The 72,089-nt window shown below is 34.4% G+C and overlaps 5 protein-coding genes, 2 long non-coding RNA genes, 1 other non-coding gene and 1 pseudogene across 8 annotated transcripts; 5 read left to right on the top strand and 4 right to left on the bottom strand.

Annotated features, from left to right (window-relative positions):
• Nucleotides 1-2,803: 2,803 nt before the first annotated feature.
• On the bottom strand, nt 2,804-2,876 carry Trnay-gua (transfer RNA tyrosine (anticodon GUA)). Its single transcript has one exon. It is a non-coding gene; the product is annotated as a tRNA-Tyr (tRNA).
• A 17,595-nt stretch (nt 2,877-20,471) lies between these two features.
• Nucleotides 20,472-21,406, top strand: LOC133192580 (uncharacterized). The gene is made up of 4 exons (XR_009721832.1): nt 20,472-20,538; nt 20,697-20,771; nt 20,970-21,020; nt 21,320-21,406. It is a non-coding gene; the product is annotated as an uncharacterized LOC133192580 (long non-coding RNA).
• A 61-nt stretch (nt 21,407-21,467) lies between these two features.
• On the top strand, nt 21,468-23,688 carry LOC133192340 (uncharacterized). Its single transcript, XM_061328357.1, has 7 exons — nt 21,468-21,487; nt 21,737-22,031; nt 22,149-22,415; nt 22,507-22,739; nt 22,807-22,883; nt 23,178-23,282; nt 23,455-23,688. The coding sequence occupies exons 1-4, from the start codon at nt 21,468-21,470 to the stop codon at nt 22,561-22,563; spliced, it is 639 nt and encodes a 212-aa protein (XP_061184341.1). The 3' UTR covers nt 22,564-22,739; nt 22,807-22,883; nt 23,178-23,282; nt 23,455-23,688.
• Nucleotides 23,689-23,771: 83 nt separating this feature from the next.
• Nucleotides 23,772-25,437, top strand: LOC133192579 (uncharacterized). Its single transcript, XM_061328570.1, has 2 exons — nt 23,772-23,931; nt 24,091-25,437. The coding sequence occupies exons 1-2, from the start codon at nt 23,801-23,803 to the stop codon at nt 24,299-24,301; spliced, it is 342 nt and encodes a 113-aa protein (XP_061184554.1). The 5' UTR covers nt 23,772-23,800; the 3' UTR covers nt 24,302-25,437.
• Nucleotides 25,438-26,315: 878 nt separating this feature from the next.
• On the bottom strand, nt 26,316-26,954 carry LOC133192578 (P2X purinoceptor 7-like). Its single transcript, XM_061328569.1, has 2 exons — nt 26,718-26,954; nt 26,316-26,576 (listed from the first exon to the last, which is right to left on the bottom strand). The coding sequence occupies exons 1-2, from the start codon at nt 26,946-26,948 to the stop codon at nt 26,316-26,318; spliced, it is 492 nt and encodes a 163-aa protein (XP_061184553.1). The 5' UTR covers nt 26,949-26,954.
• Nucleotides 26,955-32,979: 6,025 nt separating this feature from the next.
• Nucleotides 32,980-40,137, top strand: LOC133192338 (uncharacterized; annotated as a pseudogene).
• LOC133192577 (uncharacterized) lies at nt 40,039-42,825 on the top strand. The gene is made up of 3 exons (XM_061328568.1): nt 40,039-40,479; nt 40,650-40,825; nt 41,713-42,825. Exons 1-3 carry the CDS (start codon nt 40,353-40,355, stop codon nt 42,766-42,768), a joined length of 1,359 nt encoding a protein of 452 aa, XP_061184552.1. The 5' UTR covers nt 40,039-40,352; the 3' UTR covers nt 42,769-42,825.
• A 2,270-nt stretch (nt 42,826-45,095) lies between these two features.
• Nucleotides 45,096-47,469, bottom strand: LOC133192576 (ATP-dependent DNA helicase Q1-like). The gene is made up of 2 exons (XM_061328567.1): nt 46,829-47,469; nt 45,096-45,778 (listed from the first exon to the last, which is right to left on the bottom strand). Exons 1-2 carry the CDS (start codon nt 47,329-47,331, stop codon nt 45,124-45,126), a joined length of 1,158 nt encoding a protein of 385 aa, XP_061184551.1. The 5' UTR covers nt 47,332-47,469; the 3' UTR covers nt 45,096-45,123.
• Nucleotides 47,470-59,373: 11,904 nt separating this feature from the next.
• On the bottom strand, nt 59,374-61,598 carry LOC133192575 (uncharacterized). The gene is made up of 4 exons (XR_009721831.1): nt 61,528-61,598; nt 60,993-61,041; nt 60,448-60,511; nt 59,374-59,473 (listed from the first exon to the last, which is right to left on the bottom strand). It is a non-coding gene; the product is annotated as an uncharacterized LOC133192575 (long non-coding RNA).
• Between the last annotated feature and the right edge of the window lie 10,491 nt (nt 61,599-72,089).

The raw sequence follows: 72,089 nt of genomic DNA, 5'->3' as shown, positions 1-72,089 counted from the left end.
AATTATACGATAAACATTCTTGCATAATTATCTTATTCTATTAACCTTTCAAATACATTATTTACAGTGATTAATTATCAAAGGTGAATGGAAAAGGGGAATAACTTCTCTCAGTAGAATACAAATTAATAGAGCCCTGCCCAGGACCAGAATGCTTAGACGAATGGTCCAGATGTTTAAAAATCTGGTAGAAATACGCTTATTCATTTAAACTTTTACTCTGTTTGCTTCCGATATGCCAAGAAGCAGAGAAGAATTTCACAGGTACAATGCATTTTCACTACAGATTCAACAAAGCCTTACCCTAACACCAGAACCCAAGACCAAGGGTCAAGAAATTTACAAATTTGGAAGAGTTACCCTCATCATCATTACTATGGACTTCAAAGAATTAACACTTTTCCACTATATTATCAAAAGCCCCCCCCCCCCCCTCGTTATGCCAGAACCCCTGACCCAAGGACCACAAGATTTAAAAATTCTGTTTGAAGCTCCCATTTTTATCATAGCTAAGCAATTTATTTATCAGCTCAACACTAAGGAGCCGACAGGATTAATTAATGATTAATTGATAGAATTAATGCTTTTTCACTATATAATCATTAGAGCCCCCCCCCCCCCTCCTCAAGAACCCCCAAAACTGAGGCGATATATTTAAAAATTTTGGAAGAGACATCCTTGTCTATCATAATCATGCACTTAGTTTGTTAAAATAATCTCCAGTAGCAGAGAAGAAGATTTTCAAAGAATCAATGCATTTTCACTATATAATCAATAGAGCCCCGCCCTAACACCAGAACCCCTGACCCTGGGGCCATGAAATTCACAATTTTGGAAAAGGCATCCTTATGCATCATAACCATGCACTTAGTTTGTTTAAATAGTCTCCAGTAGCAGAGAAGAAGATTTTCAAAGAATCAATGCATTTTCACTATATAATCAATAGAGCCCCGCCCTAACACCAGAACCCGACCCAGGGGCCATGGCTTTCACAATTCTGGAAGAGGCCCACCTCCTCATCATAACTATGTACTTAGTTTATCACCTTAATGCCCAGGGCAGAGGAGAAGATATTCAAAGAATTAATGCATTTTCACTATATAGTCGATAGAGCCCCACCCTAACACCAGAACCCCTGACCCTGGGACCATGAAATTCACAATTTTAGAAGAGGCACTCTTGCTCATCATAACTATGTACTTAGTTACTTTATTAAATATCCAGAAGCAGAGAAGAAGATTTTCAAAGAATTAATGCATTTTCACTATATAATCAATAGAGCCCCGCCCTAATACCAGAACCCCTGACCCTGGGGCCATGAAATTCACAATTTTTAAAAAGGCACTTTAGCTCATCATAACTATGTACTTAGTTACTTTATTTAATACCCAGGAGCAAAGAAGAAGATTTTCAAAGAATTAATGCTTTTTCACTATATAATCTATAGAGCCCCGCCCTAACACCAGAACCCCTGACCCTGGGGCCATGAATTTCACAATTTTGGAAGAGGCACTCTTGCTCATTATAACTATGTACTTAGTTCCTTTATTTGATACCCAGGAGCAGAGAAGAAGATTTTCAAAGAATTAATGCATTTTCACTATATAATCAATAGAGCCCCGCTCTAACACCAGAACCCCTGACCCTGGGGCCATGAATTTCACAATTTTGGAAGAGGCACTCTTGCTCATCATAACTATGTACTTAGTAACTTTATTTAATACCCAGGAGCAGAGAAGAAGATTTTCAAAGAAATAACACACTTTCACTATATGATCTATATAGCCCCACCCTCGGGCCAGAACCCCTGACCCTGGGGCCATGAATTTCACAATTTTTGTAGAGGGTTCAATGCTTATTACAATGATGCCAACAGTTTGACTGCTTGATGTCCAGGAGTAAAGAAGAAGATTTTTAAAGATTGCATTATTTTTGGTGGTTTTAGCCCCACCCCTCAGGCCCCAGGGGGGCAGGGACCATGAAATTCACAATTTTTGTTCCCCTTCACCCATAAATGCTGTATACCAAATTTGGATGTAATTGGTTCAGTAGTTCCAGAGAAGAAGCTAAAAATGTTCAAAAATTTACGACCGACGTACGACGACGGACGAAAACGGATAGCAATAGGTCACCTGAGTTTACTCAGGTGACCTAAAAATAATGGAAAAAATACATATTCTATAAAAAAGAGAAAATACTTTTCGTTATTTTTAAAGAAATAAAAAAAAATGTTTATTCTTGATCTTTTAACTTTAAAATGGATTTAGCAGAATTGTTTATTTATGCAAAAAGTGAAAGTAATTTAAAATTATAAGGGCGATAACTTCACACAACAGAAAATACTGCTTCCCAGTTCACAATTAGATCATTGCGTGGTTTGTTTGTGTATTTAATAAAGAATTTATTTATATGTTTGAAGAACAATACTTATATATGATGATACGTCAGCTTGAAATCCCAGTTGTATATTATTTGTTGTACCGTTATGAAAAGTATCTAAATTATTCACATGTTGAGAGGAGGTCTATAAAATATTCTTTGTTTGACCAAGTATGTAATAAGGGTTCAACATTCACTATCCCTTAATTTCCCTTGTATGCATTCAAATTAAATTTTATATTTTTATAATTTATGTCCTGTTCAGATATCGTGTCGTTGCGTTGATTGTTAGCCAAAATGCATTTGCATCATGACTCCCTCGTTGTTCTATGCATAATATTCAGCATTACCCAGTATATTTTCTCACTGCATATAAAAGTTCGTTTGGTGCTTTATTCTGTAACGGGAGAGGAGGAAATGCAGCGGACCAGACCGTGATTCGAACCCAGGCCCCCTGAATCTACAGTCAGGTGCTCTACCAACTGAGCTATCTGGCCACCGGCGATCGAATCCGTGCTGTTCAATTCAAATGCGTGCTGTTAATAAAACCTACATGTAACCTTTACTTGTTGCATGGTTCTACTCTACTAACCATAGATTTACACTTAACGCCTTTGAATGGATAGTGTTAAATGATTTACCGTTGACCCATCAGTGTAATTTGAGTAAATGTTCACCTTATAACAGGCCTTAGCCATGCTTCTGGGAAAATTACAATAATTTCATTAAGCAATAGAGCCATTCAATAAAAAAAAAAAAAGAGAGCCATGCAAAACGTGTGCTTAAAAAATGTTACAAAGTTGTCTCTGTCGCGCATACCGCCCTCATCAAGGCATGTATTATTACAGAAATAACATTTGTAAATCGCAGTGAATTTAAAACAATCTGCATTACAATGCACATATGCATGATGTAAATAAAATCCTTATAAGAGGATTTTTGGTGAAAGGAAAAGAAGATTTCTTTTCACTTTTATCCTAAAAACCCTTTTATATTTTTAAACCTCGTATCAGACAAGAACGCTAAATTTGTTTATAGGAAAGGTATGGTCAAAAGGGGTTTTTTTTCCCTAAAGGCTACTAGTAAGCTTACAGGTGCTTGGACACAGATTTGAAGTTAATATTTTCTAAATTTTTTTGTATAATTTCATGACTTATATGTTGCTATAGCATTTCATACTAAAAGATAATAAAAATCTTATTTCATCTCGAAGTTATTAAAACTTCAAATTTCTGGACGCGTTGGATTGACACATCCTTGCGCTTTCACATATTTTAATTTTATTCTTAATACTTAAGAAAAGTGGCAAATTTGTTGTGTACTAATGAAAAATATTAAAACTATAAACCCAGAAAATTCAGAGTAGAAATGTTCGAAAGCAAAACCTACTCACAGTATTGTAAGTCCGTGCTCAGTGGTGTGTGCAGAGTTTAACAATTGAACACACTCGGTGAATCGTAAACATTAATAATAACAGAGCTCGTGCCCTGTTTACAATTACAGATATAACATTTTTCATTAATACATAACAAAATCGCTTCTTTTCTTAAATATTAAGGAAAAAGTTAAAATTTGTGCAAGTGCAAAGATGTGTTAATCAAACGCGTCCTGGAGTTCGTAGTTCCAATAATTTCCAGATAAAGTAAGTTTTTAATTATATTTTCGTGTGAAATGCTATTGCAATATAAAAGTCGTGATATTATAGAGAAAATTTGAGAAAATTTGAAGTTTAAATCTGTGTCTAAGCACCTTTAAATAGTGGGTTACAACCCCGTAACCCCTTCAGAACTCGCCATTATAGATACGCTTATACGAATCTCGTATGGTATACTTGATTCTAACACAATGTGTTAAAGTCCCCCCCCCCCCTTTTTTTTTTTTTTTTTTTTACAGTTCTATATTTTTTGCACACACGCAACTTCAAATGTGCTAATATTGCCAATCATACTCAGGAAAAGATTATGTAAACTAGACTGAGAAGCTTTTTGCATAATGCAACATTCGTTTTTTTTCTATTGGTAATTTTTTTTATAGGTAACTAGAAAGGGGAAAGACGATACTACCGTGTATAAACTTGTGTCAATTCTTGGTATACCAACCTCTCTTTTTAAGCAATCGATTTTTTAAAATGTAAAAAACCTCATTTTGATTAAGACTTTGTTGACACTAACAAACGACAAAAGACATTGGTAAAGATTTTAAGTTAATCACTTTTTGTGTCCCTGAAATGATATCGAAGGTATGAGGCATATTGATTTTAAATTAGTTCTGTGTTATTTTTTTCACAAATGTAATCTTCCCTTTATTTTTATGAGAAGAAGTTTGAGACTTTTTCATAGAAAATCAAAGATATTTACGAGATCGAAATCCAGGGATTTATCAGCCTATTTTGGGAAACGCCATTTTTGGGGAATTGGGAAAAAATTATCGGCTTTTTGATGAAATTGGGAAAAATTAAAAATGTTGCTTAAATCATGTATTCAGGTGTAATTCATTTAACATTTCAGAATGAATTCTAATTTGGGCAACCAACCAGACAATTCAATCATGATCCAACATCATACAAGATCAATTATGAATAATAGACTAATAAAAGTAAAATTGAATTCAAAGAGTATAAAGTGTTTATACAACTTAGGGTAGTACATGTGTGTATGAGATTCCAATTTAGGTCATTATAGAATCTGATTATAAACCTCCTGTAAAATATTATAAGAAGTACACATTTTCTCAAAGTCCTCTTTTAATATGTATTATTATGCATTGAAAATATATTTTTCTATTTGAAATAATGCCTACAGTCCTTACCATTCACTCATAGATCAATTGAGTAGGTAGAAATAACTTAATAAATCTATATAATAACACAATATCACCATTTTCAGAAAAAACGGAGGAAACTCGGATTAAAAGTTGGCGATGTTTTTACAGTGTTTTTAAACACGTGTTTTGACTGTAGCTTTGCAAAACGAGTTAAATAGATGAAAATTACAGACATTCTGACAATTTTACTTAGTGTTTTTCCAAGATAATTAAATATAAAAGCATTGTTCACCAATTGGTAAAAAATACTGCCAAATTGGGAAAAAATGAACTCATTTTCAATTGGGAATGGGGCCGAATTTCGGCCCCTGAGAAGGTACTGATAAATCCCTGAAATCTTCCATTTTTTTTAACGCAAATTTATTTGGGTAGGGTTCCAAAACGTTAACCTTTCTTATAACTTCTAAAGAAAAAAAGAAGACTATATTAATTTTTTATTTGTTGCACATTATTTTTCCAGAGTAAAATCAAAGAGGATTACAATTATGGAAGCTATACATTTTTATGCCCTCGGATCGAAAGATCCCGGGGGTATATTGTTTTTGTCCTGTCTGTCTGTTTGTCTGTTTATCTGTTTGCCTGTTTGTCCGTTTGTCTGTCTGTCTGTAGTCAACTTTAACCTTGCCCATAACTTTTGATTGGTTGGAGCTATGACTTTCATATTTCACATGTGTATGCCTTGTGACCAGACCTTTCTTTGGGTACCATCATATTTGACCTTTTGACCTTGACCTTGGAGTTTGACCCACTTTTGCAAAATTTTGAGACTTTAACCTTGGCCATAACTTCTGAACCGTTGGTGCTTGGGGTTTCAAACTTCACATGTGTATTCTTTGTGACAAGGCCTTCCTTTGGATACCAACAACTTTGACCTTTTGACATTGGAGTTTGACCTACTTTTGAAAAACTTTAACCTTGGCCATAACTTTTGAACAGTTGGTGGTTAGGGTTTCAAACTTCACATGTGTATTTCTTGTGACAAGACCTTCCTCTGGATATCAACCACTTTGACCCTTTAACCTTGACCTAGGAGTTTGACCTACTTTTGAAAAACTTTAACCTTGGCCATAACTTTTGAATGGTTGGAGCTAGGGCTTTCATACTTCACATATGTAATCCTTGCGAAAAGACCTTCCTTTGGATACCAACCACCACTTTGACCTTTTGACCTTGACCTTGGAGTTTGACCTACTTTTGAAAAACTTTAACCTTGGCCATAACTTTTGAATGGTTGATGCTAGGGCTTTCATACTTCACATATGTAATTCTTGTGACAAAACCTTCCTTTGGATACCAACCACTTTAACCCTTTGACCTTGACCTAGGAGTTTGACCTACTTTTGAAAAACTTTAACCTTGGCCATAACTTTTGAATGGTTGATGCTAGGGATTTCATACTTCACATATGTAATCCTTGTGACAAGATCTTCCTTTGGATACCAACCACTTTGACCTTGACCTTGACATTTGACTTTTATTTAAAAAACTTTAACCTTCGCCATTACTTTTGAACAGTTGTATCTAGGTCTTTCAAATTTCACAGGTGTATTCCTCGAGACAAGACCTTTCTTTGGGTATCAACATTTTTTATCTTTTGGCCTGGATTTTGACTTGCATTTGAAGAAACTTTAACCTTCGCCATAAGCTGCCATACGGGGGCATCAGTGTTTCCCAAACACATCTTGTTTATTTATATGTTTCTCTTTTTTACACCAGCTAAGAAAATGATCTTGATTTTCTAAATAATTACAAATGTGGAAACTTATTTTATTAAATGTGATAAAACAAATCAAAGAATGTACGTACATGCATTCTTGCTCTAATAGTGATAGAACATCATTATAGCCTCGTTAGATTTTCCTTTAATGGGGATAAAATATCTTAATATTAATGTAAAAGTATAGTATAACCTTTTAATTTTTTCATTTAAACTTTAAAGCTTTTAGAAATGAACACTTTATATCATTAGGCTGCGTTATTTAACCCCTATGTATTTGCCTGACAAGAATTTTTCTACCAAAACCATGCATTTTTTTCTTCAAATTTCTACGTAGACAAATGATCCCCGGTCAATATTCTACGGGGGTCACTTTTCGTCGTTACACCGACACAATCTCTTAATTTAGCAATATATCTTGATTTAGCTAAATATAGCTTTATTTAGCTAAATATAGCTTGATTTAGCTAATCAGAATAGCTTGATTTAGCTATTTTATCACACTTATTTCTTAAATTTGTCATTTTTTCAGCATGCACAAAAAGTCGCACCTTGGTGCAGTGATTATTTCTACTTTGAACTCCTCTGAAAACAATGCATGTAAAAATCACTCACCAAATTGCATCTCTTTGAGAGACTTTGTACTGCTTAAAAGTATTATAAAGCTGCAATGTTTGTTTGTTTTGTTTGTTTATTGTTTAACGTCCCTCTCGAGGATTTTTCACTCATATGGAGACGCCACCACTTGCCGGTGGAGAGCTACAAATTTTGACCTATATTCGGAACTTAGGGCCATTGAGCAGTGAGGGATCTTTTTTGTGCCAGCACCTACTGCGACACGGGACCTCGGTTTATACGGTCTCATCCGAAGGACCGGTCTCCACGTCCCACAGTGGGATTCGAACCCGCGACGTAAGGATCAACTCCTTACTTCGCGACTCTAGAGCGAACGCTCTAACTACTGCGCCACGCGGGCGACTTAAGCTGCAATGTTAAAACTATCTTTGACATATATGAATACCCATATACTTGTGACTTTTTGTCTATTTCTTACAAAAATCATTTTTGTAAGAAACTGCATATAACTTTATACAGATCCGCGTTTTCGAGGGGGGGGGGGGGGGTTCCAAGTTCACTTTTAGTTGGTTTAGTATATACATTTAATAACTCAGCCAATTCCAAGGGGCGGACCTCCTGATCCCCAACCCCCCTCTAGATCCGCGCATGAAGTGAGACATTCTGATAGATAATGGGATATGAGTCTAATTAATGTGTATTTTATTAACCATTGCATGTATATATGCCATATGTTTTGAGGAAAAAATATCATGAATAAATCACGTTGTTACGATAATTTTTAAGTAGATATGATCTACACGTATTAGATAAAGAATATTGCTCTGAATGATACCTGTGCTTTAGCAGCTTAGTGAAAACTTGACATCAAATTTTCCGTTCCGTTCAGCATTCCGTTCCGTTTTCCGGTCCGCGTTTTAGCAACACCCCTGAATATCTACGAGCGTTAAGAAGAAAAAAAAGGTGCGGAAAACCAAGTGGGACGTACCGACAGAGGGACAGACGAGGAAGAAACGAGGAAGAAACCTATAGTTCCCTCCGGTTTCACAGTAGGGGACTAATAAATTTATACATGTACTAAGTGGAAGAAAATGATTTTGTTTTCATGACACCTTTAATTTCAGACTGGTGTTTATTAAGGGTTTAATAACCCATTACACCTTACTGCGTACTATTCACTATCTAAATAAACAGTTTTCAAACTTTACAAAATTACCTACAAGATTAAAATGAACCTCTTTTGACTGTATTGCTTAGGTACAAACACACGTGCAGGTACATCTCTACAGCCCATTTACCTCTAGTACTTCGGTACTAGCTTGAAAATACGGGATATATATTTAATTGCTGTGTTAAAATTTAGAAATGTATTATTATATCCCTCAGGCATACATGTAGCTCTGATCCTTCGACGTATTTGGCTCCAGTCTTTGGCACCTTTTTTCAGCTCTTCCAAGTCTTTTTTAGGTCACCTGAGTTTACTCAGGTGACCTAGTGCTATCCATTTTCGTCCGTCGGCGTGCGTCGTGCGTTATCATTTGAACATTTTCAGCTTCTTCTCTGAAACCACTCAATGAATTTCAACGAATTTTGGCATATAGCATCTATGGGTGAAGGGAGACAAAATTTGTGTATTTCATGGTCCCTGCCCCCCTGGGGCCTGAAGGGTGGGGGCAAAAACCACTAAAATTAATACAATCTTTATAAATCTTGGTCTTTACTCCTGGACATCAAGCAGTCAAACTGTTGGCATGATTGTAATAAGCATTGATCCCTCTACCAAAATTGTGAAATTCATGGCCCCAGGTTAATGGGTTCTGGGGCTAGGGTGGGACTATATAGATCATATATTAAAAATGCATTATTTCTTTGAAAATCTGCTCCTGGGTATTAAATAAACTAAATAAGTACATAGTTATGATAAGCAAGAATGCCTCTTCCAAAATTGTGAATATCATAGCCCCTGGGTAAGGGATTCTGGTGTTAGGACGGGGCTATATTGATTATATAGTGAAAATGCATTAATTCTCTGAAAATCTTCTTCTCTGCTCCTGGGTATGGAATAAACTAAGTACAAAGTTATGATGAACAAGAGTGCCTTTTTCAAAATTGTGAATTTCATGGCCTCTGGGTTAAGGGTTCTGGTGAAAGGTGGGGGGGGGGGGGGGTGTCAATTGATTATATAATGAAAATGCATTATATCTTTGAAAATCTTCTTCTCTGCTTCTGGGTATTAAATAAACTAAGTACATAGTTATGATGAGCAAGAGTGCCTCTTCTAAAATTATGAATTTCATGGCCACAGGGTCAGGGGATCTGGTGTTGGGGGGGGGGACTCTATTGATCATATAGTGAAATGCATTATTTCTTTGAAAATCTTCTTCTCTGCACTTGGGTATTAAAGAAACTAACTAAGAACATAGTTATGATGACGAAAGTGCCTCTTCAGAAATTGTGAATTTCATGGCTACAAGATCAGGGGTTCTGGTGTTGGGGGGGTCTATTGATTATATAGTGAATATGTATTATTTCTTTGAAAATCAGGGGTTCTGGTGTTAGGGCGGTGTTCTATTGATTATGTTGTGTATTCACTCGAATAAATGAGATTTATAACACAGCTCCATGCGGTTACAAACTATTTATTACGGAAGTACATGAATAACATTTAAAACCAAAAGGTACAAATCTACAGAATTCCGGAATACTACATTCCTCCCCCTTTAAATGTGATGGACACATAGTTCATACTTCAATGATTAATAAAAAAAAATCAAATTTTGACTAGTAGAAGGAATATCAATATTAATGGACATCTGCATATTGACTTAATACATTCATGACTAGACTTTGACTAGACTTGTGAACAATCTAAATTCACATTTCAAGAAGAATGAAAAAAAAAGGTGAACATTTTTTTTGCACTACTTGGTTACATGTAACATAAAAAATCACAAAACATTACAGCTTCTAATAATCAAACACTGCATGCATATAAAAAAAAAATTGTCAGTCTATTATTACTACTGGTAACGTTTTGGCAGAACATTTCGAGTGGTGCGGGTTGGATAGCGTTTTTCGGACACGGAAGTTGCTGCAGGTGCATGTGTCGGTATAGGGGTCAGTTCTGGTGATTGTTTCTTGGTAGGGTCTGATGTTTCGACCGCCAATGTATCATCATGTATCAATGTATCTGCAGAGTTGGTGAAATCTGCAGATCTTATCTGGTCTGTATGACGCCGCCATGTTGTCCCTGGTGTAATTTCCACTTTGTACGAAAGAGGTCCTGTTTTTGAGTCTATTTTCCCTGACACCCATTTCTCATTATTGCTGCGATAGTCACGCACAGCAACCTTGTCACCGGTATTGAACTGTCGAACGGGTTCGGATGTGCGGTAATGCATGCTCTCTTGTTTAGCTTCCACTGTGTTGCGAACATTCGGCTTCAGTCGTGTGAGTCTTGTACATAGTTCACGTCCTAAGAAAAGCTTAGCCGGTGTTTCCCCTGTTGTTGAATGCGGCGAACTTCTGTATGTGAGTAGGAAGTTGGCAAGACGCTTAGTGATGGAAGTTTCTTCCACTTTCGAAGCACGCATTGACTGTTTCAGCGTCTGGACTAGTCTCTTTGCTAGCCCATTTGTTCTCGGATGATACGGAGCTGACGTAGTATGACGAATTCCGTTGTACTTCATGAAGTCTTGGAAGGTTTCTGAGACAAACTGCGGTCCGTTGTCCGAGACTAGTTGATCTGGTAGACCGTTCCTTGAAAATATCCTACGCAGTACATCCACTGTGCGGTCTGCAGTTGTTGTCGACATCTGGACAACTTCGGGCCATTTTGAGAATGCATCGACTACGACGAGAAACATGTTTCCTTGGAACGGGCCAGCGAAGTCTACGTGTATCCTTTGCCATGCACGTTGGGGCCATTCCCACGGATGAACAGGTGCTTCTGGTGGCATGGGTCGGTTCTCCTGGCAACCCTTGCAGCGTTTCACCAGTGTTTCTAAGTCTTTGTCGATGCCTGGCCACCATACCAAACTTCGAGCCACAGTTTTCATCTTGACAATCCCCGGGTGTCCTTCATGAAGTTCCTCTAGGACACGCGAACGAAGGTCCTGGGGAATGATAACACGAATTCCCCATAGTAAGCATCCCTGATAAATTGAGATCTCATTTCTGCGAGAAAAGTATGCTTTCAGTTCTTCACTTAGGTCATTTGCAGATGCTGGCCATCCTGAAGCTGTCATGTCATATACCACTTTCAGAGTGGTGTCTTTTACAGTTCCTTTCTGAACTTCTTTACTACTAACAGGTAGGCTTTCAAGTTGCTGAATCATATACAGTTCAGTTACATCATAAGCCTCTTCATTGGATCCTTCGCCTTCTGTTGGAACAGGAAGTCTTGATAAGGCATCAGCGTTGCTGTGTTTCTTTGTGTTTTTGTATCGAATATCGTATTGGAATCCTGATAGAAAAATCGCATATCTCTGTAGTCTAGCTGCTGTAGTCACAGGTAGTCCTTTCTCGGGATGAAAAATAGATACTAGAGGTTGATGATCAGTCACTAAGGTGAACTTTCTCCCATACAAGTATGCGTGAAATTTCTTCACCCCCCACACTAATCCTAGCGCTTCCTTATCAATTTGTGCATACTTCCTCTCTGTTTGACTAAGTGATCTAGATGCAAAAGCAATCGGCTTTTCAGAACCATCCGGCATCACGTGAGACAGCACAGCTCCCAGTCCATAGGGAGAAGCATCTGTTGCCAGTGTTACAGGCTTCTGGGGATCATAGTGCACGAGCACTTGGTCTCACGTCACAAGTTCCTTGATCTTCTCAAATGCTGCTCTGCATGATTTTGACCATACAAATTTGGAATTATCCTTCAGAAGGTCATATAAGGACGCTGAGTGAGTAGACAAGTTCTCCATGAATCGTCCATAGTAGTTTACGAGTCCTAAGAAAGCTCTGAGTTCAGACACATTCTTTGGTTCTGGAGCATTAAGCACAGCTTCGATTTTCTTTGATGTTTTGTGGAGTCCTTCTGCATCTATCACATGGCCACAAAATTCAATTTTGTCTTTTAGGAACTCACTCTTGTCAACATTTGCTTTTAACCCGTAACGGTCAAGTCGCTTCAAGACTTGTTCTAAGTTTTTCAGGTGTTCTTCAGGTGTTCTCCCAGTAATGATCATATCATCCATGTTGCAGTGTACTCCCTCAAGTCCTTGAAGAACTGTGTCCATGGCTCTCTGCCATATCGCTGGTGCCGAGGCTATTCCGAACACAAGCCTGTTGTACTGAAATAGACCACGGTGAGTATTTATCGTGAGATAATGTCTGTCCTCTTCTCTCACCATCATTTGAAGGTAAGCATTCTTCAAGTCCAGTTTTGTAAACTGTCGACCTCCCGCCAGATTTGCAAATATGTCTTCGATCTTGGGTAGAGGATACTGGTCTATGTCCAAGACGGGATTCACTGTGACCTTGAAGTCACCGCAAATTCTCACAGTTCCATCCTTTTTTGGTATTGAAACAATGGGAGTAGCCCATTCACTGTGTTCTACCTTACTGAGAATTCCAGTCTTGATAAGACGGTCCAGTTCCTGATCAACTTTGGAGCGCAACGAATACGGTACCACACGAGCTTTGCAAAACTTGGGCGTCGCCGACTCCTCTACTTTTATTCTGGCTGATATGTCCCTTAGCCTGCCCAGGTCATCAGTGAACACGTTTTTGTACTTCTCAATCACTTCGCTTACGCCTTGTTTTCTAGTTTCTAATGTCTTGATTTCTGCCCAGTTTAGTCTGAGGTTCTTTAGCCACTCTCGACCAAATAAAGGTGGTCCCCCTTTGTCGACCACATACAAGTTTAACTGCTGTTGCTGATCATCCATCTCTACGTTGACTGAACATACACCTAGTGGGGTGATATTTTCTCCTGAGTATGTTCTTAGGTTTATGTCGGTGTCTATCAACCTTACATTGGAAAAATTTTGCTGATAAGTTTTCCGGTTGATTACTGAAATCGCTGATCCTGTGTCCAGTTCCATGGGAAATTCTTGACCATTCACGTGGGGCTTTATCCATATTGCATCCTTTAGTCCTCCCATAGCATAGCATAGTGAAAACATTGTTTCGAAATCATCCGATACTTCCACTTCATGAACATGTTTACTGTTTGTATGTAGTGGTTTCATGGTGGCTGGTTTGGAACGGCATGCTCGTTGTATATGCCCCTTTTTCCCACACTGTCGACATGTTTCATGGATAAATTTGCAGTCATCTGAGGTATGGTTTCCGTTACATCTGTAGCACCTCTGGGCTACCGTAGTTTGTTTTTGTTGAATTCTTTTCTTACCCTTGGGTACACTTAGTTTGTTGACACCGGACGTGATGGAAAGGTGTTTCCTTTGAATCTCCAGGGCGTCATTAGTCGCCGTCTCCATCGCAATGGCTATCTCGAGCGCAGTTTGGTAAGTGAGGTTTTTCTCCGAGAGAAGTTTCTTTTGAATATGTTCATTTTTCAATCCACAAACAAATCTGTCCCGTAGTGTGTCATTAAGGACGTCTTTAAATTCACAGAATTCACTCAGTTTACGAAGAGCTGCAATGTACTCACGGACGCTCTCACCCTCCTGCTGGTCCCGCTTGTGAAATCTAAACCTTTCTACTATAACCAACGGTTTTGGAGAATAGTGGTCCTTCAGTGCTTTCGTAAGTTGCTTGTACGTCCTAGCCTTGGGTAATTCAGGCGCTGTTAAGTCTCTTAACAATGCGTATGTTTTGGGGCCCACGAGGCTCAGTAGCGCGGGAACTTTTTTGTTGTCGTCCACTGCGTTTGCTGTGAAGAAATTGTCCAGCCTTTCTTCGTAGGTTGTCCATGTTTCGATTGCCGGATCGAACACATCGACTCTTCCTATACGTCCAGTGGCCATCCTCGTCGCCAGATATGTTGTGTATTCACTCGAATAAATGAGATTTATAACACAGCTCCATGCGGTTACAAACTATTTATTACGGAAGTACATGAATAACATTTAAAACCAAAAGGTACAAGTCTACAGAATTCCGGAATACTACAGATTATATAGTGAAAATGCACCAATTCTTTGAAAATCTTCTCTGCTCTTGGGTATTATTTAAACAAAGGAAGTACATGGTTATGATAAGCAAGAATGCCTCTTCCAAAATTGTGAATTTCATTGCCCCTGGGTCAAGTGTTTTGGATAAGGGGGGGGGGGGGGCTCAATTGATTAAACATGTATTGTGAAAATCCTTAACTTTCAAAATATTTTTTTTTATACTTCTGGTTATAAAGCAAAGAAACAAGTCTTTAGTTATGATGAGCAAGGATGCTTTTACAAAATTTTTTTAAACTTGTGGTCCCAGGGGTTCTGTTGTTTCTCTGAGGGGGGGGGGGGGGGCTCTATTGATAAAAGAGTGAAAATGTGTGAATTCTTTGAAAATCTTCAACTAATTGCATAGCTATGATGATGAGGGTACCTCTTCCAAATTTGTAAAATTCATGACCCTGGGTCATGGGTTCTGGTGTTAGTTAGGGTAGGGCTGTGTTAAATACAGTGAAAATGCATTATTTCTTTGAAAATCTTCTCTGCTCCTGGGCATATTGGAGGCAAACAGAGTAAAAGTTTTAATAAGCAAGGGTATTTTTACTAGAATTTTGAACATCTGTACCATTAAGTCAAGTGTTCTGGTCCTGACCAGAGCTCTATTAATTTGTATTCTACTGATTGAAGTTATTCCCCTTTACCATTCACCTTTGATAATTAATCACTGTACATAATGTATTTGAAAGGTTAATAAAATAAGAGAATTAAGTAAGAACATTCATTGTATAATACAAAAAGTACTTTCATAGTTTTAATGATCAGGTAGACTTGGAAATAATAGATGAATAAAAATGAATCAAAAAATAACGTATCTTTTTAAATGTTCTTCAAAGGCCAAATGAAGCCAATGTGAGAGGTAATAATATTGGGTTAAAAATAGATATTTTGTTAAAAGTCTGCATGGTAATAGTGATAAATGGGGGACAGATTAGACACTAGACCAATTATTTTGTTGATCTTAATCCTACTATTTTTCTTGCTTTTGGACAACAAAGCTTCATTTATCAGTCTATGGATCTTCTAAATCGTTGTACTCAGGTGACCGTTAAGGCCCTTGGCCCTCTTGTTATTTAAATATTTTGGATTTACAACGTTTCGGCTTGAGCATCATGTATGTTCCTCGATGCATTTTGAAATGGGAAAAAGCATTGTGGTTCATGTATGCAAAACGTTTACGTCTTTTCATGTTTGGAAATATCTTTACATATATTTTGTACCCTACAAATATGCATATAAAACATTGATCTCAATGATTTTTTTTCATGTACACAGGTACATTCGTCTGGGCAGCTGACCAAAAATTAATCGACACGAAACTTAGTTGCCAAAACTAAACTTGTAAACACACTAAAAATCTAAATAATAGAAAACAGGGCAATAAACGTAGCACATGAAGACAATATTTTTGTATGCATTGTAGCTGTTTAAATCTGTATAAATAACCATGTAACAGTTTTCCAGAATTTCCCGTGAAATTAAAACTTATTTTTATTTTTTATTTTTTTTTTTTCACATTTATTTCCCAGACCTATAACATTAAAGATGATATATAGGGCAGCTACAAGGGATGGGGCCCTGACTAAGCTCCCTCTATAACAATATATAATAATAATCCCTACAACACATGCAGGGTGCTAAATATCTAAATCTAAATACAATGTCTCACATAATTTATTCATATCATACATTCAATATGAATATTAAATTGTATAACATACATGTATAAAAACAAAGAATATTTATCCGGATTCAATTTTGGTTCTAAATTTCTTGTTCGTATATATATAATTTGCAATCCGGTGCGATTCATGAATGTGTTGCAATATATTGAATAAATGGGGAAAAAAATACATTGAACTTAATTTAAATCTGGATTGTGGAAAACAGGTAACAGTTTCTCGAATTCTGTTAATACAGTTAACGTTAAATTCATATTTCCCTTAAAATTGCGTTTATCATTTTTTAACATTTGAAAAATTAATTTCATTTCTTTCGTGAATGCTTTTTGGAGCAATGAGGTAGTTAGTTATTTTCATACTTGATACTGTTTTTTGTTTTCCATATTGACCACTTATATATATAAATCAAAGTGTTAACACAAATTCGAACATTTTTGGGTTCTATGGCAAATCCCAGTAGAACAGTACATGCATCAAATTTGATTGAATCCTTTACAGGTATTAGTAAAATTATTCTTTGTACCATTTCTAAAACTGCTTTGACGTGTTTACATTCAGAAAATAAATGCTTCTGGCTCTCAGTATTTGCTTTACAAAAAAGGCATTTGCCATTTGATAAACCCATTATACGTTGTTTTTCCTCGGTGTATAAGATGTTATGCAAACATTTCTATTGGAATTCTTGAATTTTTTGTTTTAATTTAGCTTCGTAAATTGACCCCCAAATTCTTTCCCATGTAATGTCAATTTGCAGCAAATTCTCCCATTTTTCTTGAGATTTGGGAGTAACATTTTTGTTTAACACTCTTTGTAGGTCTTTGATTTTTATATCATCAAAATTTGTAAACTTATTTGTTTTCCTTACAATTAAGAAATTATCAAACAACACAAAATAGTTATTTATTCTTTTATCACCGGTATTTGCAGTATTTCTCCCTGCAAGAATATCAATATAATTTTTAGGTATGGCAGCTTTTATCTTGCTATATTCAAAAACCGAACTTCTTTTATCAAGAAGTTTTGTAAATACGTATACATTGGTCTTAAAAGACTTGCTGTCTTTATCCCAAATATCACCAATAGTGTGTAAGCCACATTTAATGAAAGACTCTATATATAGACTTTTACCTCGAAATTGTATATTTTTATTTCTTCAGAAGCTAATGAGTTTACGTGCATCCTGTGTCATGTCCTTTGATGTACAAAAATAAACCATTTGGTAATTTGTTTTAATAGATAAATACGTAACAATTTGTAAGAAATCCCCGGAAAGTTTTTACACATTTTTACCGTAGCTCTGCATTTTTTCTTAAGCAAAAGAGTTTACTATGCATCCTGTGTCACGTCCTTTGTTGAACAAAGACGGACAGTTTGATGTATTTAATTATTTCGTATCCTGAAATGTGTATATTTTAAGTGCAAATATCATCCATTTAATATATGTGCTTAATTACTAACTAGAGAGTTTTCAATTTTTACATGTAAAAACACATATTTTGTCACGCAAGAAGAAATCTATGTATTGAAATACATTTAGATTTTAATTTGTTTGTCCAGAAATAATTAATCATTCAGTTTTGAATTCTTTCACATTCAAGTTTTTGCTTTTGCACGAAAAGCCACAGGAATCATTCTACAAGAATTCCTATCTCATTAAAAACATTCAGCAGAAATACTGATTTTGTTTATAACTTTTTTTTTTCTATCTTTCAATATTTTTTAAAGACAGGTAAGAGATTTGATTTGCATGCATCCTTTTTTTTTAATTATTATTATTATTATTATTATTTTGGTTACCTATTGAGACATGCTTCATTTTCTTTACACATAACTTCATAGACCTTAAAATCTGTAAATAAGTCAAAGAAATTCCCAACCCTGCACTAATGGCCATATTTAAGCAACGTTTGGTTTTAATCTATACCGACCGCAATTTCTCGGACTTTTTCCGACAAGCAGAAAACAACCAAGAATGTGTTACATTGGCGTCCATGACACCCCGCCCCCCTCTCACAAACATTGAAGTAAATGTAAGGAGACCTCTTACATGTATCTGTAGAGTATGGATCTTAACTTCATTGATTGTAAAAAGATAACACATGTACCTAAATATACTACAGAAGGAACACTCAACTCTGTTTATCCATTACTTTTATAAACAAGAATTAAGCTACTCCATTTAAAAAAAATTAACATCCGGGATGTAAATACATTAGAGGTGTTTTTCGCAGTTTGCAAGAAAGGACCGAGAAGATGCTACTGATCTCTACACTATATATTTGTAGAATAAGTTGATAAACTGTCCACAAAGAAGATCTTAAAAATATGCTTACAGTATAATATCCCTTTGGTATTGGCAGTAGTGAGCCGCTGAGATGACATCTTTACAGAAAGGACTCAAAGATGTTGATCAGATTGTAAATTTAATTAAAAACTATTTGTTTTGTCAAAATACCAGTATCGCAAGCTTCTGTTCAGAAAAATTAACAAATCGTCTTCAAAGAATTAAAAGATTGCGCGCTCTTGTGTGTGTGCTTCAAATAATGTTGAAAGTGGACACTGTTTTTTGTGTCATAGGTATTGTGTATCAACTCCAACTCTAGAAACAGTATTGAATACACCTAGTTTACAAAATCATCATTAGAAAAGGATCTCATAGTTTAAAATTGTAGCATTTTTTGTGTCACAGAGCAGAGCGACATTTACGGGTAACTTTTGTCGGCGTCTCTCTGTCCGTCTGTAACACATTATATCTTGAGAGCTGTAAGAGGTATGGATTTGATATTGTACATGTATTGCTTGGCAGGATCACGTCTTTTGTATATTACCATGGTTACCGACATCGTGATCCTTGAACTTGACCTTTGACATACTTTTCAAAGTAATTCATAGTGCCTATATACAGCATACTTTTGACATTTTAAAGGTAAGTTTATGCTATTTAGCATATGCCCGGTTACAAGCAGTTATGAATATTATGTAAAATATCAGCATTACAGATCACTTAACCTGGAGCTTTTTTGCAAAAATACTGTGGATGGTTAATTTAACTTATTAATTTGTTTTGAATTTTTAGAGGCATGGTTTTGATATTTAGCATTCGTATCACAGGTTCATGTTTATGTCACTGTAGCTTGAAACTGTATGATATATAGTTACCACACAAACTGAAATTGAAAATATAATTTACAAGAAATTGAAGTATTATGTAAATAAATCGGGGTGGATGGTTGTAGACTGAATTGAAGCGATATTTTTTTAATTACGTCCCTTTGCAATCAGCTGTTTATAGTTTGTTTCTATATCATCATGGGTAAGCCCACATAAGGTATGTGGATTTCTTATAATATGATTATTATATATTTTATATTTACATGTTTTCTTTTCTTTATAAATAAATATTTACAGTAATGATAATTTATTTCACTACTTATGATGATTACAGTATAACAACCATAGAAATAATATTTTCTAATTAATAATTCCAATCTTAATTTTATTTATTGATTTCCTGTGTTTTGATTGGACAAGAACAAATTCAAGAAAAAGTTTTCACGTCGATAAATCTCTCAACCAGAACTACTTTCTTGGCCTAGCTTTTATTGTAAAAGAAAAATTTGAAACAAATCGTTACTTCTAGTCTGTTTTAGCTAAACGATTATAGGAACTTTAAATTAAATAAAAACAATACTAACGACATACAGGAGTGACAGACGGGAATGTTATGTTTTTGTCACTGTCAGATCACGTGTGAATTTTTATTTTAATCTCTCATAGGATATTATCGTCGTTCCTAATGCTAAGCAAATCAGCTCAGTTCTCGGTAGCTGATAGGAGAGAGAAACATATCTCAGACTCTTGCCTTATTCAGCATCAAATTCATATTTCTACATCCTATATTCTGTCCCGGCATACATGCTGCTATAGATTACTAAATTAAATTTCATATAATTAATTACGAATTTTTATTGCTAATATATTGTTATAATATCTAGGAAAATTACGCAATTTAAATCCACTGCATTAAAAAGATATCGAAACCTTTATCTTATTATTGAATTTCTTTCGGGCAGCTTGAATAAGACCGTACCACGTGACCTCGCGAGCTACTTTTAGAACATAAACAAATATGGCGTCGAGAAAGCGAGGGAGACCATTTGGAAGTCAATTATCACTGTCGTCCATGCATTTCAGACATCTCATCTGCAGAATCTGGAAAAACATCTGATCTGTAAGCTTTATATATATAATGTGATATTTAAATTCCAAGATTCAATTTACCCATGTGTGTTAAAATTTTAAAACCTCGAATCAACTCTGTTTAATTACTCAGATTAGTACACAGAACATGTATATCAATGCAGAATGAATTTCTGTTTTCATTTTCAGGGCAATGTCAGGAATAGAGGAAATAGAACCAGGACCATCAAGGAGTAAGATTACTCGCCCCAGACCACCAGACAGGTAACTGAAATAATTGCTGAGCATTTCATATTTTAATAAAATATCTCTGAGAAAGATTAAATGTAAGCTGTTGTTTATCTTCTGACTGGTCAGCTTACAAGCTCATGATTTTATGCAATTGAAAGGTGTATGATATAGCATAAAGACAGAAATTAAATGTCCATTAATTATTGTACACATGCAATTGTGACTTTTCAGCAAAAAGGCTAAAGGATCAAAATACTCGGCATCATTCTTGGATCCTTTGGAGTAAGCACTTTTATTCTAATATTTTCATTTCTTTTTGACTTTTGGTGTATTTAGAAGGAAAACTGGTCTATGAAATACCGGTAAATCCGTACATTAAATCAAAATTTGTTGAGCTGTTTACTATACACTGTAGTTATTTGGATTTCAAATTTTTTTAATTACCTAAACAATCTGAAGCTCTATATACCTAATAACACCTGATGATTTTTCACAGAACATTGTCATTAAATTACTTGTGTATAAGCTTTATTTGATATAAAAATTTTCCTGCACATTTTTATTAAATTCATTGATTTCAGAATAAGTATTGACACATCAGAAGAATCAGAGGACCTGGAGGAAAGTGACGATGAGTCATATCAACCAAGCTTCAACATATCAATTGGGTAGGGTTTATTTAGTGGACTATATTCATGTAAAAGGATGTCAAATAAAGTAAAAATTGAGATGGGTCATTGTAAAAGCCTGTAAAAATTGTTATATGGGGTCTACTGAAGTCACAGATTCTGTCTAACTTTGCATTTACATCATTTCTGGCTAGGTAATTTTCTCAAGGGGTATCTTAACTAGACTTTATAGTTTATATGCATCATTATAGATGCATATGTGGATACTTATTGACTGTCATATTTTTAATAAAATGCTCCCAAAGAGGGATTTGGCCCAACTTTTGTTCTGTACATGTACATTGTAACAACTGTTTCTTTTAATTGTAGACCTAAAGATGTTACTGGAATTGAAGACTGTCCTGGTGTGGAGTCTGTGTTTCCCACTGTAGAGGAAGAGGAAGTTGACGAGGAAGAGGAGGAGGAAGTTGGTCCCTCTATATGTAGAGTGTTAACAGAAGAGGACTTTGGCCACCTGATGGAGAACAAGACTGCCCTTGTGTACTTAATGCAGTTAAAAACATTGGCCAACAAAAAGGTGGACTCTATCTGTAAAGTCAAAGAATGTGGAGAGGGCATAGAAATATCCATAAAACATGTTGGGTCAGCTGTATATCTAAAATGGGTATAAATATTGCAATATTATTAACTGTTGTAATATAAAAAATGATATTGAATTCTTTGGAAAATTATTTCAGGAAGCAAAACATAAAGGTTGAAAGCAAACAATGATTTTTTTCAGATTTGTCGAAACACTCATATAGCAGACAAATGGTGCAGTCAGCCTATCTTGAATCGGGGACTTCATGGAGGAGATCTCATGTTTGCATCATCTATTCTGTTTTCGGGCAACAACTTCAATAAAATGGAATTATTTGCAAAGTTTTTGCAAATGGGATTTCCTAGCCAATCGTCTTTTACCAGACTGCAGAGACAATACCTTGTTCCCTCTGTTGATGAGCTCTGGAGTCAAAAACAAGAAGAACTTATTGCAGAATTGTTCTTCTTGGTAAGAAACAGATCTGTTTGCAAAGCATCACTTTTTAAGGTAGATTTCAGAAAGGATACAAAATAACTTTTCATGTACATGTATTTTACAGGTAACGGCAGGATGGATATTCCAGGTCACTGTGCACAATTCTGTACATATACTTTAATGGAAAATGTAAGAAAATCCTATCCGTGAAAACTTAAAATAAGCGAGAGACAGAGGGGAAAAGTGGAAATCTGGAAAAGGCTGGATTTATCAGAGGGATACAAGAAGTACAGGACAATGGTTTACAAGTAGCAGAGGTTGTGACCGATGTCCATCTCCAAATTGGTGCTCTGATGAGTGAGTACAAATAATAACTTTGGTTGGCATTTATGTGTATTTTTAAAAAATGTGTTCCTATTTACAGAGAAGAATTATCCTGCAGTCAAACATAGTCATGATGTGTGGCAAGCAGCAAAGAACCTTGGGAAGAAGTTGATTTCAGTAAGTACATGAAATTTAAGAGTAGCTATGGATGTGTGGGCTGAATCCTTATTTTATCCTTAATATGTATGCTAGTGTTAACTTATTACAGATAACTGGATGCAGTTTTTAAAAATTTTCAAGTGGTGTTTCATTGTTGTATACATGTATTTTCATAAGTATTTGCATATGCACAGAAGTAAAAATTATTTGTGATCATTTTTGTTTAATATTTTGATGGTAATTATTTGAAAATACTAATTTATAATTTTCTGACCATTTTGAAGATAATTATATTAAAATACTAATTTATAGGCTGGTCAAGATAAAAGCTGTAGAGAGTTACAGAAGTGGTCAAAAGACATTGTAAACCATTTCTGGTTTACATGCAAAACTGCCAACAATCTGGATGAATTCATGGTAAGTTTTCTTTCCAACTTGAACATAAAAGTCCATTGAATGTTATATGTCCATCTCAAAATGTATTCAATTGGCATGTAGACCAACTAGAATTTTGGTGCATTATCCAAAGACCATATAAAGGAATGTTATTTTTGCATTTCAATTTACAGTCATTACTTATTATTTTTAGGGGATGTGGGTTGGAGTTTTCCTCACATTGTTAGAGAACACGAGTGGTACTTGCCCTATAGTGAGATGGGTACAAGTATGTGTATGCATGACCCTTTAACAGGTGAAGAAACAGGGGACAAGGAATTGTTAATAAAGGGCAGTCCAGCTCATGAAGCTCTAAGAAAAGTTGTTTTAGACAAGAGGCTACTACACAACATACCCTATTACCTGAATTTCAGGTATGCAATATTTGTGAACCAGTAAATGTGTGTCAGGTAAAATAGTGCACTGCAACTTGATATATAATAAATATTTTCTCAATGTTTACATGAAGCACTGCAGAGCTTGAAAGCTTTCATAACCACATGCTCATGTACAGTTCCAAGAGACTTGCCTATACACCCCCTGCATACAGAGCTAGGAGTCTCTTGGCAGCACTTGACTACAACGAAAATGTTGACAGAGAACCAGTTGTGAACAAAGATGGCACTGTCAGGTATTCACCTCCAAGATATTAGTAGGTAGCCAATTGAAGTTCTGAAAATTAATAGTATTAATTCAACTTTCTGTACTTAGTATTTACTGATTAGTATTAACTTTGATCTTTAATTGTAATGAACAGAAACAGATACTAAAGACAACATTCATTTTCCAGGATGCAGAGAACTTTCAATAAAAAGTCAGGTAGATGGAATGTGTATGCAGTAAAAGAAAAAAAGAAATACACACATGTGTCTTCCCTCCTCAGAATAGTTCTGCAGAAATGGATAGAGGATAGAGAAGGTCTTCAGGGGAAAATGGTTCTAGAAGTTGGAGATCCAAGAAGGATATTGCCCCAGTGCCACCACCAAGGACAGAAGAACTAGTACAAGAAAAGAAATCACGATTCAGTCAATAGACTAGTTTTGGACAGTTTTGTATTTTTTGAAGAGGGTCTACGGTTGTGTAGATGTACTGGTGTTTGGTATGTACTGGTCTACTCAGGCACTTTCTCTGATGTAAACTCTACTAGTCAAAATATCAGAACTTGTGCAATAACGAGGTGGTTGACACCTATCTTTTTTCTTGTATGTTAGAGTTTTATTGTAAATACACCATTCCATCATGATTTGATTTATATGAAATATGGTTTTAGCTTTCTGCAAATGCTCAAGTGAGCTTTCTGATCAATGAGTATCCTTCTTCTGCCTGTCCATGCCTTGTGTTGCCTATGTAGACTACTCATATTTTCAACTACTTCCCCAGAATCACAGGACTTGATTCAACAAAACTTGCCTTCATGCATTCTTGGGTAAAGGGGTTCAAGTTTATTTACCAACTTTTCAAGGGGAGATTAATAGTAATAATCATTGAAAAGGATGAAAATATTTGAAAGTTTCCCAAGATAGAGTAGATTCAAGGTTCTTAAAAGGAAATATATTTATTTCAATATAGTTTTTTAAAAATTAAGCATGATCTTACTATATCACATTCATATGGAAATATTCATGTAAAATATTTTAAGGCACATATTATGGGTCCTTTGGATACATATCAGGGATAGTTTTACCTGAAGCATGCTTACTTCTTCAGAACATTAAGGCCATGTTAAACCTAATTATATTGAAGCATCCAATATGTGTTGATTTAAATCAGGCACTGCCATGATTCTTGGGCCTGGTAGTGGACACAGTATGGGGTTAAAAACTTGTGTTAATGAAAATGAAAAAAAAAAATCTGCTCCTGAAAAGCAGAGTAATGTGGCCCATAGGCCTTGTCGATAAAAGTATATATTTGAAAATCTATCCTGAAAAAATTTGAGTCCATGTACTTCTTTGGTTTGCTGATAGCAAGAACAAATCAGTACTGGGTAGAGACAGACTCTCAGTCTCACCAGAGACTGGAATAACAAGTGAAGAAAATGTCAAATCTCAGGTGAAGAAATTGCATTTGTATGTAAACATTTGCTGTTGACATTTGTGGAAACATGTAATAACAAATTAAAGACGTGTCAAATCTTGAAGATTTTTTTTTTATTTTTGATAATGCATCAAATTATTTAATACAGTAAAACAACAGTATCAGGAAAACTAATTTCTGCCAAGGGTTCATTAATAGTAATGCAACATGAAAATTTGCATTAGTGCAAGTTTGATGAAAATATCTTGAATAATTTCTTTTAAAAAAAGAGTTTCATACACAATAAATAGATCATTAGGACATAGTAAAAAAATTGACTCATTATGAAAAGTAAGGTCAAAGTCAAATAATACTGATGCACTTGAATGCATTTCATATCAATATGTATCAGCATATGAAGTATGATACAAATATTTTGAATACTTTCTTTGATATTTAGCTAAACACAAATTTAAAATAAAGGTCAAAGGAAAGGTCAAGGTCAAATTCTTTATGCCAATGAATTTCTCTCAATGGGTATAAGCATATAAAGTTTGATAGAATATCTTGGAAATGTCATAAAAAATTATGTTGCATAGTTCTCATCAGTGTGTCAGCATATAATAGGTTTGATAAAAATTTTCTTTGAAACTGAGCTAAAAGGCAAGTGTGTCAGGAAAGATGGACATGTCAAACACTATATATGCCCAGGCCATACCCATGGCCGGGCATAATAAAAATTTCTACTTGTACAAAAAAAAAAAATTATAAATGAAAACTAAAGTCCTCAAAACAACTTTCACCATAACATAATATTTTACAATCCTAAATTTACAATCATCACTAAAATTCCTGTAGCACACAACATTATACAAACTTAAGAGGCACACATTCCTTCATGTTGATCACTCTCAACAGTAATCTCAATCTCTGGTCATATGGCTCACTAAAATAAAGGAAACTAAAAAAAAATATGTCTAAAATGATGGTTCATTAAAGTGTTTATCCTAAACGAGAAGGGATTAAACTAACATATTGTCCATACTGGTCTGGATACTTGTCTCGGATAGACCAAACACAACTGGGTATTACACGTCGAACACCAACTCCAAGGCGGCCATGGTGCCATAAGATAAACTGCCTATAGGCAGCATACCTCTTTCCTTTGTTATAATCCTCATCTTGAGGCAGGGCCAGAACATCTTGCCTGTACATCTGGACGATCGTTAATACCAGCTCATCCAGAATTAACAGGCGGAAGTCCTACAGTAGTATATAAATAAGTTTTGAATATTTTTTTTTATTACAAACACTCTGTGACTTAGAATACAATACTACAATACATATCCACTTTTGAAGGATGTTAATTAAAACTCTGATAAATGAAATAGAAATATATCTCACCGGCAGCTGTGACTGACATTGGTTAGGAGGTCTACCACAACAAACTCTCTCTATCTGTGTTGGCATATCACGGCATTTGAGGCAGGAGCACCAACTTGGACTTTCTCCACCAGGCAGTGGGTGAAACCCTCCTTGTAAATGTGGTGCTTCTTGCTCAATGATCTCTAACAGAAGACTTGGGTGCTGTTCTCCTGTCTTTATAAGCACTTCTTTTCTAGCTTCATCGCTCATTTCTTCTACACGGGCCTGCAAGTACATGCATACATTAGTACATTTTATTCATTTATAAAATTATACAAATGGAGTACATAAATCAGAACTGCTATGTTAATTAAATCATCAAAATATTTTGAATTTTTTTAAAGAAATTATACACATGGAGTAGTAGGAGTACACAACTCAGAAATGCTACATTTTATGTAAACAATCAAAATACTTCAAAATATTTTACATACTCTTAGATTTCTTTGCCTCTCCTGCAGTGCATGCAGCTGCAGCTACATCTCCTCTGTGTTCTTGTCTCCCTCTCCTTGACCCTCTTCCTCACCACGTCCACCCCTTGTTCCCCTTCTGCCTACTGGTCTTCCTCTTCCTCTCCCCCTCATTGCTCCACGCCTAACAGGGCTAGAACTTGAGTCACTTTTTCCACCCTTCTCTGCTTTCTTCTGTCTCTCTCTGGACTAGAGGGTGCACTTGAGCTTATCTAAAATATTACAAGGAACAAACTGTTTTCTACACGCTGTTATAGCTATCATGTGCAAACGTTTTTATTTATAACCTTATACATGTTGGAGTGTTGTCATAATAATGTTACAATTCGAGTAAAGTTGCATTTTGTGAGTTTAAAATATAAACAGGCACCTGAAATTTTATCAGTAGGTTGCAAATGAAAATGTAGATAAAATACCCCTACAGTACCCCCTCTAGAAAGTTAAATGCATTGTGCGCACTGCATGTGACGAAATTTACTAGAAAGTACAGGTAAATACATTTGTCGTAGCGCTGTAAATTCTATTATTTTTTATTACGTAGTATACTATCAAGTAGTATATCACTCAGTCATATTATAAAATAAACACAAAATAATACAGGATCGTTTTATTCCTATCGTATTAAATTTACGATTTTCCCTTCACCGGGGCCCCATGCCCGATAATAACATAACACGATTGATTTCTAACATCTAGAAACATATTTTGTATGGAATATGCCTGTAATCCCGTACCAATGAAGAAATATCAATTGGGAAATAACATTTACGTCCATGAAATAAGTCATTTTATTCAGCATTATTACTGAAACAACTTTATCCAAATTTCTTACCTCTTCTTCCATTTTCGATCGCTGCGTCAGTTTTCCCGCGCACATGCGCAGAGCGGTCAAAGGAACTCTTTCGCTTCATGAATATTCACGAGAACAACTGCGATTTGTAATAATTTCATTATCATTCTTTTTTTTAATTAGTCAGTTTTAACAAACAAATTTTGCTGAATATTTCTATTTCATCTAATTGAAGACGTAAGTTTATTGAAAATGATTTAAACCCACCCAAAAAAAGTCGTTTTTAAGCAGCTTGTATGCCTTTAAACAAACCAGAGCAAATCAAGGGTGTCGTCGGTATGCTACTTTCATTTTAGAGCGTTTGTCGTTAATGTCAACATGGTCAAGGACGAATTCTTCTGAAGTCTACTTGTATTTACGATATTCGTTGACTAAACAATATTCGAAGAGTATTTATAAGTTTGTTTTATTGAATGTTTTGACAATTTAAGTAAAACTTTATCGATATTCATCTCCGTTACGTTTCATTTCCACATCACGACATAAAGTATTCCTACGCTGCATGCAGAAAGAACGGATTGTAAGGAGGCTTCAAATAGAAATAAGCATTCTGAGAGTATTGCATTAGCAATACTAGTCCCCTACCGGCAAGTGTAATTTGGTTCTCGTTAAAAATTGAAAATGCCATAATTCCGTTAAAAATCATTGAAGTGGAAGGAAATGCAAACTTGATCTATAAGTAATCAAGGTTAAATTACATACCAAAAATCAACTCAATATCTGCAAGAGTTTAGAATAAAATCGCGGAAAACCCTTAAAAATTGAAATGGTCCTAATTCCGTCAAAACTCAATGAAGCGGAAAGAAATGCAAACTTGATCTGTAACTTATCAAGATACACTCACATACCAAAAATCAGCTCAATATCTGCAAGCGTATAGGAAAAAAGTGCGGAAAACCAAGTGGGACAGACTGACAGACAGACAGAGGGACAGACAGACAGACGGACGGACAGACTCAGAGGAAACCTATAGTCCCCTCCGGTTTCACCGGACTAATAATATTAAAACGTCGTAGAATTAAACGTGCTTTTTGAAAATTTTATCGATGTGTAAACTCTTGACAATTTACTCACAAACTTAACATAAAAGTGCTTCGCGCTTTTATTATTCCCCTTCCGGTGAAACCGGAGGGGACTATAGGTTTCCTCTGAGTCTGTCCGTCCGTCTGTCCCTCTGACTGTCTGTCAGTCTGTCCCACTTGGTTTTCCGCACTTTTTTCCTAAACGCTTGCAGATATTGAGCTGATTTTTGGTATGTGAGTGTATCTTGATGAGTTACAGATAAAGTTAGCATTTCGTTCCGCTTCATTGATTTTTGACGGAATTACGGCCTTTTCAATTTTTAGGGGTTTTCCGCAATTTTCTTCGAAACGCTTGCAGATATTGAGCTGATTTTTGGTATGTGACTTTACCTTGATTACTTATAGATCAAGTTTGCATTTCGTTCCGCTTCAATGATTTTTGACGGAATTATGGCATTTTTAATTCTTATCGGGAACCAAATTACACTTGCCGGTAGGGGACTAGTATTGCTAATGCAATACTTTCAGAATCTATACTTATAAATTAATAAATTTTGCAAATAAACTCCGAAACGGGTGCACCAGAGTTCATACTAACTCCTCTAAGAATACACTAGATACAAGATGATGTCCGTAAACTATATTTAGATTTCACTCGGATAGTTAGTATCGTACATTAAATCAAAAGTCTACGCTCATTTTCTATAAACAGCAATGAATTAGCAAAAACATGAGTATGGTGGCGTTTCCGGTTGGCGGATCTAAGTTACTGGCAATTTTTAATGACACTGACAACAAGCAATCGTTCATTTATTTCATAAAACATCATCACTGAATTATTCAATCAAAACTTGATTTAAATGATATAAAAGAGATAAGGTGTGATACCCGATTAAAAAGGGAAATGTGCAAATTATTTTCGTCATTCACCGATCTTAATATTGACGGAAGCTTTTAGACAAATAGCATCGAGCCCGATGTTAAAAAAAAAAACGAGGCTATTATGCTACATGAATATAAAAAAAAGCTTTTGTGTGAATGGTCATTGAAATAATGGTAAATCATTGATAACACTATAAGTTTTGAATATATTTATATATCGAAAGACTAAAAACATATATGTAGTAGGTTTTCCTAAACGGTAAAATCCTCACTGAGAGCATCGTGGCAACGAACCCGAAGTACAATTTGTAGAAAATTAATGAATAAGGTATTGTTCAAATACAATCAAAACTGTAAACTTTTGTGCTTTAATCAATATATTTCAGTTATTTTTCTGAATACAGTCCTTTGTATCAAATACTCGGCCTATTCATAGGGCGTTAAAAGCTAATTTTTACACAGGTACTTGAGTCTTGGTTTATAAATACGTATGTACCTTATTGATACATGTATGTAAAAAAGTAAAGTACATTTTTTACATATCGATAAGGTACGTACATATTTATAAAGCAAGGCCCAATACCAGTGAATTTTAACCCCCCCCCCACCCACCCACCCCCCAAAAAAATCAATTTATAAGTAAAATGTGCATATTTCGCTGCTTTTATCCTTGAGGGAAATGAAATAAGAGCATCTGAAGTACAATATCCATAACATAGTGTAACAGGTTTCACAATAAATGCCAATTAATGAAATTGTTTTTTTTCTTCAAATTTTCACAAATGGGGGGGGGGGGCGTACATCTACTTCCTGCAGGATTTTGAACAAAGTATTTCTTCCTGCTATAAGCCTGTAGGCTGTCAGTAGAAACTACAATATATTTTCTGTCGGTAGTAGTATAAATTCAATTCCCCGCGCTTGCGCGGGATTTCATCTAGTGCTTGTTTAGTTTGTGAGTAAAATGTCAAGAATTTACACATCGATAAAATTTTCAAAAAGAACGTTTAATCCTGTAATAATAAGGTATTATACTCCATGTATTGTAACAAATTAATGTTATATGTAAACAAGCATTCTGAAAGTATTGCATTAGCAATACTAGTCCCCTACCAGCAAGTGTAATCTGGTTCCCGATAAGAATTGAAAATGCCATAATTCTGTGAAAAATCATTGAAGCGGAACGAAATGCAAACCTGATCTATAAGTAATCAAGGTAAAGTCACATACCAAAAATCAGCTCAATATCTGCAAGCGTTTAGAAAAAAATCGCGGAAAACCTTTAAAAATTGAAAAGGTCATAATTCCGACAAAAATCAATGAAGCGGTAGGAAATGCAAACTTGATCTGTAACTCATCAAGATACACTCACATACCAAAAATCAGCTTAATATCTGCAAGCGTTTAGGAAAAAAGTGCGGAAAACCAAGTGGGACAGACTGACAGACAGACAGAAGCACAGACAGACAGCTAGACAGACCGACAGACGGACGGACAGACTCAGAGGAAACCTATAGTCCCCTCCGGTTTCAAGTTTGCATTTTGTTCCGCTTCAATGATTTTTAAAGAAATTATGGCATTTTCAATTCTTAACGGGAACCAGATTACACTTGCCGGTAGGGGACTAGTATTGCTAATGCAATACTCTCAGAATGCTTGTTAGTCCCCTACCGGTGAAACCGGAGGGGACTATAGGTTTCCTCTGAGTCTGTCCGTCCGTCTGTCTGTCCGTCTGTCTGTCTGTCCCTCTGTCTGTCTGCCAGTCTGTCCCACTTGGTTTTCCGCACTTTTTTCCTAAACGCTTGCAGATATTGAGCTGATTTTTGATATGTGAGTGTATCTTGATAAGTTACAGATCAAGTTTGCATTTCTTTCCGCTTCATTGATTTTTGACGGAATTACGGCCTTTTCAATTTTTAGGGGTTTTCCGCAATTTTCTTCTAAACGCTTTCAAATATTGAGCTGATTTTTGGTATGTGACTTTACCTTGATTAGTTATAGATCAAGTTTGCATTTTGCCCCGCTTCATTGATTTTTGACGGGATTATGGCATTTTCAATTCTTAACGGAAACCAGATTACACTTGCCGGTAGGGGACTAGTATTGCTAATGCAATACTTTCAGAATGCTTGTTTATTGAGTGATACATATCGTGATGCGGAGACTAAAATACCGGTATTTAGTATGTAGTTACAAATTCCGGAAATAATTAATTTTTTAGTTCAAACTCTTGAATTACAATTACAGGAATTATAAAAAATGTTGCCAAACAGTAAAACAACGGCATCCTAGCATCCAAACATGCTTTATTAATATATAAATAAAAATGAAAAAAGGTGAAGTTATGTTTTAAAACTATATTTGTTAGAAAAATCATGGAAATTCATTTAAAATCATAGTGAAAATTATGTGTAAAATATCATGATATTATCGGGATAGGTAGACCAGTATATTTTTGTTTTTGTAATTTTATAGAGAAAAATAAGGGCCAGTGCTATAACGGAAACAAACCTTTCTTTGGTAAGCCTCAATACATGTATAAAAGATTTTCTTATGTAATACAGAACAAGAATGTTCCAAGGAACGCATGTGTCGCCTGCTTTGTAGCTTCATTAAAGGTGTAAATAAATCTAAGGGTGGTCAGCTTTTTATTTACTATGAGCATGATAGACTGATAGTTCAAGCATTTGCCTGCAACGAAAAAATGGCATCCATGGATAGTATGACTGCGATAGAATCTGACAATCAAAGAAAATATATTACCATAACCCTCAAATGAATAATTAAATCAAAATTAATAGAAATAACTATTTGTCATTTTATTAATACGTGTTTCCAACAATCCTCAAAAAGAGATTTCGGTCTGTTTTTACTACAATATTGTCAGTCTACACGATCCATTGTATCAGTATCTTTACTAAAATTCTCACACTCTCTACCATCGGCTCATATATTCACCTCTGTTAATGGCTCATTTAATGTCGGGACTACTTTCGATCCACGTGACTTTCAAAAGTCACATGATATTAAAGATGGTGACGCCGGTAAAATGGGAAGTTGTTTGTTTTATTTGTAGAAACACGAACTCAAGAAATAATAGTTTAGATAGCAAGAAAGCAAAACACGATAATTTTATATGTAAACTTTCACTTCTTCTTGATAACGATAATTCTATCAACAAACTTTGTGTAGTTCCAACAACTGTATGCAGAAACTGTTATTCAAAAATAATCAACACGCACGATTATTTACAAGATATTAGGAATTGTACATCAAGATCATGGGCGGATACAGGATTTGTTATTAGGGGGGCGTGGCTAACTTCGTTCAGGGGGGGGGGGGGTCTGGCCCCAGTGGGTCCAGGGCGAAGCCCTGTTGGGGGACCAGGGGGCAAAGCCCCCGGAAGCTCCTGAGTTTTCGTGAATTTTAAGAGTAAAACCAGACACAAAAATAGTGGTATTAATTAGTTATGTACACTACGATATTTCACTTTTGAAAAGAAAAAACACATACACACACACACACAAACAAACCAAAAAACAACGAACAAACAAGATCAGATTTTAAAAATAGCATTTTACCTAGATATACAAGAAGTCACAAAAATCAGAATGTTTTTCAAAGTACCGTGGTGTAATTTCGACCGATTATTTTTTTTATATATATAGATTTGTTCAAGTAAGTCACTGCCTATTACATGTATTAGTTCAACTTTTATTGGATCTATTTTCCTTCGGAATACCTTTTATTGCTCAGATTACATTGTATTTTATGTATTATTCGTCATGATATAAAACAAATGTGTTCGATTTACAAGATATGCGTGTTGGGTAACTTCGACCGCACACGGGGTATTTTCGATCGATGTGCAAATACAAACGAAATTATTCGCGTCACCTCTAATTTAAAAATATATATATTAATTTAAATTATTCTGTTATAAAACATAAAAGATTGTGAAAAAATGCTGACAAAAAAAGAAGTAATTTTCAAAATGTACCTAATTTGAAGACATGAAGTGCACCAGGTGCCCAGAGACTGATTTGCCGATTTGTCAAGGCACGCTACAAATGTATATATATGCACAGGCATCTAAACCGCATGTAAACAGAACAGATGATTTTTTCAGAACTTGTTTCTACGGAGCAATTTTGTACATAATACTTATCCTAATATTTTTTTTTATATGGACGATGGTCATGATTTTTTTCTGGTAACAAATTGCATTGCGTCTTTTTCATTGGTCGAATTGAGTTACCCGCTGACGCCGTATTCATGCATGGGTAACTTCGGCCGATTTCTGTTCAGCTGATTTGCATTTTATTTGTAAAAACTAAATACTATAAATTAAAAAGGTATGAATTTAAGTTGCAAAATTAAACATAGTTGATAAATTTCACGCCAGAAATATCCACTGTGTCTTTCTATATATACATGTATAAGATATTTTCAGAGGTGATAAACTGATAATTCCCCGCAATGGTTTAAAAATACTCGTCCGTAATTTTTCAGGCGATAAAGTTTCTTCTTGGATGTAATTTTCCAGTGAAGAAATAAATTTCGCCTATTATTATCGACATTGATTTGTATACACTGTAAAAACAGTGTTTAGATCCTAAACACAAAACTAAACACATAATTTGTTTCACTTTTTTTTTTACACGTTTAGCTCTAAACATGTCTCATTTCTAAACACGTAGACTTCATGTGTTTAGTAGCTAAACATGTTTACTCCCTAAACACTTTTAGCTAAACACATAATTTGTTTCACTTTTTTTTCACACGTTTAGCTCTAAACACGTCTCATTTCTAAACACATTTAACTTCAGGTGTTAAGTTGCTTAACATGTTTAGCTCTAAAACATTGGTTCCAGAACAATTGTGTACATGATAAACGATTACAAGAAAACTGGATGTATTTGATAAGTTTCCTAGAAATACAGCATATTAATGCACTGGTATTTACATATATAGATAAAAAAAAATTTAACTTCAAAGGTACCCATGTTAAAAGAAAGGGACAACTATCAATAACATCACTGAACATTTAAACATAGATTTATTATGAAGAATTTTAAATTAAATATACATGTATGCTTAAACATAATCATTTATTATAGTTAATTTCAATATTAATCAGTTCAGCAAGCAGTTTCTCCTCACATCAGTAACAAAAGGTTCATCAAATTTATTAACGTTCAGCAAGTCCTTCACTAGCAACACATACACAGTGTATGATTTGTATACATCGATGACTGTCAGGAGTTAGGAAGTAATCCATTTCCAATGTACAAGAATGGTATTCAAAACTACCGAACAGTAGACTTTTCAAATTCCATTTTCCTCTAGAATGTGAGAAATGCTGAATTGTAACAACAAATGCACTTGAACTTGGAGATGACACCAGTTACTCTGATACATGTGTTTTTGCTTTTAAGTTCGATCTGTACTATATCCTGTAAGAAAGAAATTTAAATTATAGTAAAAGTATGCTCCTCACTGAAATTTTACATTTGTTTGATAGACATTATTGTGCAACTTTTAGTGAAAATCAATTAACTATTATATAGTACTAATACTGATATAGATGTTTTTAATGAAATTCGATATAGATACTCCTCTCTAGCTTTCATGAATGCAAAATGACCGAAGGAAATCTTGATCTACATTCATGTGTAAGTGCATGTTTATATTTACGTTGCTCATTGTGGTCAATTCATGTAAAATAAAAACAGTAAACAGACCTTGTATCGTAGTAATAAGATGCCTTTCAAATGTCCTTCACAATCTCTTCATGGTTATCACTTTGGTTATCATTCACATCCTTTGATACATCTTCTTTTAGCTTACATTTGGATTTTCTTTGTTTCGATAACCGTTCTAATTAACGTTCAAATATATACGCGTCATTTCCGGGAAGATAACTCTGTATTTCAAAGAAAAGTGTTCAATTTCTAAACACTTATATCTAAACACGTATTATATCTAAACGCGCTTAGATATAACACATGTTAAGACGTAAGTGTTTAGTTTTTAAACATAATATTAAACATGTTTAGGTCTAAACACGTAATGGAAGTGTTTATTTTCTAAACACAGTGTTTACAGTGTATGAAAAATGCATTTTCTTTCAGCATAAAATACATGTAGATGTATGTACACTATAATGGGTTATAAACAAATTATTTTAAGGTATTTATGAACGGTCGAAAATAACCAGGTGGTCGAAGTTACACCATCCTAACCTATATCCTGACGTTAAATTCCATTTATATGGAAAGATTACGAGATGTGGGTAATGAAAAAAAGTCTTGTATCTATGTAAGTAAATTACTGCATAGTTACACCATTTGATAAATAAATACATGAATCAGTGGGCGGGTTTGTAACGTAGACCGTCTGATTTTAAATTCATTTACAAGTATTTACCTTCGACCAGCCTTTAAATATTGCAGTATTTTTCCTTGCATCATGATAGGAAATTGACAAGTGCAGTCTACCCTTCAAACAAAATCGGGAGACATTTTCCGGTTTGAATAATTATGAGATAATATTCATAGCCTAGGGAATGCGAGGTTTTCAGACTTCATTTTTAAGAAAACCGATACTTGGTCATTAACTAAAATTACCATTTTTTAATTGACCATTAGTTATAAAACCAAAGTATGGCATTATTAATATTAGTCATGTCATACTTTGAAAATTTTTTTGGGGGGGGGGGGGGCGTGCGCCCCCCCCCCTTAAATCCGCCAGTGAAGATATTAAGAAGAAGGTTCAGTGAGAGTGAAAAGATGCGCCTCCTCGCCTTTGACCCCCAAAACCCACAATCCTGTGGCGTGCAAAGATATTTCGGGTGTAAACTCGAAGAGTAGGAAGCAGTTAAAACTTGAACCTGTACCAGCTGGTCCAAAATTGGAGCCAGACTTACTGATAATCAATGACCATGAGTATGTAACTGGTTCTTAATTTATTTTATTTTATAAGCAAGGTGGTATTAGTCTGCGGATCCTGCAAGGAAGGAATGGTAGGAATAGTCAACTTTGAACAGTGTCATGTTGTAACAATAACAACAACAAATTAAGAAACATTCACACAAAGACAGTATAAACAGGTACACAATTAATTAGGCCTTATACAGTTTATTACAGTAACTGTTTATTACTGATTCAGTTATGTAATGAAGGAAATATGTGTACTCAATTTAATCCAAAGAGGTTTTTAAAACAAAAATTGTAATAAACACAGGTACAGCATGGCAAAGCAGACCAAGACATTAGACAACCCAGGAAGTAAGAAGACTCTAGAGAAATTATCAAATATTTTCGCAGAAATTTCATCACATGAGATGCTGTGTGAATTGAGGTCTCTTTCATCTACACTTACTTCCAGAACAGCAACTTTTGGGTCTGTCTTGTATAAATGCAGGGATGTTTCTAAGTTGGAAGCACTTGTTGATAATTTCACAGAGGAGATTGTGGATGAGATGATCAATAGGTGTGTATTTTCATGTTTGTTTCAATATACTACTCATTTTAAATATTTATTTTATTTAAATATTTATGTCAGTTCACATATGTTAAATTGTATTAATTAGAAACCACTACATGTATATGTCAAACTGATAAGACCAAAGTTAAAAATGTGCTCATTTTCCCTTCTTCAATTCACCATTTTTAGGCAGAGTAGGTAGGTATGTACTTTTGTTTTGTATGAATATTAGCATTAAAAATAATTATAGGAACTTTATTTTCCTGGTTTACTTTGCAGTTTATAACTGTTGCTTCCTATTTATACAATATAGATACAAATTCTATATTTTCTTTACTTCAGGCTTGGTAAGTACATGTACAGCCTTTAAATCAGTGTTACACATCATCTAAGTATCAGAAATGAAGCATCTATTCTTATCTTTTCTTCCCCTAGTAGAAAACCTCTGATCTGTTTCTTTCATTTTATATTCATGCCTGTAACGCACCCTCCTTAAATACTCTAGCTAGCTTTGTAACATAACTGCATGGTGTGCAATTTGTGCTCATATATATTTGTGTCACTAAGCAGTCAGTCCAAGCACTATGAAAATTGTGGATTCTAGCTAGAGCTACTCATCTATGATGTATCCAGTATCTAAGAAGAATATCATTATTCAAAACTTGAGTGAAAAAGACAATATCTTCAAACAAGACAATAAGATATAAAATAAATCATATACCAGTATTTAGAACTTCATATGAATGTGAATATTGTAATTATATTTAGTATTTCATATTATATGACTTAAATGTAAAATCCTTAACATTGATTCAGTAATTTTTTTCAGGGTAACATTATTAGTAAAGGCCATTTAGCTGTAGCAGTTCCTGCCAATAATGTGTTAAAGGAAACAATCATTCTAGCTTTAGCTGCGTCTTACAGCATTCTGATGAAAAACAAATATGACAACCTTTCAGCATTCCACATACATCAATTATTGCAATAAAAGGAGGCTTAGATGTTTGTTTGTTTGTTTGTATGTTGTTTAACGTCCCTCTTGAGAATGTTTCACTCATATGGAGACGCCACCACTTGCCGGTGGAGAGCTGCAAATTTTGTCCTATGCTCGGCACTTACGGCCATTGAGCAGTGAGGGATCTTTTTCGTGCCAGCACCTACTGCGACACGGGACCTCGGTTTATACGGTCTCATCCGAAGGACCGGTCTTCCACGTCCCACAGTGGGATTCGAACCCGCGACGTAAGGATCAACTCCTTACTTCGCGACTCTAGAGCAGACGCTCTAACCACTGCGCCACGCGGGCGACCGAGGCTTAGATGAGAGGGTTTGTTAAATAATAATTATTTTCAGTGTTCAACTTTATTTATTTTATATACACTTACTACCCATTCTAGTAAATTTAGAGGTTAAGTTCATTTGGTTTGTCAAAGAGTAATGTATTTTCATGGATGTTGAGATTTTATGTTTAAATTATTTAAATTGTATTTCATTACATGTACTAACCATGTTAACTGTTATATTGTCAACTTAAGGTGGGCATATTAATTCATCGAGAGACATTTAGGGTTCATGCTTAATTTCTACTTAATTGAAATACAGTTTAGTAGCAATGTAACACAGACAAAATCCATAACATCCCTGGGCTTTCATGACAATTACGTTGCTCCACCTACTGTAGATCACTTTTGACACAATTTTTTTAATCATTATTTGGTTTTGAAGTCAAGAAAAACTTAACCAAAAATTCCGTTGTCTTCAATGATATGTATATACATACATGTATGTTCATGATTTTCATGAGTACATTGTCTCGATCACATTACTACATTAATATAAAATCCTCACATATTAAAAGTGATTTAAAGTATATATTGAGTTGTTCATTATTACTATTAACACTGTCTCTGTTGTTGTTTCCTGATATTTCAGTTTTCTTGAATTGTTTATCTTCCGCCATTGAAAATGAAGAAAAAATATGTAAGTTAATACGCTGTATTTCTATTGACTCATATGCAAATAAAAGTTAATTGTTTTGAGAATGTGCTTTTCATGAGAGAATTAAAATTATAACTTTTACTTTGGTGCTTTTTAGCTCAACTGATCTGAAAGTATAAAGCAGATAATTTTATATATTTAAATTTGACTCCACGAGATCAGCTATTTAGCATGTAATTGAGTTAGTTATCACATACTAGTACATGTATTATAAAGTATATATGATTTTTTTTTAAACCTACAGGCCCAAACCAGACTGAACCATTTAGGGTTGTTACTTTCATGGTCTGTCCGAGTTTCATTACAAGAGGACATTCACAAAAAAGGCAGAGAAGAATATTGTGGACACCATAAAGTTAAATCCTTTGATGAAAATTACAGGCAAGTTTATCAGTTTTGTGCATTCAATGTTATACCTTAAGTTGACCAATGGCATGTTTATGACTATCTGTTTAGTGTTCAATGCAAACCTCATTATTTGAGGCCTAAAATTATATTGTCTGGTACAACTGGAAATATGTAATCAGAATATTCAGAAGCAAGTTTGTTGCAGGGAACAGCTGGGTAGCTTATAGATATTTGAATTTAATTTAAGGAGACAATGTTGATGTGTATGTGAAGACCAGTTCATTAAACAGGGAGAGAAGGAACAAAGATTGACATTTGTTTCCCAGCAACATCATCTTCAGTAGGATTGCTACTATGGACATGTCCAACACTGCTCCAGGTACAAATGTTCAGCAGCTTAAAAGCGAACATTTATTAATGACTAATATGGAGTATGGAGAAAGCCAAGTTCTTGGATGCATATAGTGTTCTCCTAGCAAGTATTCTGTGTAAAATTCCTGCTTTTGAAAACCTCAAGAAGCAAGTACCATGTCATATTCCCCATGAATACAGCCAATAGATGGCCACCAGATTTGAAGTTTTCCCTCTACCAATTATGTTCTTCAATGAATCCAAACATGAGGAGTGTATGGGAATCATGGATAGCTATGAGAATCAGCTAACCAGGCTGTTTAAAAATGCATTTGGTAAATCTTTTGTTTTCATTACCTTTTTAATAATAAAGTATAGTGCTGATTACTAATTTCAAAATATATATATTATATGTACATGTATTAATATAACTTTGTACTTTCAGCAGACTTTAATTAAATGTAATGCATTACATTAGATTGATGAAATTTCAAATTTGCTTCAGGAAACATAGACGCGCTAAGAAGGTATGGGGTACCTTTAGGTGGTGATCAGCTGACTCAAGTACGACTTCAGGAGACCAAAAATATAAGATCATTAGCTGTCACTCCAGAGAGGCGATATGCCGATTTACATCCAATCGTATGTGAGATGTGGCATTCAAAGCAAGATTTTCTAGAGGTGAATTAAAAATTTCTTTTCTGTGTATAGATCATAATATATTTGAAGTTCATAAATTGTAGCTCAACTGATATTTTCTTATCACCTGTTTCAGTCAGTATGTCCCCCTCTTTAGCTGCCCCTTTATTACAAATTTACCCATTATATAAATTTTAACTTTCTCTTCAGATGTGAGAACAACTGTATTTTCAACCAAACTTAGTACAGAACACTGGTTTAAGGGGATTTAAAATTGTTCAAATGTAGAGCCTAGGTGTATCCCAAAAGACATTGATTATGTTTGTATTGTTTTAACATAGTGCAATATATGCCCTTGGAAGGTTCTGTATCTTTTTATAATCTTCTCAATATCAAAGAAAAATAATTAAACTTTAATGAATAAAAAATACAGTTTTTCATACATAATATTTCAATTTATAGGAGACATCTGTATTAGAGGGAATGTAATCATTAGAAGTTTGGAAACATTTAAAAAGATGTATTAAGAGATTAGGCCTACTTTTTGGTTTTTGGGAATCTCCAAAATTCTTAATATGGTCAATCTTTAACATGAATTAAAATGATTGATTGCATATTTGTCTTTAATCTTTGAAAATTTCAAGATGGGAGGGGGCACATGCCTACAACCAGTGTAATTGACCCGTAACTTCATTTGTTGGCTGTCTCTCTTAAGCGCTATCTCTTGTACCCTCTCTGTGTCCTGTGTCCACCACTAAATATAGTTTATTATAAGAGGGTAGGAAAAATACATATGAACTGTATGAACATATGTATTTTTCCTACCCTCTTAACTATATTTAGTGGTGGACACAGATAGGGTACAAGGGATAGCACTTAAGAGACTGAAATTACCATATAAATTTAGTGGATTTAGCATATTTTTTCAGAAATGTTACAAAAAGTTTTTTGGAGAAAAACATTCCTCAAGCCAGGGAACCCTTGCCCACTTCAAGACCATTCTTCACAGAACAGATGTGAATGGAAAAGTAAAAGGAAGGTTTAAGCCACACTTTGAACTCTTGATGCTTGTTGGAGAATGGATGGTCCAAGAACAGTTTCTTGAATTTCTCAACATGGAGTCTTTTGATAGCCAACCAACACATCATATGACAAAGGACCTTGATGACCCAGAGAATCAGAGAGACAACTTAATGAAACTAATTCAAGAGTTCATGAAACACTTTGGTTATGGTCAAGTAGACTGTCCAAAAAAGGATGAAGCAGACAAAATTTGCATCATTACACCTGAAGGACAAAATATACAAATACAGTTGGTTCCTACAAACAAGCAAAGTGATGAGTTGTATAATTATTCAGTTCAGCTTTGCCAATGGTACTTGCACCTGAATGAATTAAATGATACTGCAAAAGAAGGAGACTTGAATAGGACAATCTTGAACTGTCAGTACTCACTACCATTCTTCTTCTCTCACTCTAAACTTAGTAAATACTTAGTTGAAAATATTGACTATGTATTGAAGTGCAAGTACCTCTTGAGCCCTTTACAAAGAATGTGTGTTCTTGAGGGATCTTACGTAAACATTAATGGTGGTCAAGGGCAAAATGTTGAGAGTGATCTGACTCAGGAACACTCAGTCTGCAATCAGAAAATGCTGATTAAATCTTTAGGAGCAAACAAGAGTGAAAATGCCATTAAAAGAGTTACAGGTGCTGCAGAAACTATTTCAAATATCTGTGAAAAGTTTGATGAGGGTGTTTATATCAAACCTAAATCTGGGAGTCACAGCAAACCTCTCAATGAAGCTGACCAAAAACTAGTGTCACGAACATTACGAAGGCTTAGACCTTTTCGTTTTACACCAGGGAGGAAGTGTCCAGGCTTCAGTAACATTGACATTGTTCCTGTAACATTTGATAAACTACCAGGCATGCATGCTAGACTAAATCAAATTATCTCCCGTCTCACAAAGGTCTTCATGTAAATGTTGATGAAAATGATAATGATTCAGAAGTGGAGTAGATTTTGTGAATGAGTTATGACAATATTTAATTTCAGCAAAGAACTGCGAACGATAGTATTGTTCTCCCGCCTACCTCCAAGTCAATTTTCGAAAGTTAACACATGTGAATGGGTAGATTTTTCATATTTATATAAATATTTATATGAATTTTCATAAAACATTACTTCTTTGGGAAAACAAAGAGAGATAACTCTATAATTTGGGTAAAACTTGTGTTTTTCACTAAAGAAATCAATGGAAAACGGAAAATATTTTTAAAACACCCCCCCCCCCCGTGAAACAAAAATTCCTTTTTACAGGTAATATGGACTGTCATTTCACAAATTCATACCAAAGCTTTTTGTGTTTCACAGGGGGGGGGGGGGACATAAGTTTACAGACAAAAAACTACAAAAATGCTTATTTTTTCACCAATTTCAAAGGGTTTTACAACTAAAACATTGTATTTCATTAATAATATATGCTTAATTTTATATGCGTAAAACATAAGAAAAGATTTAAAGAACATTTATTCATATCCAAGAATATTTTAAAATGTGTTGATGCTTTAAAGCCCGATTTCAATGGAAAATATCGTCTACCCCCCTTATTTTAAGACCTGGAGTTAGGGGTAATTAACTATTTAACACTGGCATTAAAATTATCAGTCAATTACCATTGAACTGTTCTTTGCATCCAACAAAGATTTTACGGTCAAATTGCCATAAGTATTGAATTAAATGGATGTAAAATGTAGGCGGGAATCGAGAGTTAGCGTGTATAGTTCTTTAACAATCTCAAGTTGTATACATGTATTTAAAAATCACTTTAGGAATCTGGTATGACAATATTTGATATTAAACAATCTTCACAATTAAATTTTTTCTTGCAAATACAACAGCATTTACAATCAACAATATTTGAATTCTTTTGAAACCCAAAAACTGAAAGAATGCAGTTTCTTAAACAAGACTAGATAAAATCCCGCGCAAGTGCGGGGAATTGAATCTATACTACTACCGACAGAAAATATATTGTAGTTTCTAATGACAGGCTTCAGTCTTATAGCAGGAAGAAATACTTTGTTCAAAATCTCGCATGAAGTAGATGTACGTCTTCAACCCCCACCCCAACCCCTTTGTAAAAACTTGAAAATTAACATTTTTCATTAATTGACGTTTATTGTGAAACCTGTTATACTATGTTATAGATATTGTACTTCAGATGCTCTTATTGCATTTCCGTCAAGGATAAAACCAGTGAATATTCATATTTTACTGATAAATTGATTTGGGGGAGGGGGGGGGGGATTCATAGGTACTTGGGTCTTGGTTTATTAATATGTTTGTACCTTACTGATATGTAAATAATGTACTTTACTTTTTTACATATCAATAAGATACATACATATTTATAAACCAATACTCAAGTACCTTTGGAAAATTAGCTTTTAATGCCCTATGAATAGGCCAAGTATTTGATACAAAAGACTGTTTTCAGAAAAAAAAAGAAATGTATTGATTAAAGTACAAAATTTTACATCTGTAATTGTTTTTGAACACAACCTTATTCATTAATTTTCTCTTTACATGTAAGCAAGTTTATTACGAAGTACAAATTGTACTTCGGGTTCGTTGCCACGATGCTCTCAGTAAGGAATATATACAAATTTTACCGATAAATTTATTAGGAAAACCTACTACACACATATATATATATATATATTTATAATAGTCTTTCGATATGTAATATATTCACAACTTATAGTTTTATCAATGATTTACCATTATTTCAATGACCAATCACACAATTTTTTTTTTTATGTTGTGCAGCTATAAGCGCCTCGTTTTTTTTAAACATCGGGCTCGATGCTATATGATGTTCTAGAAGCTTCCGTCTATATTAAGATCGGTGAATGACGAAAACAATTTTTACATTTCCCTTTTTAATCGGTTTTCACAACTTATTTCTTTTATATCATTTAAAACAAGTTTTGATTGAATAATTCAGTCATGACGTTTTATGAAATAAATAAACGATTGCTTGTTGTCACTTTCATTAAAAATTGCCAGTAACTTAGATCCGCCAACCGGGAACGCCACCGTACTCACGTTTTTGCTATTTCATGGCTGTTTATAGAAAATAAAAGTAGACTTTTAATGTACGATACTTACTATGCGAGTGAAATCTAAATATAGTTTACGAACATCATCTTGTATCTAGTGTATTGTTAGAGGAGTAAGTAAGAATTCTGGTGCACCCGTTTCGGAGTTTATTTGCAAAATTTATTAATTTATAAGTATAGAAGTGTCATTTTTACAATATTGAATTATGTCCTCACTTATACCAGGGAGGTTTCTTGCAGTGTTTCTTGCAGAGTAATAAAGTGATGCCACAGACGGTTGACCTTTGCGTCCTGCTCGACCAAGTTTTTGAAAATACTGTGAAATGTTCCTTGGGGGACATGAATGCACAACGTGTAACATTTTCTGGATCGAACCCCATTCCCAATATGGAAGTAGTTAGAACAAGTCTTATCTGTGAATGTTCTTTCTTAAGTTCTTGCATGGTTCTGTCTACATACTGATCCTGAGCAAAACAAATGGCACTGTAAATAGCATCATCAATGTTGCCAGGTTTGAATAAATTGTTTAAATACATAACGGCCCTACTCATATAATAAACAGGGACATAGATTAAAGTAACTGGGAAATTCTCCCTTTTTATGAAAAATTTGTCGAAGAGAGAGTTGACAATGTTTTCATACTCCTCTTCAACATCAGAGGCATGTTCCTTCTCAAATTTCTCCAGAAAAATGTTTGGCTTATCTGGACTACATTCTATTATTTTGAAATTATTAAGTCCTAGCATTTTTGGTAAATCTTGTTTCTGTGTAGTTGTAAGAGTTCCACTCAATGCCAAGAAAGTAACATCAGGGAAAAAGAACTTTAAAGTTGGTAATGCCTTGAAGGCTAATCTGAACTCTTCTCCCCTGAATAAAAGGAGTCATTAAAACACACTAGAAAAAAACTATAAATGGAAAATTAATGTTAAATATTATGAGAAGCCCATGAACCAAAAGTTCAGTGGTTTAAGAGAAGAGAGCAGGAAATGTAATATGTTTAGAAACCACTTTTGACAGAACAGACAGGCTGACATGTTTTATCAGATTTTTTCTGTGACCCCTTGGCATGATAGTTTTCACTTTTACATCCCCCTTTTTTATCCCCCGCCATGAATATGGCCGGAGCATATAGTGTTTGTTATGTCCGTCTTCCGTCGCGCTTTGCGTTTAGCTCAGTTCAAAGCTAAGTTTCAAAGATACTGATGTATGCTATTCAACTGCATCAGTATTTTTTGAACTTGACCTTTCTTTTGACATTGTCCTCACTTTTCTTAAATTAGTGTTTAGCCCAGTTTTAAAGAAACCATTCATAATATTTTTATCAAACCTCATAATTATGTTAATACATACTGAATAGCTTTTCGAAAAGACGTTCCGTCCAAAATTTTTAGTCTTTATGAATCTCAATGAGATTAAACAGATCTATACAGCTCATTAAAGCTACAAAAACATACTGCAGCTTATTTATTCAGGAGGTTTTGCTTGAATCAATCAATAATTAGAAATAACAGATTTAAAAATCAATGGTCTAAGATCTGAAATATTAAAGACAGACTACTTAATTACTACCCACCAAATGGCCGTCAGACCAGAAATTTTAATAAAAAATGAAAATTAAAAAATACATGTGTTGTATTATAAAATTTCAAAAGTGAAAAGGGCTACTTCTCCTTTATTCATCATAGCTGATTAAAAAATAATGCAGTTTAAGTACTACTTTACTATAGAACAAGTTATACCATTAGGAGGTTTTCGAATTCTTTAAAAATGTTTAAACTTTAATTGTAATTTGCAAATGGACAACTGATATACTGTTGAAGTATTATGGACCAGTGAATTTCTCTGGCCTAGTAGTCCTTGCACCAGTGAATGTTTAAGAAAAAAATTAAACCACTTGAATTAATTTCAAATAATTACCATTTTTCTATGATGTGACACTCGTCTATAATAACAGATACAATGTGCTGGCTAATTTCACTATTTAACAGCTCTCTTCCTTTGTTGGTGTTAAATAATGCTTCAGGGTGACAAAATACGATGTGAAACTTTCCATGCTTTACATCTTCGACGTTTTCATCAGACTTGCACATGTATTCAGTCTCTTTATCATCTTCCAAACCATGAACAACATTTGCAACAATATTAAGTCTACATGAAGTAATCCCATGCTCCCTTAGCACAGATAATTGATCTTTCTGAATAATGTTTAATGGTAAAATAACCAACACTACCGGATTTTCTCTAGTCTGTTCGAAGATGAATGGTAAAAGGTGAAAAATAACACTTTTTCCATACCCAACGGGAAGGCTAACAACAAGATCACATTTTCCCTCAACCACATGAGCCAATGCTTCCCTCTGTTTATCTTTTAAAACCAAGTTCTTGTCGTATTTCTTAACTGCCTCGTCGATCACGTCCATGTTTATTTACATACGCGTATTAATATCTCTACGTTATTCTCCCAAAAAAATAGTGCGCTTGAATTAATTCATTATCTTTAATTATCTGCTTTAATGTATGTCTCTTTTAGTAGCTGTTTATTTATTTTAAGTAGAAGTATTATTTTAATTTGAAAATATCCTTAAAATACCACTTTTAAATTTCCGTCAAAAATCTTGACGTGAGCCCATTGCAGAGGTGTCTGAGAGAGAAACGAACGACAACTCTGCAAGGGAGATTGAAATTCTCAGTCTACACGATCAATTCTGGAATATCGATCCCGATGTATTTTCATAGTATTTAGAAATATAAGTTTACCTGGTAAATGAATATCATACGGTTTCAGTTCACTATCATGAGCCCATAAGCATGTATAAATGCTAATTATCAAAACCCTGCCTCTCAAAATTCAAAAGTCATCAGTTTAATTAAACCGCCAGAGATGCATGTATTCTTTGCAAAGTAGGTCAAAGGTTAAGGTCAAGTGGATTGTAATTCTGGTATTTTTCATGTAGTCTTATTACGAACAGTGCACATGCTTAATAACACAGACTAACTTCATAAATGTAAAAAAAAAAAAAAATATGGTGTATATTGGCATTATGAGCTATTTTGAAAAGTAGGCCAAAGGTCACTAGGTCGGTAACCATATTAATTTACAAAAGCCCTAGGTCCGAGCAATATATGTTTAAAATACTAAATCCATACGTCTTACAGTTCTTAAGATTAAGGTTGTGACAGACGGACGGAGAGACAGACAGATAAACGCCGGGTAAAGTGAACCCTTAGTGCTCTGAAGGCGATTTATATATATATATATATATATATATATATATATATATATATATATATATATATATATATATAACGACATGGAAATTTATGCTAATCATTAACAGAATTTATGGTAAATATTTCGTTATAGTTACTGTGAAACTCACCAAAATGATAAATAATTCTGGCATTCAGAACATTTTTCAAAAGGTGCAAGGACATACCATTTCAAATTTAGAAGTAGAAATATTCCTTCTCAACATATTAATCCCATTATTGGAAAAGCGTTATGTCTAGTTGATGTTTATGTAGAGGACAGAGTTGCCAAATCCATCAACTGTTGCAAAGTTAAGTAGTGAGCTTGGTATTATTAGTCGTGCTCATATTTGTTCGGAAATAAATGACTTAAATCATTGAACAATTCACAAGGATGCAACAACAATGAAAGGAAAACATTATTATGGAGTGGAAGTTTCCACAAATGGAAAAAAAATTACAGCTGGGTTGAGGAAGATTGTAGATGGAAAACCAGAAACACATGTTAATTGTTTGAAAGAAATTTTTAATGATTGACGTACTGAGTCAGAAGACCCCAATTTTAATATTATGAAAAATGTGGGTAATCTTATGACGTATAGAAGAGCTACAGAGTTCAATATTTTGGAGATTGAAAAAAGTGCCATTCAAATCATGATTGTTCTATAAATTCTTTTAAATGTTCTGTGCATCCTCTTTTGCAATTTTCGGATGTTTGCTTGAAAGAAATATCTAAACTAGAAAAGGTCGTAAAATAAAATTTGATACAAAGATGGATGTGCTGACCCCTTACTTGATGCAACATATTTGAAAGTTGAATATTTCAAGGGCACCAATCATGACGTTTAGGGGAAACAGATTCAATACTGTTTTACAATTCAGCAGGAACATTTTATCTTCCTGAACTTATTTTAACGTACCTAAAAGAATCAAAGAGTTCTTTTAATTATATTCATACTTACATTTGTACAGCTCTTGCAGATAACAGTATTTTGTGTATTTTACGTGCACTAGGAATTCTTAATGTAATTTTTACACAGCCTTATTGGACTTATGCAGAAGTTTTTACTTCTGCAGTTGAAATTGGAAGTGTATAAAGAAGAGTTGTTTTCTTGAAACCTGTATTGAAAATCCTCAATTGCTTTTACACAACAAAATCCGCTTGTTCTGTGGTCCAACTCTAGATCATCATGATGAAGTGTCATCAAATCTTTTTAAATATAAATGTAGAAAGACTTTTGTCAAGATTCAAACATTGCAAAAGCTCCCACTTACAATATTAATACAATGGAGAGCATCATCGTGTTTAAAAAATAATAAAACATCTGATCGAATGGTTGAAATCAAAATCTGAATCGGGACAATGTGAAATAATTACAAAAGCCAGAAAAAAGACATACAAAAGTTTTGAAAGCATGAAAGAGCGAAAGCAAAATTTATTCAAAAAACACTTAGAACAAATAAGAGAGAGGCAAAAAACTGTACTGTTGAAAAATCAAAAGAAAGAAAAACAGCTTAATTCTGCAGTGGAAAAAATAAATTCACATGGCGTATGGAGTGATAGGAATCATGTTCAGAATGAATTAGAAAGACTTCCCTCAAAAAAGAGAAAAAATGTCAGCCTTGAAAGAACAAATTAATTTATTAAAGACTGTAACATTCATTGTGCCTCATGTAGACAAACATTTAAAAAAAAAAACAGAAAAACGCATGATATAGAATTGAAAAAAAAACTATAACAAGAAGTTCTGATGCTGTGAAGGATACACCATTAAAACCTCTAGAAATAATAGGAAAATATTTTAAACACCTTTGGACCGACCAAGGTCAGGACACCCTGTGGGAAGGAAAGATTGTTTCCTAGAAGGATGGAATATTTAAGGTACTTAGAAATTATATTATAATTTCGTCCTTTTAATCTAATACTGTTATATAACAATATTGTAAAAAATGGTGTTGATTGTATATGGGATCTTAAAATCTATATGTTACTGAATCTCTTTTTTTTTTCCTTTCCTAAAGAAAAGGTGCTTTGTGGTTACTTAATAGAACGATATTATATACATATTGCATATAGTTGAGTGTAACATTGAAAATTTTCACCCCACGAAAACCCTTGTCAACCGAGGCGCAGCCGAGGTTGACAATGGTTTTCGAGGGACACTCAACTACATGCAATATTTATTATATTATACTGAATGTTTTATACAAAAACATATAATAGTGAACCTTGTGCGCACAAATTCTGCGCAGTCACTATTCTTTGGAATATCACCCGTCGTCAAGCAATGTTGACTGTTGCTACGCTGGAGGGCATGGCTTCATCATTCAGTGGGTAATAGTGTTTTTTAACAAATGTTTCTCGACGAATCAGATTCAACTAATTTACATGAAAGTATAATATATTACAATTAACTTTTTTACCTCATCATTTCCAGATGATGCTTACAATGTAATTGTGCGTAACTGGTCAAAGTTGGTCTGGAGTGTATGTCTTCATAATTTTCAACCTGCATTTTTGGTGTAACCCCCCCCCCCCCTAAGTTTTAGAAACGGAGTGGGGGGATTATATATAGGATTCATTATATCAATCTGTCTGACTGTTCATGCAATAGTGTCCAGACCATATAACTTCCTAATGTAGAACAATGGAAGCTTAGACTTGACAAATATATATTGTTTTTTTCTGATAGTACATGTATATCATGGCCCAACTAAAGGTCAAATGTACTATGTTAACGTCATAAATAAAATACTTTCTGGGCTATATCTTTGTAAAGAACAAACATAAGAGGGCAATAAAAGATGGCTTTTGATCTGAAGGTGTGCCATAACTATGAATCAAGAACATCTACAAAAGGTCAAATCAGTGACATAAAGCAGAAAAATCTTAAAATTCATATTCCTTAAAATCAAACCTGAAGCATTATACAAAAAAGTATTTGCTCTCAATGTGCATCAGTGTCTTGTATTTTTGTAATTTTCCTCAAAGTACTTCTAAGGAAGGTGAGCGTATGGTTCTTTGGCATTTTATGTTAGAAACATTTTATTTTTGCACTAAATCACTGTGTTCTCTATGTGGACACCATGTTTACATTACTCCTTCTGTATGCTTATGTAATGAAAACAATGTGTATTCATTCATTATATTAAGTTTCAATTTTTAGTTTTGCAATTATAGCAAGATAAACACTTTTATGCTGCAAATATATTTTATTAGTATACCTCTAGCACAAATTTTGAATGGTCTGGGGAGCCTTTCATAGTCTGCCTTACTTTGCTTTTATATAATTTTAGGTATATGCCATTCATGTAATATCGAACTTTCCATTTCTTACAGGTAAAATACTGGGAAAGAGGCCAGAAGATATAGATGAGGAGGAAACTTGAACTTACAGAACAAGAAATCTTGTGCGACATAAAAGAGGGACACCTAAATTTCACAGACACAGAAACTTCCAAACATTCATCAGTGCTAGATCATTGCTACTCTTTACAAAATAATTAGTAATTCTTCTATTTAGTATGTCAGAAAACGAGCTTGGCAAATTTATTTCCAAACCTACACAACCACCATTAGGTCAGAAAAGCTATGTGCCTGTTGTGTTATCTGATAATAAAGGCCTTTGGCTGAAAAGGTTTGTTCTAAATAGTACAAAAAAAGAAATTTTATGGTGGGCACATAGTCGATAGTGGTGCAAGGATTGAATACAGCACAGTGTGGTTGAAAAGAAATTTAGTCGAAAAGATTAAACGTCATGACAATATATGGTTGGTTGTTTGGTTAGACACTTGTAATTTAACTTTTAAAAAAAAGTATATTTCTCCAACATCTAATAATGATGAAGTTGATAAAATTATTATGAACTCCAAAGAAATTACAGAAACTATTCAGAATTTTCCAGGCTGTAGAGTAACCTTTTCTTAGAAACTCCAATATATTCATCTCGGCCGCGACTGACCTAAGTCAATAAATAAAAAAATAGGTAGCAAATGTTCCTTCGCCAAGCGCTCGGCACTTTGAAGTGAAAGTTGCGGGTCCTTCGGATAAGACTTGTTGTTTCTTGGCTGTTTAATCCTAAAAATAATTTTGTAATAAATAAACTAGTGTAAATGTTTTCTTTATCATGGACGCCCTTTAATGGCATGGAACTGTAAGTTACAATTTTATTCGGTAACTAAAGTGATATTATGAGTTTTATACCTTTTTTAGGAATATTTACCAGCACAATATACTTTATTTGTAATAAAAAATGTTTTAAATTGGGAAATACTCCACCCTAATCGTAACAGCTTCTTCTACAATTAGATCACTTTTTATGCATTGGAAGGGTAGATTCTTGACTTGCTTAGACAACGACTGGGGCTCTGTTTTTGCTTTGTTTGCAACCAAAATTAATGCAATCTTTAAAAATCTTCTTCTTTACTACTGAACATCAAGCAGTCAAACTATTGGCATGATTGTAATAAGCATTGGGCCCTTTACAAAAATTATGAAATTCAAGGCCCTAGGGTCTGGGGTAGTGGTGCTAGGGCGGGCCTATATGAATGTAGATCATATTGTGAAAGTGCATTATTTCTTTGAAAATTTTATTTTCAAACCGTTCACGGTAGCCCAGTCGGTAGAGCGCTCGCTCCGTGATCGGGAGGTCGTGAGTTCGAATCTCGACCGCGACTGACCTAAGTTGATAAAAATGGGTAGCAACTGTTCCTTCGCCATGCGCTCGGCACTTTGACGTGAAAGTATTGAGACCTTAAAAACCGAGGCCCCGTGTCACGACAGGTGTTGGTACGATAAAGATCACTCACTGCTCAATGGTCCTGAGTGCCGAGTAAAGGTCAAAATTTGAAGCCCTTCTTCGGTATATGGTGACGTTTCTATATGAGTGAAAAATTCTCGAATGGGACGTAAAACAACATACAGCCAATCTTCTCTTTTCCTAGGCATTAAACAAACTAAGTACATAGTCACGATAAGCAATGGTACCTCTTCTAAAATTGTGAATTTCATGTCCCCATGGACAGGGTTCTGTTAACTGGTAAAAATGGGGGAATCTCTACTGATTGTATAGTGAAATTCAGAAAAAGTATAATTTCTTTGAAAATATTCTTTCCTGCTCCTGATTATAAAGCAGAGAAAACTTAACGTTATGATGAGTAAGGGTGTTTCTTCCGGAATTGCGAGTTTCATGGTCCCTGGGTCAGATGCTCTTGTGTAAGAGTGGGGCTATGTTATACATTGTAATATAGTGAAAGTACATTTAATTTAATTCTATTAAATAACTCTTCTCGTTTGTGTTGAGCAGATTAACAAAGTGTATTGTTATGATGTACAGGCGTGCTTCTTACAGGGTCAGGGATTCTGGTGTTTCTCTCAGTGGGGGGGGGGGGGGGGCTCTATTGATTATCTAGTGAAAATATGTTTATTCTTTGAAATTCTTCAACTAAGTGCATAGTTATGATGATGATGGTACCTCTATCAAATTTGTGAATTTCATGATCCTGGGTCATGGGTTCTGATGTTAGGGTAGGGGTGTGTTGAATTTGTAGTCGTACAGTAGTTGCATTTCGAAAAAAACAAACATTAATCGACGAAATATGCAATCAGTTTAAGAAAAAAATATCAAATTCGGAAGGTTAATTTTATCATAGAAACAATGTACCTGACTGATCGAGAATACGAAAATTAATGTCAATCCATATTAACATATACATATATGTGCATTTTTTTTAAAATATATATTTTCTCTTTTTTCTTAAAATTGACATTTAATTCAGAATTGCCAAAGAGGCTGCAACACAATATGAAAACTTGAAGAGCAGAGATAAATTACTTGATCACCTGGCATAATAGGGAGGGAGATCAATCAAAGTTTAACTTTTTAGTCATGAAAATATAGAGAATATCTGAAAACAGAAAAGCGGAAACAAGAAAATCAACCAAATCCAATAATAAAACAAAACCGTTCTAATCATTATGTATGTATCATTTTATTAACAACCAGGTGAAGCGACTGACACGCAGCAGTCTGCCAGATGTCCCAAACAACATCATAAGACTCCGACTGTTGCATATACATGTACGTACCATACATAGCTTAATTGAACAAGAGAATTATAAATGAGAGAATTTTTATTGTATAAAACAAAAAGTACTTCTGGAATTTTAATAATCAGGTAAACTTGTAAATAATAGATAAATGAAAATGAGACAAAAATATCTTATATAAATACTGCATGTAGTTCAGTGTAACATTGAAAGTTTTGACCCTAATTGCAAGAAAACTATTGTCAACCGAAGCTGTTACAATTGCCTTTTGCCTATTGTGTTGGATTCTTTTAACAAAAATAATCTTTACCAATCTGGTAAATGGATGATCTCTGCCAATCAAGGATAACAGAACTATATAAGTTACAATTTATTTATAAATGTACAATAGAATTGAAATGGAACTCGGGCTCCGGTGGTAAAAAGGCACAGGAGACATCAGATTTATGGCGCACAGTAGAAACACAAGTCAGTTCAAAGCAATGATTTACATCAACAAAAAGGTCACTGGACTGTTGTCACTCACACTCTTACAAATGCCAAAACAAAAGGCATAGGTTTCAAATGGTCCAAACAGGTACCAGTAATGCATCCCATTTCCACACAGAAAGGGAAGCCGCCCAATCAACTAGTATGGGTCATAATTTTACACCGTCCACACAGTTTGGTGTCCAGAACTAATAAGACAAACCTGCATGGCCAAAACCCCTGGATAAGTGCAACTTGAAACATCAAACTTGAAAAACAGGTTTACCAACGATGCCACAGCTCTGTATACTACAATTCAGTAACCATTGATGCGTGGAGTTAAACTCTCCACAATATATGGAAAAGCATTTTGAGCAATATTTACAATATTGTGACAGAGGCACAGCCGAGGTTGACAATGGTTTTCGGGGGGGGGGGGGTAAAAATTTTCAATGTTACACACAACCACATGCACTATTTTTTTTATTTTATACTGAATGTTTTATACAAATACATCTTATTGTGAAACTTGTGTGCATGAATATTATGAGCAGTCACTATTTTTTGGAATATCGCCCGTCGTCAAGCAATGTTGATTGTTGCAACGCTGGAGGGCGTGGCTTCCTTATATTAAGCGGGTAAGTGTATTTTAACAAATGTTTCTCGACGAATCAGATTCGACTTATTTGCATGAAGGTATTATATTATTAAATGTTCTTCAAAGATCAAGGGAGTCCGCTGTGAGAGGTTATAAGATGAAATTTATTTCACTCATGGGCAGGATTTTTTTTTATATTTTCACGAGTGCGAAGCACGAGTGAAAATATCAAAAAATCCTGTCTCATGAGTGAAATAAATTCCATATTCATCTACAAAACACTGAATTTTCTGTTAAATTTACATTTTCTTTGATTTTCCCTTTGCCTCTGTCTTTTCTTAACAGTGTCATAGACTTGACGTCATAGTTGAGCGGTTGAGACGTCATAGCTTAGCAGTTGAGCCGACTTCATTTGTTACAGATCGGCGTACGCCGAATTGCGCCGGTCATATGACCGGCGTAAAACGGCTAAGTGGCAAATGCAGTAAACCGGAAAAAAAATATAATTATACCAAATAATAATCAATTAATTATAATCTACCACTTTTTACATTATGTCTTAGCGAAAAAAAGGTCGAATAATTCAAAATTCAATGGAATAATAAAATTCATGGACCTCATGAAAAAATATTAATTTCGAAAATAACAGATTTTGAATAATTATATGAATGGGAATTTGTTCAAGAAATGCAAACGGTTAAAGAACGGTAAAAAGTATCTGCATTTTAACAGTTGTTTAATCTTCCCGCCATATTTCTAAGACCGGCGAATCCGTCGCCGGTCATTTCAAACCGGCGAGATCGGCGTACGCCGGCGAACCTTCCCCGGTCAAATTAAATGCGTGTCTACGAGAAAACCATGCAGAATGCTATGAAAGCAAGTTTTTCAAAATTTCTTGAAACTTTGCATACAAAGTGAGATCAAGGTCACTTACTTACTGCGTAAGTTTGGTGACGTCATTTGATTTGTTACCATGGATACAGGGAGAATTAGTTTATCGTCAGCCTATTTCTATACCCAGTATGGAAAAATAACACCTTTTGTACATATTCTGTTTGTGTATAAAAAATTTCCATAATATCTTCAAAACTAATGGATTTAAGGAATTAAAACCTTTGAGAAAAATATTTACAGAATTTATTTCACATACCTTTTTGAATGTGAAGAGCTACGAGTGCAAAAAGGTCACGATAATTGTAAGGAATAAGGATATTTGAATAGTCTGCAGAAAAACAGCTATAAAATTCCAAGAAACGCTTCCATTGATTTCATATTTTTAAAAAGTGATTGTTTTTAAATATTTTATTTAGTATTAATGGGATTTGGTTGCAAATTTAAATTGATGGAGTTTTCACTCTTGTAAGTGCAGAACTGCAAGTGCAAAAAGGTCACAATAATTCTAAGGGATATTCTGTAGAAAAAACAGGCATAGAATTTCAAGAGACACTTCAGTGATTATATTTTTTATCAAAAAGTATTTGTTTTAAGATATTTTAGTAAAAATAACAGGCAATGTGGTGGCACATTTGAATTAGTTGATTTTTTCATCCTAGCAAAATTACACTATATCTGGGTAGAAAGCATACTGGACTACTGGAGTGATTACATTTTGAACGTTAAATCATTTCAGACACATGACCTTCAATCTTCATGACTGAAATTAGCTTATATTTATCCAGAATGTCACAAAGATGCATGATTTGAATATTTGTTTAACCAGAAGTCTTATTCGAGACTGTAGCTCTACTGGTTTGTACGTCTAACAAAGGAAGAGATAAGTAGCAGTTGGACTTGAAACTTTGCAACAGCAATAAATAGAATAATGATCCTTGATTTGGTCTCTTTTCATGGAAATCTGACTAAAACTAAAGGAGGAGTAGATTTTTAAAAAAAAATTTACAGAAATTTCTATTTTAGTAAACATGGCAAAACCGCTCATCAAAATCAAAATCCGATAAAAAAAATTTATGTATCTCGGTATACTTTACTTGTGTGCCAAGTAATATTGAAATCAGACCAAAACTATAGGAGGAGTAGCTTTTGTTGACAGACAGACAGACGACCAACACCTTACTATCGCATAAGCTAGGGATGGGTATCGGCAAAAATTTCGTATCGTGATATATCACGATTTTCCCCCAAAAATATCACGATAAATCGTGATATTTTTACACGCATATTTTACTACAATTTCAAATGAATTTCCATAATATTTCTTAAAAATATGCTATAAAAACATAACTTTACTTTTTAAATTTTCATTTATTTAATATAAAGCATGTTTTGATGCCGTTGTTTAACTGTTTTTTACACTTCCTGTTATTGTCATTCAATAGTTTGAACAAATAAATGAATAATTTCCGGAATTTATAGTTATATACCAAATACAGGTATTTTAGTCTCCACATCAAGATACGTATCACGCATTAAAAAATCGCAATATACCGGTATACCAATAAAATCGCGCATCCCTAGCATAGGCTCTTCTGGTCTCTAGCCAGTAGAGCTAAAAATCATGAGTTTTTGACAAGGCTTAATGTATTATAGCAATGAACTGGCTATACATGTAGCTATGGGGCTCATTTTACAGGATCCCTTAGCATGAAAATGCACATTGCAAAAACTGCAAATACATAAAATTGCAAGTTTAACAGAGAGAGTGTTCAAAAGTATGAACACATCAGTAAATAAAATCCACTTTTTCACAGTGTTGCCCAAATTTCATACAGTTCTTCACTGCAAAAGTTGTTTTTAAACATGCAACACATTTTATACAAATGCTGATTTTGTTTGCCCTAAAATTATACAAATGAATGAACAGAACAAAGTTTATGTCTTTTTTAATACCATAAAGTCATAAAAACACAACCAGTATTTAAATGAAGTATTTGACAATGCTCAATTAAATTCCTTCAACTGCATTTGAACAAAACCAAATGTATCATGTACATGTTACTTTTACATAGAAAATTTAAAGACAGCAACATTATAAAAAAAAAATTATTAATTAGATGATCTCTAATTTTAAATTGTCCACAAAAAAAAAAACAAAAAAAACAAAAAATAAAAACACATTTGAAGGTACTACACTGAAAGAAAGCAAAATATATGAAACATTAATTAGTGTCTAGGAAAATCAAGGAGTCCCAAAACTCTCATGAAAAAAAAAAAAAAAAACAAGAGGCCCAGGGGCCACATCGCTCACCTGAGCACTCTGGCTAGGAAAAAGCAGAAATCAGTTCAGTCTTGAAAAGTTTTGATATAAAAGTGGTTCGAGGGAGGGGGGGGGGGTTGATTTGAACTTGAATCTATTCTTAAGAAGACAATTTTTATTGATATATCATTTGTATTCCTTTGTATAACTATGATCCCCTGTTATGGCCCCCCATTCTCCCGGGGGGGGGGGGGTCATGATTTGAACAAAATTTGAGTCTACATTACCTGAGGATGCTTCCATTTAAATATGACCAATTATGGCTTTGCTGTTCTTGAGAAGAAGGTTTTAAAAGGCTTTTTCCTATGTATTCCTATGTAAAACTTTGATCGCCCATTGTGGCCCCACCCTACCCCTGGGGGGAAGGTCATGATTGGAACAAACTTGAATCTACACTACCTGAGGATGCTTCCATATAAGTTTCTTATTTTCAAGCACAATGGTTCTTGAGAAGATTTTTAAATGATGCCATCAATTTTTCACAAATTCATGATTATCTCCCCTTGGAAGAAGGTGTGGCCCTTCATTTGAACAAACTTGAATTCCCTTTACCCAAGGATACTTTGTGGCAAGTTTGGTTGAAATTGGCCCAATGGTTCTTGAGAAGAAGATGAAAATGTGAAAAGTTTACACGACGACAACGATGACGACAGACAACGGGCAAATTTCGATCAGAAAAGCTCACTTGAGCCTTCAGCCAGGTGAGCTAAAAAAACGTTTCATCCTTTTCCTTTGGAATGCTGTGGACAGCTTGAAGCATCAACTTTGTACCTTGGCATGGTGCAACAGGCCCTATTGCTAAATGTGCTGACATATGTAAAATATTCCTGTACAGTATTGCATAGTCCAAGTTCTGAGATACTTGACACTTTAAGGGAGGGTAATCTTCATTTGACAGGATATGCTTTGCATGATTGAACAATTTATGCTGAGATCTTTCATCTTTTGACCAATTTAGATGCACTGATGATATGAATTCAAAATCTGTAAAAGCAATGACAAATTGATGTTTGAATTAAAGTTTATAATTGATATTGCAATAATCATGATAATCAAAGAAGACATTTTAGTACAATAAATTTTCATTTATACCCAAAAGCAAAAGAGCATGTATTTTGATGTTCTAAATGACATTGGGAATTAGGGAATAATTTCAATTTTACAACAAAGGGACCTTGGCAATGCTAGCCTGAATCACCTTTATTTCCTATTTTGTAAGAGATCCAAATGCCTTAAATGGCTACTTGAGTTTAATGCAAACCTGCAAATGATCCAAATATAAAACAAGCTAATTCAGAGAATTGTGGCCCCCACTTATGGGGGAAAATTGAGGATGGGAGAACTGGACAAAAAAACATGCAGATGGAAAAAGAAAAAGGTCAACCTTAACCTTTCAGCTTTTGGCCTTAAAGTCAATTGGTGTCTTTTTTTTATTAAAGAAATAAATTCAAGACCTCAAAGAGAACCAGAATTATCACCAGGACATAATTTATTGCAAGATATGAATTTTTCAACTTGACCTTTTAACTTAGAAATCAAAGGGGATTTCTTTAAGTCATTGGGAATTATGATATAAAATTTAACAGAAAAAGCTCAAGGGAAACTAAAGTTATTATTTGAATTTTTTTTTGTATTGTAGGAATTTCTAACCTTGACCTTTTGACCTCAAATCAATAGGGATCTTCTCTAGGCTGTAAGGAGTTGTGATATGAAATGATATTGCAAAAGCTCAAAGGCTTCAAGAGATATTGTTCCCAAATTAAAGTGTTATAGTACATACATGTACAGACAGAATGACACACAGACAGACTAAAATTAATATCCCCACTTACAGTACAACAAATAAGGGACAACAAAATAAACTGTTTACATAAAAACACACATACTTGCCTGTACAAGTTATTTATAAATAATTGATAAACATTTATTTGGGGGGGGGGGGGGAGGCTGTTACCTACAGGTATTAGGTCATATGTTTTCTGTTATGTCCATGACTTCTTCCATTTTCCTCCACTCTTTGCTCTGTAAAATAATTGAAAAAGCCATGAAGTATATATACTCTTATACATTACAGTTAATGCTAAAACTGCTAATGGTGAAACATTTTGAATGAATCATAATTAAATAATTTGAAAGCTCAAAACTTGAACTATATGGACTGGACTTTTCAGTTTATCACTCACATATTCAGGCATCTTCACCATTTAGACCTAACTTCACATAAATTGTTCTTTGTTATTTTACTTATCAGTAATGTGAATGAGCAGTTACATGTATATTATCATGATTATAGTAACTTGTATGTATACATTATAAAATGTTAATCACATGTACAAACTGTTTCATGTCATTGAACTGCATGATAACAATGTCCACTTAGTTATATTTTTCAGTGTGGAAATGAAACATATTTGTTAATTTTATTTTTTGAGATATTAAACATTGACATTATCTATATTATTATGTAGTACCTTAAAAATATTATATTACAGTAAGTGATCACCTGTTTGGTTTGATTCAATTGTTGCCTTGTCAATAGGAACACATTTCTGCTAAAGAATAAACATTAATTTTAATATTAACTATACAATACTTAATAATCCTCATAGTTACATGAATACTTATAACCAGTTATGTACACATAAAATAAAACAGAAATCATACTTGAGATTTTATTTTTAGAACTAATTCAAAATAATATGCAATTGAAATTTTATTTCCAAACAGGATTGGATCATTTACATGTGAAATCTATCAATATTATGAAACTATTGAGTGTAAAAACCATTCATCAACATTTACTGTAGAATCCTTAATTTATGTGAGTACTAAATATACTCGAATGAGAACAAGAATTAACAAGTGGACTGCTGCTCAAGAGTTTTCACTTTTTACATGTATTTCAGCTATAAAATAATAAAAGCAGGTAATTTTGCTTCATAAGTGAAACTTGATGTATAAGCTACTGAGTGAATTTCAGAAATAATTTGATAAAACTTTTACATATAATTATAAACACATAGTATATGTATATGTACCTTTAAGCTCTTCCTTCAGCTTTACTTCCATACTGATTTTTTAGTGTGTGTTTCTATACATCTTTTGCATATACCTGTAACAATTAGGAATCAAATTAGTTGATAAATATAAATCATTATTATAAATCATTATAATAGATTGGACATGTAAGTTGTATAAACTTGATATCAATAGGTTTTCACAAACTATAAAGACAAAGTCAGTAAATATTTCCAATTATGATATCACTTTGTGATATTATATTTACATGTATAGGGTTGTCCTTAAGACCTGTGGGACTGGGGAATTTCTTCACCTGTAATGACATAATTCCCCAAATACTCTGGTATTGCCCTCTCAATCCTCACTAAGGGGAGGAACCCCCAACATGCTTTAATTTTTTTTTAAAAATCTGTTTCATTTCTTATGGACAACCCAAATACCATGTACAGTGTCTCTCTGAAAACTTTAAGGTCAGAAATTAAGTTAATTTCAATGGTTTAGCAAAATTCCTTAAGTTTTTAATTCCTTGAGGGACACACAAAAACTGCATAATGTTCTTACCAGTTCCAACAGGCAAAACCTCATTCAGCTTGACCCTCTCGGTTAACGGGTTTGCATAATAGCGTCTCCCCTATCAGGTATGGGTGACAACATGTTTTTTTTTCCTTTTCCAGTGTAGACCAAGTATATTTCTGTGTTTGACACATACATGTACATGTAGGTATGTTTACAGAAAATAGACTGTCCAAGTCCCATAACAGCTGCATGGTTCAAGATGGTTAACGATAAGAAGCGTTTCAGGGACTGAAATGTCTTCTGTGCTGCATTTAAAATACCTTGTATATTCAGCTGAATCTATTTTACAATCTTTCAACAAAGCTAGAGATCTTTTATCATAATATTGTCGTCAAATCAACACTTCATCTTTTCGTCTGCCATTAAGACACCATACTTTTAATTCCTTTAAATAAGGAGAGTTCCACTAAGGGAGATAATTTTTCTAATAGTTTCAGCCAACTTCAATCTATTTTTAAATTAGCATAATGCCATTTGCAACCAAATTCCTTTTAACTATATATTGATTTTGAAGGATTTTTGCAATTAAACTGATATGTATAATGTTTTAAGCGTTTCTTGGGTTTTTACAGCATTATAAAGATAGTGGTATTTTAAACACATTGATTTAATCTAATTTTAGACCCCACTTTTACAGAATCAGTGTTGATAAATGAAATTAAATAAAATATTTCTAGTTAGAGCACTTCCTTTAAATTTATTTAATATGTAACATTTGAATAAAAGTGCATTTTTTCCTGCAATTTTTTTCTCTTAATCTCTGGGTGTTTCTCAAAATATTTTCATAAAATGTGCTAAAAATAGAATATAGGGCTATAATAGGGATCCCCAAAGGTACCTGACAGTTTTGATACCGTGATTTATTAGAGGACACATGATGCTAATCAGAAACAATAAAATCAGTCAAAATGATCACAATGCCTTTCATAATAAAATTTGGATTTTGCATGGTTTTCTCGTAGACACGCATTTAAGTAACAAGCCGCGTCACCAAAGGTCAACCAGCGCATTCTGCGTACGCCGGTTTGACAAATGAAATCCCACCGTTGTGTGATTGAAAACATTACATAGCATGGGTTTTAGCAACATATTTTGGAAGAAATTTGCAGTTTTAGCTCTATCAAGATGCTTAGTTACTATCTCTATCTTATGACTGGCCAGAAATTATTTTTTACTTACTTTGATATCCTTTCACACTGTGAGAGAATATCATTTTTGTATCCTCTTACACTGTGAGAGAATATAACTATTATTCAATAAATAAATCACAGTATTTCACTGTTGAAAATGTAATAAAATATCTGATCCTACGGACTTGAAAGTTAAACAATGAAAACGGTAAAAATGGTAATGTCTTTAGATATTTACAAACAAAAATATACTTAAAATACATACATCTATATCATGCTGCAACAAGAGGCCCAAGAGCCTCAACGGCCAACTACGTATAATACAATCCTGAAAAGAATCAATGGGATGACAATTTAATAATTATATCATTTAAGAAAATAAACTGATAGATAAAGATAAGTTCCTCAAAAACAACAAATAGAATAACCTTTTAAGAATTTTGGAAGATGCAACTATACCTGGTTTATTTGCTTAATATTATCCAGGAGAAGAGATTTTCAAAGAAATAATGCATTTGCAGAGTCCCCCCCCCCCCCCAAAAAAAAAAAAATAGAAGTCTCTATTGCGGCGGCAACAGTATGCGACACGCGATCATGAAAAAAATGAAAATGGTTTACGATCGCAATGCAGTGAAAAGAGCTAGGGAAACTTATAAAGACAGCGGAAAAAATTCGGTGTAAAAAAATTTACCGTGTATATGGTAAAATTGATATATGTGCTTCCAGTGGCAGAAAACCTGCCTTGAACCCAGAAATTGAAAAGAGATTAGTTGATGTTACCCTGACTGCCGAAAAGGGTTTTGGGGTTTTCCCTCAACAACTTTTATCAAGGAATGGTATTTTGTGCATAAGAATGAAGCTGAATTGTTTAATGAATAACCAAACGACATAACAATGGTGGTATGCATGGTTTTAAACAGAGACACCCAAAATAAATTTGAAAAAAAAACTAGAAAATTTGGGCACTTTCAGGGCAAAAACGCTAAAAGGGGTAGTGGTATACAGCGGTACTTCACTGATTTGGGGAAAATAATAGAGAACTTGAATCTTTAAAATGCACCAAAGAAAGTTTGAAATGACGACGAAACCGAAAAGCAATTATTGCATTCCCCTGTAAATGTAGTTGTACGGAAAGGCAAGAAAAACAAGCACTGTCTTGGCTGACTGTAGCAACATTACAATTATGGCTTGTTTAAGTCGATGCCACCCATGTTAGTTGTCAAAGTCAAAACAAAAAAGTCGTTTATGGATTCAACACGACGGAATCCCCATAGAACTGCACATGGAAAACGTAGAACGCATTTCTTTCGAACGTCCCCGACTCCTCGTTCTTGATGGACATGGATATCATAAGACGCTTCGTCTATTAGAGCTTGCAGAACAGGAATACGTTTATTTTAAGGCACTGCTTCCGCATACGACACATTTTCTCCAGCAGTTGGACAAGTCCGTATTTGGACCTTTCAAGGCACACAACAAATTTGATTCTGCTCTGCCTCCCTCTCTAAAAGTGCCTCCAATGTTAACGAGTGGGCTTTTCCCTCCCTATCTAAAATGGCATGTGAGGAAGAAATTACTAAGAGAAAATATTGCAAGTGGTTCCCACGCTTGCAGAATTTATCCGTTCGACCGACATCCCGAAAGTTCTTAATATTTGCTAAGTTCTGCATATGACATCCCAAAAAATTCTGTCACGACTTACTCCCCATCCCCCTTCCGAGTAACTAAATAGTGTGACGATAGAAGGAATAAGCAAATATACATGAATGTGGGTGACATTTACAAAGTTTGAAAATTTATGACAATTTACCGACCAATGACTTTGTTTTGATACAAGTTGTATAGCATTGATATCGGTATAAATCAGGCACGTTGTATGAGGGGAAGCAGGGGGACTTTCAAGCGTAATGTTTTACTATTTAGTGCGAAAATGAACTTAAAAGTTTGCCCCTCCCCCATTTTTGTTGATAGTATAGGCGAATTATCCCATGTTAATGTATTCAAAACGAATTTATTAAAGAAAAATACCCCCACCTCAATCTGCCTTTTGAAATAAAAATTGCAATCTAAAGTCTGTGACAGAATTTGTGTTTGGTTGTGCCCCCTCCTGATGAAACATGGGTATCTAGACAAGCTGGATGAATAATTTTGTAGGAGTCGACAGAATGCTTAAGAACAAGAGAAATTTTATTCATTCTTTACTTCAACTTATAAAACAACCTTGTGGCATCCCAATGCGAGACGTGGAGACCGGTGTCGCATAATTTACGTTCCGGATACTTCGCGTTCCGGCCGGAACCTTAAAATCATAATATTGGTTCCGGATTCTACTGTAAGTTTGGTTCCGGCCATGGCAATCTTCGAATCGCGGTATCTCTCAATTATTATCTGCCAGTTTTCATTCTACACTGAACCATAGAGGTAGTTTTTTTCAATGAGGATTAAGCATGGCGCAGCAGCATGCCATTTTCATGTGGCGCAATGTTCTTTTTATCAGGCGTCATGCCCTTTTTGTACAGCCATTTTTAAAAATAAATGAATAAATAACCCAAGTAAAGATCGTGAAATACGCTTTCTGATGCATATACACCGAATAAAATTTGGTCGCATGAAAGGCTTTGTTTATCTAATGCAAACAAATTAAGTCCCTTTGTTTATTTAGTGCATGTCAGGTGTGAATTTCTCGCTCGAATGCACGCAGACCCGGTATTTACAGGGTAAAGAGGATAGAAGATAAACTAGACTGAGATTACAAAAACCTAAAAAGAAGCACAATGTGAAAGATAAATTTGATCAGTAAATTTTAATTTTATAATCTGATAAAGTTAAGAATTAAATACAAAATGGTATATGTATTTATAGAGATGCATTCTCTGTTTAAATGATATTACAAGTGTTGCAAATTCCACAATGTCGAGCCTCGAATACATTCCTCATAGATATTATCACTTGGCATGAAAATATGATTCATATTCCAATAGAAACAAAAAAAAAATATAATTCACTGATGAAGATAGTTATATAGTTTTTGTGATAAATTAACAATGGATATTTCATGAATATGTGGTTTATCCTGCAATGAAACAAACATGAAAACATAACGATATGGTTTATTCCCTTAGAACAAACAAACACAAGTAATTAATGAAAATTATGTTGTTGTTTTTTAAAGAACGTAGGAAGAAAAAAAATCAAGGTTGAAATATGAAAAGTAAAGACCAGCAATGTTGATTGTGAAAATAGCAGTGAGGTAAACTGAATTAGCTCAAATATTTTAGTAAAATCAAGGTTTTAGCAAATTTTAAATGATTTTTTTTTATGTTTTAAAGGCCTTGAAATCACTTTTCTCTAACTTCGATGCATGTCCTACCCACCCACCCCTTAAGATATTTGGGAAATAACTTTTATTTTTTGGTGTTTTTTTTATACATAAAACACAATAAGAAAATGACAATTTTTATGACACTTTAAAACTTTATCGTTTTATACATACCATTATGTTTCATGAATATCAAAATTTGTGGAGAAAAAAATTCAAATATATACATGTCGGCAGAAGGCAAGCTGCAATAATGTAACACCCCTCCATTTTTTTTAAATCTCAGCCCCCTCCCCCAAATTTAAAAAAGGAGGAGGTTATAACAATTCCAAAATTTAAAAAAAAATTGTTAGTTAATTATCTGAGCCCCCCCCCCCCCCCAAAAAAAAAAAATTGAGTTTAAATTATAGCATCTGCAAAAATGTAAAATTGTTAATTCATTTTTTTTTTATCATTTGCAAATTAAAAATAATTATTATTCCAGGTTACAATTTCTGAGAGTAATATCAAACATTTTTATTTCCTATTCATTGTATTCTACCTTATAAAAAGAAAATAAAATATTTTCAAACATTTTTGTAACTAAGTTGTTTCTGTTCCACTTTATAACGAAGATAAAGTAGCCCGGAACCATAATTATTGTCAGAATTAACGTTCCGGGTTACAATAGCGGAGAGTATTTTCAAACATATTTGTTACATGTACTAGGTTGTTTCTTTGCCACTTTATTATGCTTACGAAGAAAAATTAATTAATTTATTAAGAATACAAATTAGATAACGTTTCGGGTTACAATTGCTGTGTATTTTCAAACATCTTTTGTTACTAGGCTGTTTCTTTTTCACTTTATTACGAAGATAAAGTAGCCCGGAACTAAAATTATGGTCATAATTAACGTTCCAGGTTACAATTGCTGAGAGTATTTTCAAATATTTTTCTTACTAGGTTGTTTCCTTTCCACTTTATTATAAAGATAAAGTAGCCCGGAACCAAAATTATGGTCATAATTAACGTCCTTCGGATGAGACCGTATAAATCTACGCCCCGTGTCGCACTAGGTGCTGGCACGAAAAAGATCCCTCACTGCTCAGTCAATTGCCCTGGGTGCCGAGTATAGGTCTAAATGTGTGAAGAAAGAATCACTGATCCAAGGTGACTTATTGTAATTAGTAACAAGTGCCAAATAGCTACGTAGCATACCCAAGTCTGTGTGTACAAAATATCTGTATGACTGTATATATTGAATACCTTACACAATAGGCAAGTGTCCATTGTAATTGCATATTTTGCATTCATTATCATCCCTGTAAGACTTGGGAAAACCAAGTATGATCCCAAGGAGATCACTCGGGTCTAGCACGTTACAACAAGAAAGTTTTTTTTTATTTTTGGAATTTGCAACATTGCTTCGTCTATCAGTTAATTTTGCTCTATACTTCTGTGGATCCTTTCCAGTGTTGTATTATACTCAGGTGATCGTTAAGGTCCTTGGCGCCTTGTTTATTTATTTTTCTACTTTTTTAACAACAAAAACATTTCAAAAATTCTTCCTTAAACAGAATATATTTGATTAAAATCTAGAATTTCAGACCGGTGATGAAATATTTATTTGAAATGTTAGCATTTCAATAGATTGCTGGAGTAACACTGCTAAAACTGGCTATGTTCTTGGGCTGTGTCGAGAAACAACAGAATTGTTAGTTTAACCACCTAAACCGTAGTTCTTTAGTGTCTCGGTGACTAACTACTATTCTACTGTCTTGGTGACTTTTGTGTTTGTCTCGGTAATTTGTTAAGCACTAAATGTGTCTAGGTCACTTCTTAGTGTGTGTGTGTTTTTAGACAGTTACAGACCGTGTTGGTAAGCAACAGAATTGGTGTTGAAAACAAATCAGTCTGCAGCTTTAGGGATAAGTTTAAAGTTAAGATGATATATGTTGCCGTTCAGGGGTTTTCTCCCTTATGCAACTTGTGGGTCTCTCAAGTCTGTATATTGGACAAAAGAACTCTAAGTCAGGATTAAAATGTATAAAAATTTATTATTTCTTGTTGTATTTAATTTGCAATATCTCTTTGAATGATTATCCCTATTTCTTGCTCCCGTAGAAATATTATTTCTCTCCCAATTAGAAATGGGAATAAAATATTCTCAAATGGGAGAATTAAGTTTTAGGGAATTATAAATAAATTTACAAAAGTATATAAGTATTTCCCAATATACTGGGAGTCCCTTCACAATACAATTGATAGTTATGGGAGAGTTATTTCACCTCCCACTAACTTTCTCCCACAGAACAATTCAATATAATTATTAAAAGTAAAAATAAAATATTATCCCAAAATTCATCAGCTCCCACTAATTAATTAATGTTCAATAGTAATTACCCAGCGGCTCTCGCTCCCAGACATGCTGGCGATACGAGTTGTAAAGCCCCACTGACAAACTGGCTATCTGCTCAGGTTTATATTGACGTCGGGCTCAATTGTCATGACGTCACGACAGAGTGAAAATACCCGCCATCTTTGTAAGAGCAAAGAAGCCATGTTATGCTGCCATGCCGATTGGATCGACGAAAGAAAACATGCACCCTATGGCGCGGATAATCGGTAACTACTATTGAAAACATTTGTTACTATGGCTGGTTGAACTTTGTATATACAAATATAATCGTTAAGAGATAGGGTGAGTTAACCATGCATCGGACACATACCTTGCTTCGGACAACTTTCAGCAATAAACTTTCATTGAACCCGAGTCTCCCCGTGTTTTTACTTGTTTCTGTCTTAAAGGTAAAGATATAAACTTTTTAATGATGCCGATTTTTATTTCCATGTTGTGATAAAAATACCACAAGAATGGCCTTGAAATTACGTCATATTTTGCATCATCAAAGGGGAGTAACCAGAATTTTACGATTTTGCAATTTTTAGAGTTGTCGCTGTTTTAAATAGACTTCAACGGAACGAGTGGGACCTAGGTAAAATTTATCAATGATTGATAATTTTACAAAAAATTTTCATTAATTTTACTTCAATGTTTGTAAAATAATTTTTAGAGTTGTCTTCTACTAGTATGTTTATTTCACCGTACATCGGACACAAATTAACCATGCATCGGACACTTTCGGATGCATGGGTAATCACTTCAATTTTCATGTAAAACCCAAATGACAGCTGTTTTTTACGGAAGTAGAAAATAAAAACTCTAAATTTTCAGTGAAAATACAAATTATCGATATATGACGACTAGAAGTGGACTCAATTTACTTCTTTAAACTAGATGATTTTAACCCACGAGACAAAGGCGCGAGTTGCCATATTACTAGCATTGTAAAGCCTTTCTAAGGCGATGTGATGCAACTAAAATCTCTTCATATTTGTGGATCTAAATAGTCATTCAAATTTAATTAGAAGTTTAATTTTTTAATAAAAGATAAAAATGTTTCGATATTAGTAATTTTAAAGCACCGAGATCAAGGTATGATATTTTTCTGGTATAAATATCGTATGTCCGATGCATGGTGAATATTGTCCGATCCATGGTGAATTCTGACTTATTTCGAAAAAATCGGTTTTTAATGATATTTTCTCAATAAATAGGGCACGAATGTGTCAAAAATTTATAATTTAACCACATACTACATGTTAAGTTCCATTTTGATAATATTCGGTCGGTAGCGATATCGCTAGAACTTGTTGAAGTGCAAGGGTGTCCGATGCATGGTGAATTCACCCTAATACGTGATCTCGGAATGATATCTATGTAAGATACCGAGGAATTTCGGGTAACGCTAATTACCGACCTCATCCCAATAATGAACATGGTAAATATACTGGTTTATCATAAGATATATACAATTAATAGAACATATTATTTGTCGTCCTAAAGTCCCATATGTTGTAGGGAGTGTAATTTAACTTGTACTACGTATTTCCACAGAAAGTATAACCCATACGTGACTGGAATAATTAGGGGAACCGTAACACGGCCCCCTCCTATGTGAAGAACATTCGTCCTCGAATGGTTTTATATTTCAGTTCAGGGAATTAAAAGGTAGGTACAAGTTTCTTGCTTCCCTGAGTCTTTGGGAATAAAAACGACTTACAACAGTTAAACATGGTATAATTACTTCATTTGGCATTAAATTAATGAGCGTAATAGGAATATATACAATTCATAACATTCAGTAGTCAACAAAGGTACATTAAAGGACAAAAATAAATTAACAACATATGATAATATCCACAACAATTTTCCAATAAATATATCAAAGTTAGATTAATACTTATCACATGAGTTTTAGCAGCATTGTCTGATTACACATTCCTATACTCGGATCGCAATCCTTGGCACTGTTTGTTTCATACCACATACGAAAAATGTTTTTAGTTGTCCCACAGTGAGGCTTTGTTCATTAACACTTGGTTTTTCTTCTTAATGGCATTACATAACCCTTCTAGGCGATAGTAACTGGCCTACACAAAGATCTGTTTTAGTATGGTATTATCTGTGGGGAGGATATGCTCCACCTGAGATGGGTCCCGTAGAAAGTCTAAGATGAAATCGAAGAACCTTGGGTTCCTGTCGATAAAGTACATTGGCACGTGCTCTTTGTTATAAGGGATAACGGGGGAATCTTGCTTCGTCATGGCGGCTAAAAGTGAGTCTGGGTCGTTTTGTAAGGTTGTCTTGCTTGTTTCGAACTTTTTACTTCCCACGTTTAGAATTACACGTTGTTTCTGAGCTGATTGAATTCCTCGTAAGATAGTTGTTATCCTGTCAGTCGGGTGGTACTCTGGGGCATCCTCCACTTCGGGGATCGTGTAGGTTTCCGGATCACCCAGTGAGATGGCCTTCTCGGGCTGGGATGATCCGGAAGATGACGATGAAGAGGAGGAGCTAGATGAGGAGGATGATGAACCGGAAAGACGGCGTACTTTGGCAGGTACTTGTCGTGGTGGAGGATGGGCCGCATCCCCTGAAGCAGCTGGTTTTGTTTCCTGAGTGGGGATGATGATCTCACCGAAGATGGGAGGTGTTTGTTTTTGGATTTCTGAAATGGCCGAGTTGTCGGAGGTGGCTAGATTGGATTTGTCCTTGGTAGGTTTCTGGGTTGTAGTTTTTGTCACTTTACGGGATTTAATGTTCGTAGGAGCGTCGATCAGGAGGGTTCTTTTCATCCCTTTTCCTCCATTGTACATGTTAGGCTTTACCTCCTTCATATAGGGTTCTACGTGTTTTCCCCTTTCTTTCTGAAAATTTTCGAATTCCTTTTTCTCCTCCTCGGTGTATGTTCCGGTAGATCTCTTGATTATTTGTAGTGTATAGTTGGGGCACGTGTGCTTCATGTCTCTACGGTTAAGGAGTAGCCCGCACACAGTGCATTTGAAAGTGAATCCAGAGTGGCAGCTTGTAATGTGTCTTTCTGCGTGGGCCAATTGCGTAAATTCTTTCCCATCGCATAGAAGGCATTTGAAACGTTGGACCTGATAAATAAATAATGACAGATATTAAGTTGCATGGGAGTTACTTATTTGTATTATACAAATATCC

This window comes from Saccostrea echinata, unplaced genomic scaffold, assembly GCF_033153115.1.
Source record: "Saccostrea echinata isolate AGI-Se365-2 ecotype Australia unplaced genomic scaffold, CSIRO_AGI_Sech_v1 ptg000025l, whole genome shotgun sequence".
NCBI classification, from domain to species: Eukaryota; Metazoa; Mollusca; class Bivalvia; order Ostreida; family Ostreidae; genus Saccostrea; species Saccostrea echinata.
The sequence above is the reverse complement of the archived record's forward strand: the minus strand, read 5'-3'. Positions and strand labels throughout refer to the sequence as shown.

Coding starts and splice junctions, on each gene's coding strand:
- LOC133192340 (XM_061328357.1), top strand. CDS start 21,468: ATGGGTCATTGTAAAAGCCT. Junction 22,032..22,148: donor CAGCTGTATATCTAAAATGG/GTATAAATATTG, acceptor GATTTTTTTCAG/ATTTGTCGAAACACTCATAT. Junction 22,416..22,506: donor TTGCAGAATTGTTCTTCTTG/GTAAGAAACAGA, acceptor TGTATTTTACAG/GTAACGGCAGGATGGATATT.
- LOC133192579 (XM_061328570.1), top strand. CDS start 23,801: ATGCTCATGTACAGTTCCAAGAGACTTGCCTATACACCCCCTGCATAC. Junction 23,932..24,090: donor AACAAAGATGGCACTGTCAG/GTATTCACCTCC, acceptor TTCATTTTCCAG/GATGCAGAGAACTTTCAATA.
- LOC133192578 (XM_061328569.1), bottom strand. CDS start 26,948: ATGAGCGATGAAGCTAGAAAAGAAGTGCTTATAAAGACAGGAGAACAG. Junction 26,577..26,717: donor AATGTCAGTCACAGCTGCCG/GTGAGATATATT, acceptor ATACTACTGTAG/GACTTCCGCCTGTTAATTCT.
- LOC133192577 (XM_061328568.1), top strand. CDS start 40,353: ATGGCCACCAGATTTGAAGTTTTCCCTCTACCAATTATGTTCTTCAAT. Junction 40,480..40,649: donor GCTGTTTAAAAATGCATTTG/GTAAATCTTTTG, acceptor AATTTGCTTCAG/GAAACATAGACGCGCTAAGA. Junction 40,826..41,712: donor CAAAGCAAGATTTTCTAGAG/GTGAATTAAAAA, acceptor ATATTTTTTCAG/AAATGTTACAAAAAGTTTTT.
- LOC133192576 (XM_061328567.1), bottom strand. CDS start 47,331: ATGGACGTGATCGACGAGGCAGTTAAGAAATACGACAAGAACTTGGTT. Junction 45,779..46,828: donor TGTCACATCATAGAAAAATG/GTAATTATTTGA, acceptor CCTTTTATTCAG/GGGAGAAGAGTTCAGATTAG.